Here is a 58720-nt window from a genome sequence, read left to right on the forward strand (position 1 = left end):
AAGTATTGCCTTATTATTAATTTTATTATTATCTTTAGTTATAAGAGTTACCTTAGTTATTATTATTCTATTTCTATTCATTAAGGTAGTAAGGGTTAAAGTCGCTTCTTTTTTTAATATAGGCGGCTTTCTCTTATTAGCATTTATACTATTATTTATCGATCTTAACTACTATAGTAATATATATAGTTAAGTTATTAAGTCAGTTGGCTAAATAGAGTTTATTCTTTTATATCTTCTTTTAAGCTTTAGTAGTAGATTTCTATAAGGGCTTTATTATCCTATTTTATCTTAGATATAAGCTATTAAAGTTTAGTAGAGTAGGCAGTATAAGACTTATGCTATTTTAAGGCCAATAGTTCGGCTGCTACTTATCGTTCTTTATTAATTACTTTAAAGTTATCTTTAAGGGCTTATTTAAAATTATCCTAGCTAGTAAAGATATTTTATATTTCTTAATCCTAAAGATTTTTATTATCTTTATTCTTAAGGTAGTCTTAAAGGATTAATTTAAACCAATCTTTAGTATCTCTTTAGATTAAGGATAAGGTATATAAGACTTTCTTTATATTAATATCTAATTTATTCTTATATATATAGAAATGCCCTTTTATTTATATTAGGAATAATATAATTGTTACGGTCGTGGGGGAAGGCTAGGTAGGTTCAATAGTATTATTTTACTAAAGCTTGTTAGAGGGAAGATCCCTCTGACGGGCTATTTGCTAGTATAGTTATAGGTTGTGGCTGACTCGGGCCCGTCACGTGCCAGTGTGGCGTTGTGGCTACCCGGTAGTGCGGTTACGATATAACAATAATATCTACTGCCTTACCTATAAAGGCTTCTAGCTTAAGAGGTTTTAGTGTTTCTCTTAAGTCCTATTTATTACTATATACTTAAGTAGTTACAGTAGGTTATTTATTAACCTAGGTTTATAAATTATTAATAATATTATATAACTGCTAGATCTTAGCCATAAGTTTTATAATGCTGGGTGCAGTTCTAATATAAAGGGGGGTAAGTCTATTATTAGTAGCTATCTTAATAGTATATTATTACTTAGTCGTTAATATAGTATATTCTAAATAAGAGCTATTAATATATAACGGTTAGGGTTCTAAATAGGTAAATTAATCCATACTGATTTATATTTATAAAGGCATAAGGTATAGATATTAAGTAAGGTAAAGTATTATATTTCTTAATATTACAGCCTAAGACCAGACCTGCCTACCCTAGACCGCGGAGCGGGTTAGATCACGTGGCGATACGTTATCGCCGTAACTTTAGTTAGACCGCCAGTTAGATCCTGAACGTAGCTCCTTGAGCTACGTCTTATTAATAGAGCCTGACCTGCCTGCAGTGCCTACCCGTAGCTATAGACCTGATCCTGCCTGAAGCGTTCCCTGTCTACCTGATTCCTGAATTACGACCGTAACACTTAATAGTAAATAGAGCGGGTTAGGTATATTTAGGTAAAAAGGCTTTATTAATAGCTAGTAAGCTAAGTTCTATCTAGTACTAAATAAATAAATATATATAATATAGTCGGCTTACAATTATAAGTCGACTTATTATAAGTTATAAGTCGCAATCGTAAGTTTAATATACTATACTATTAGGCGGCTTACGGTATATATCTTTAGTAGGGCATAAGTTACTCCACTATGCATATAAGCCTGGCGGCTTAGGCTGGCTTAATAAGCGTGGTAATTGGTGATAATATAAGGAAATTTGTGGGGACATATAAAAGATTAATTTAATCGTAACACGTTAGAGTTGATAACTCCGGCACGGCTATAGGGACTGCTCCCTATATGTAATTCTGGCATTTTTATCCTATTTTATAACTCAAGACTTAGTCTTTATTTACTGTAAGTTGCCTTTAAAGAATATTAAGGGCTATTCTTTCTGTAGAGTTTGGACCTATCCTAGAAGCGCATATTAAAGACGCGCTATTTATGTGGAATTCTATAATTAAACTTTAATTATATTATATATATAATATATATTATAAAGCTTTAAGCTATTACCTTAAACTTTATAAGAACCGTCTAGGGTTAAGACTAGAGCACTAATGAGATGATAAAGCGCCCCTGCCATCGCTAAAAGTGGAGTCGCGGCAGTCTCTCCAAGTAGCCCCTTTCATATGAAAGAGGAAAATAGGGATAACGGCCCAATCTAGACGCGTCAAAGTCCTTTTTCACTTGAATTTGGAGCTGGAATAATGATGTAGGCAGATATAGCATAGATAGTTAATACTAACCCTATCCTAACCCTAAGTCTGGGACTCAAAGCAAAACCGCATTTGATACATATGATAGCTTGTTCTGGCGAATTATAATAAAGGCCGAGCGTCTCGAGCTTCTGCACCTTTGCTGGGGATAAAATAGGATAAGTACTTTGCTCCTGAATAGGTAAGGGGTCCATTATGACTAAGCTTAGAAAAGTACGTAACATAGGATGAAACGGAGAATATCGAGTAGATGTTGTACGAAGACGATAGGTATGTCATATTCAGCAAGCAATAGCAAAATTATGCCGTTATTTGGGTCTGGAGTGATTAAGTTCAACAACTTGACAAGGGTCAGCCGACGGAAACGCGACGCGTTTCGTGTTTTAGGTTTTCTAATTTCACGAGTGCGGTACAAGAAACGCAGTGCGTTTCCAACGGAGAAATATGGGGCGAGAATGTTGGACGATGATTGGTCAAAAACAGGAAACGCAATGCGTTTCTGCTAGTAATTCTTGAGTAGGGTAAATGATTCGCCAATTGCTCTCCACTTTCAACGACGCTGAATGCAATTAACTGAGTTTCAAACTGATCGCAACATCGCAATACTTGGTTTCTGTGGATTAAAATTAAAATGCCATATGTCCTCGTAATTACAAATTGATGCATTACCTTAAAAGTCATTTTTTCCAACTTTTGATGATGGCGACCTGTATCCGTTGGGGGCAATGGATTCAGGTCCCTGTCTTCATTAGCGTGGTTTTATTTTATATGTGTTTTCCATTGGATTCAGACCTGTATCCGCCTCGCAGCTAGGATAGGCATTCTCATGCATTATTGCCTTTGTTCCCTTTGCAAGCGACTTCAGAGCTCCTAGTATTGACTCTGGGGAGCTACTTTGATGCCTTCTGATTCGCCTATAGAGGTATTCAGACTGAGATTCGGCCTCGAGAACTGTCTTTGGCGTCTTTGAAGTCCAAGGCTGAGCCTGGCTGGCCTCCTCCACGGGAGGTGTTGGAGTCCGTAGCTGAACATCAAGCTTTGAGATCACACTTTCAGGGTCAAAAGGAACAAGGCCAGCCCCTCTAAAAGCCCCTCTGATATTCTTTTCGGTCATAGTGGCTTGAAAGGCGGCGGCAAAGGCAGGAAAGAACTCGGTCTTCGAAATGTGATGTACAGACCTTCTGATCAGATCCTCAATTTCTCGACCATATGCCTTTTTAAGCGGCCCAAAGCACCCAATATCGAGAGGCTGGAGTAGATGAGACGAATGAGCCGGCATACAGAGCGTAATAATCTTATTTGCCTCGCAATATCTCTCAAATTCGACAGAGTGGTGGCTTTCGTGGCCATCAAGGATCAGAAGACGATAGGAACCAACTGATCGATCAGCTGTGCGTCGGTCAAAGTGCTTTAGCCACTCAAGACCCAGTTCGTTATTTGTCCAGCCATTTTGGCTCATTGCAATAACCCAATCGCACGGGAGGGTAGGTTCTTCATGCCAGTTAGCGAGGTGATTTTGGCCCGCGCCAATGATAAACGGCTCAATCGCCTGGCCTTCCGCATTAATCGCCTGAATGACTGTAATCCATTCACGGTTTCCAGGCTGCACTGATCTCGGTCTTCCAAGCCTTTCTGAACCTGTGACGACCATTCCGCTTGAAATCATGCCCATCATAAAGCCAGTCTCATCAAAATTCCAAATATCATGTGATTGGATACCGTATTTCGCGATTGTGTTCTCTACAAGCCTAAACCAATTTCGAATAATAGTCGGATCTTCACATTTGGCTCTCTGGTAATCATATCTCCGAAAGAAACGCATCTTGAGCTCTGGTTGTCGCTTGATAAAATTGTTAGCCCAGTGCATGCCGACAGGTGACGCGTTGCGGTCAGCGAGGAGACAATTAGCCATTGCTTCAACAAAAGACAGTTTTGGGGGAAACCCTTGGGAATCTAGCTTTAGAATAAAGCGAACTAAAGTCTTTTCTTCTAGATTAGATAGCTTTCGTGATCCTGGTGTCCAGTCGCGTCGGGATTGAGCGCCATTCTGGCGGCGACGTAATGTACTGCGATTGACGTTATATATACTTGCAGCGCGTCGGATGCTTAATTTTGGGTTATTTTGAAGGGCCTGAAGTGCAAGAAGGATTCTACCTTCTTTATTGGGTTGTGACATACTGGGTGGTTGAGAATTATTTGATTAGGTAGTGATGATGTAGGATGAGGGATTTTTGGCTCACATACTTGTCTGGCTCACATACTAGTGATACACGTTACCTTAAAAGTCATTTTTTCCAACTTTTGATGATGGCGACCTGTATCCGTTGGGGGCAATGGATTCAGGTCCCTGTCTTCATTAGCGTGGTTTTATTTTATATGTGTTTTCCATTGGATTCAGACCTGTATCCGCCTCGCAGCTAGGATAGGATAGGCTTCGCCCTAACACCGGACATCAAGGTGCGGCACACTATTCATCGTGTGTTCCTAAGTAGTATCCTCGTCTATCTTCTCCATGCTGTGATTCCATTTGGACACTATACTAGGCCAGTGAGGCGGCAGTCTCGACGATCCCAGCACGACCAGAGGTGCCGCCTCTTGTTGGTACTTCGTTGCACTAGCCTGACCATCAGACCGCTCAACCAGAATTCTCACGGTCTCATTGCCAAACATCGCTCCTTCGAGCCGGTCATGTATTCTATCCTCGGACAAGCCCTTTCCCATAGCGAGGGTACAGACGAAGACCAGCGCGCGGCACATGCCTATGCGGGCGATGCGTGATGCAACAATCAGCAGGCAGTCTGACCCGAGTCTCGAACGCATCCAGTGATTGAGTTCATGGATGTTTGGACGGGACGATAGTCCTGTCAACATTATTTTCTGCGTCCTCTCGACCTTAGCTTTGGGCAGGTCCAACCTGATCCAGTCGATCAGATCGTCCCAGCGTCGCAGTGATCCTTTGACGTGGCTAGAGTATATCCTGGCAAACCTGGGCTGGATCAACGTGCAATCTATAACCTCGAGCTTGATGCTCCTCAGCTTGTTGACGTCTGAGTATTCCAGCTTTGGGTGAAGTTGCTTCACTTCTTGTAGAATCTCTATCATGACCTAATTAGACATCATAGAAGAGAAGCGACAGGTCCAAAGTGAATACAAACCAAGTGCAATGTTAAAGTCCCCCTCGTACTCGAAACAAACCCATCCTGAGCTGGCGTCGTTGTGAAACTGCCAATCCGTAACACCGCAGTCTTGTAACCAGTAACTTATGAGCTCTCGTGCACCGCCAAAGGGAATCTGGTAGGTTGTAAGTGATGGGAGTCATTATGACTGAGGCTAGTTATAGAAATCGCTCAGAAATCTATTACATTATATATGGGAATGTAGTAGCGTTCACTACTACGACCAGCCGGGACATCAATAAGATGCGTCGGCAGGTCCAGAGAAATCCGTGGCATGCCCTCGTGTTATCTCTTCAGAGTTCAGAGTCCTCGGGTAGTGCTTTGGAGAATGAAAAGTGGAAAGAGATAATGTTACTGCCAAAGACATAAGGAAGGGAGGGTTTATTTCTTATGAAAGGGAACAGCATGTTTTGCGACAAACCAGGATCAATTCTCCCATAGAAAGGAAAGGCCAATCCTAGATTTCTAAATTGAGCAGTTCTGGCTACCAGCCCTCTCTCCCGGCATGGAAAACTGAAGCACGTATGCTCCCTAAGCGATAATCGATCGAACCAGTCCCTAAAAAGACGAACTTCACCAAGCTAACATATAGACATAACCATCTAGTTGTGTGCGAAAAGAAGACTCTCCATAACTAGGCCAAGTACATACAGTTCAAGTCCGCCTAGGCCACGTCGTCACGGACACCGCGTCGGCATGCGCCGCTTCTTCATTTTCCTCATCGTCACTTGAGGGGATCCACAGGCAGCGGAGGTCCTCATCCTCCCCATCTTCTCGACATGGATGATTATGGGTAAACTCGATGGATGTGGATATGTGATTATCCTCTTTGCGATCATTCGTAGTTCTCGGCTCGACCCTGCTCTCAACGGTATGCGATAGCGAGTCGAGGGTATGGCTTGTCACGGAGTCATCGATCCTGTGAATGGATTCACTACTGGGTACTTGAACGTAAAGATTTGGCGATTTATCTGGTGCCTTCACTAGCTTCTTGATCCTCTCCCATGCTTTGACTTCTTTCATAGGGCCATACGTCTCATCCACAATGCGGCGTCGCAGCGTTCTTTTCTTGTCAATTCTAGTGTGTTCACTACGGATCATCGATTCCTAGAGAGTGATTGATACGAACATCGCCAAACATGGCAATAGTGCATATTTAAGCATTCCAAGGGGATCCAAGAGGCCTTTTTCCAATTTCAGAACCTAGCTGGTCGTACAGTAAGTCCTTCCCTTTTTGATACGCGACACTTTGAAGATTCGTTCTTTCGATTGAGCCGGGTCTCATCCTATTTTAGCCTCTGGATAGTTTCTGTTCTTCGCAAATCTCTCTTCCTTTGCTTCTGCGGCAGATATAGCAGAACCTGGTCCAGCATCTTGCGCTTTCCGTCTGATCTGAGCAATCTATCCAGTGTAGAGCCTTCGAGACGATAATGCTTTTGCGGGCTGGGATCACAATACAAGTCGGCAGTGGGCTTATACACAGAGCTGCGGAATATGCATCCCCCAAGTCAAGGGTGACTTTAATCTGTCACGTACGAATACTGACGGTCCAGATTCACTATGATGGTTTGAAATGCAAATTTTTCGTGAGAGGCAGGAACTTCAGGAGGCCTACGATAAGAGTAAGTTGGTAATATCCATATATTGTAGCGCTTAGTTGTTGTTTGTAATGGTGCTCCTCTCGGCGCAAGTCATCTCTACATCTGCGTCCTCCTTCATCTCAAAATCATCATCCGACGGCGGCCATAACACGATCGTCGGAATACACATTTCGTTATCCCTTGATGCCTCCTCATTGTCTATATCCATCGGCTCGAACTGAGCGCCAGTGTCCATCGCTTGTCCGGCCACTTGTGTATCATGACTTAGATTAGCTTCCAATTTCTCGGTCTTCTCTTGCTGACGAAGCGTCCAAAGATTTTCTCTCCGCAGAAATAGCGGCTGTAGGGCAGGTGGTGACCTTACGTTCTGTTTTCGCATCAAGCCAATTATATGCATGCCAGGTGGAGAGCAGACAGGATGCGGAGGTGACAAGTTTCACATCGGCACGGCGAGCAGGGCTTAAATAGCAAACGAGTGACTTTGTTTTGGCCACATGGAACGAGACGGAGCTGACGGCCTTTCTTGCTTTCTAGCGCTATGAGCTTGATACTGTTCATCCTGTGCATGTAGTCATGCTCGTCTGGTTCTGGCTTCTTCCTCCCACTGAAGCAATCCATGGTCTATATCCTGTCAGCGCTCAGTATGAATGCTTGGCATAAAGACATAAGGGTGTTTCCGACATTATGAATTAGATTTTGCTAATTGTCTCATATGTATTGGGACATTTACGACGACCGTCTGTGCACGTGCACTTCTCACCAAACCAGATGCAGAATCATGCTGTTCCTTAAACGGTAAGAAGCATCCCAGGTAGCGGGAGCGATTATGGAACAACCTCAGGCGCATTAGTTTTACAGTACCTAGGCCAATAAATAAATCTATTTGATCTATCGTTCCTTTCTTTCTTCTTCTACACATCTTGTCATCTTTTTCTCTCAAGACATCCATCAAGACATCCATCGAAACTTATCGTGCTGTTCCTTTTCTGCCCTCTTCATTTTCGTTCTTGAATGAATAAAAGAGAGGAGAAAGAAAGTACAACTACGAGCACATCAGAAAAGACCGATCAAGAAGACCCATGTACGCTTGATGTTCATACTCAACAGGCCGGCATCGCGGGCGGCATACCGATCATGCCATGACTTCCCATTGGCCAACTTGTATTATTGTTCATATCTGGTCCAGCATCCTCGTAACAATTCATTTGAGACAATGCTCTAGTGATGATCGATAACAGCGGGTTTCCAGCAAAGTGACCCGACTGCGGTCCGTCCTCTGCCGTCGTCGTGGTATGTTTCGAACTGTCTGGCCAACCTGTCGCAGCGGTCGACCGCGGGCTAGGACGAGTCTCGTCTGATGGAGTCCGCGCTTGCATCTCAATGTCACTCTTCGACTGGGCGGACGGCATGTGGCTGTCGCTGGCTGCCGCAGCCGTGGACTGTGTAACTTTTGCGGCACCATTGCCAGCATCAGCAATAGCATCGGTGTCGCGGTTCGCCAGTCCACCGTCGCCCAGACCTCCCTCGGCTTCGATGGGAGCCTGACGGACGACATGTGGGTCGGCTGAGGGAAGATGCATCATATCGATGGGCAGGTGACCGTTGTCAAGTTGATCCATCATCTCCATGCCCAAGTCCACGTTCATGTCCATACCCATGTTGTCGAGATCAAATTGCAGCATGTTACCCCAGTGATGTGCGCCAGGGAAATCTGTCACTTGGCCAAAGTCCAGCATAGCCGACTGCATCCAATCATCCTCTGCCATCATCGTTGTCAGATCGACAGATCCTGGCTCATCTCCGTGACTAGGCTGCATTGCATCATCCGACGGGCCATTCATAGCCATGGAAGCAAATGGTGCGGTCGGCTCACACCACGGCTCGCCTTCCGCATCCTCATCTTCAATCGAAGTGTACGGCATCACGGCGTCCTGATCATCTGGTGCATGATCGTGAAGATGGCTCGAGGCTGCATTGTTTGGTTCCGCCGGCTCGCTCCGGTCGCGAACCCGTGAACGACGGCAATCGCCTCTATAAACGTGATGATGATCATCACCTTCGCCGTTGGCGTTATCGGTGTCATTGTCGCTGATATGGTTGTCGGTACTACCAAGGTCACGAACAGCATGATCCGGGCAAGCGTCGAGGCGAGCTTCCCTTCGGATTCTTGTCTCGGTCTCTCCGGGGCCGGCATTGTCACGACCCCGGCGTCGGGTCATCCTCGGCGCTGGACTGGCTGGAACGTCCCAGGTACTCTCACCATCGTCTTCGGCTTCGGATTCGCCGTCGCCGGCGACGATGATTTGCGGCTGCGTCGGTGAGGCGCCAGACCCTGATGAGCCATCGCCCTGACGACCTCTGCTGCGAAGACTGAGCACACGGGGTGATGGCTTCGGCGCTGGTTTGGTGACCCGGCACGGCTTCGTATTGGCCGGCTGCTTCCGTTGTCTCGCTGGCTTCAGAACAAGCTCGCCATTAGACACAACCTGCCTTCGCCAAATATCGTGAATCTGTAACCACCGTCCCGGTCAGCGACTTGCTCAATCGGCTTCTTCAGCCTTCCGCACTTCTACACTTCTAAACCTACCACGTCGTTCGTGTCTTCCGGCAGCGATTCCCCCTCTGGGACGTACACTGAGCCGTCCCAGAATCCATGGATCTTGTTGTAGAACGCAAGCACGGCGATCGTACCGCAGTCCTTGCCGAACTGATAGTTCTTCTTGATCGCCGTCATGCCTCTCTTGCGCATGGTCTGGCTCACCCATGCTCGATCTTCTGGGTGGGGGGACCTGGAACGAGTCTTCCGAGGCGCCATGTCTACCTCTTCAGCCGGAATGGAAGCAGAGACGAAACAGTATCGTCTGGGTCTCGATGCTGTTCCAAGATATGGAAGCTGTGCATGTATCGAATGTAGGCCATCTTTTGAACGAACGGCGGAATTAAGTGGATGAATCGTCCTGTCCCAAACCGGACTCGCGACTCTCTTGCAGCAAAGAACGACCCATTTCTCCCGCTATGCCTTCTTGCCAGGCCAATGTCTTGATTCGATTTCATTTTCGGCCTTCTTTCGTTGTCGAGCCATTGCCGAATTTTCCAGACTTGCCTTGCCAAGGACTGTTGGTCGGTCGTCGTGCAGCGGAACGGGTCATGTCGGTGTTACTCTATGGTCGTTGCAAAAAGTCCTCAGGTAATCCAGGGTTAATTTCCACCTCTCCATCACGGTGCCAGACTGTCGGGACGAATTCGACGTCGACATAGGTCAAAACGGCTGGAGCGAGGGGATGGACGAGGAATATGAGGCGCAAATCCATGGTAGAGGTGGATCAAGTGTCTGCTAGAGCCAACATCTTTTTCAAACCCTGAGTGTGGGTTCCATTTTACATGTCCTCTGTCAATTTTGTTCTTCAACTTCCTATTTCCACCTTCCCCTTCTTCCGTATACAATATCACTTGCCCTCACCTTAGATGCAGTCGCTCAGAGCTGATGTTACATCGGTAGTTAGGATCGACATATTCTGCATTGAATCCACATCACGTGGGGGACTGCAACGGTTAAAACGGACTTTTAATCGCTGATCTAGTGGCCCAGGGCTTGAGCTTTTGACAGGCCATTCCTGCCGTTGTAAAATACCAGCTATGTTATGTTATGTTATGTATATTTTTCGTCCGGGGGGCCGTAGGCCCCAAAAAGTCTCCTACTGGAGCACAGGACGTGCTGAGCTAGAGGAATTACAGTCTATCTATACGCTAATTACAGAGATATTTGGCCCTAACGAGGATTAGTCATCCGCTACGCGAAATTAGTCTTCCCCTCAGAGTCCAATTTCTGCGAACGCGTCAACAAACTGCGCTCTATCCAGCATATCAACAGCACAAATGGCGCATCTTATCAAGCTTGCTACCCGTCAGCGGGATGATCAAGCGCGGCTGATGAATGACAGCCGCAAGGTAAGCCTGTTTTTAGGCGATCGTGAGCCTCTCAACGCGGTTGTCGCGGGGCTGCCTCCGAGTGATCGCAGTCGGATGGAGGGCGTATCAGCGCCTTCCATTTAGCTGCAAGCATATAAGAAAGAGGAAAGGTAACAAAAGAAACGTATTGAAAATAAAAAGAGAGAAAGAGAGAAAGAGAGACGCGAGTGCTTCTCGAGTCGTGTTCGCCTAGTAGCGAGGGCAGATATTTCCAAAGAACGCGCTGGCCTTGGATAGGTCGATATATTTGGTAAAGTCTTTTCCTATTGCTAGATTGACCGCTGCATTCGGTGAGGGTGCAAGCCTCATCCGGTGACGCGGCGGTATCTTTCTGCAGTAGAAGATGTGATCCGGTGCTTTGCGTCGGCCACATGAGCAGACTAGGCGTGCGTCGACATGGTCGAATCTCTCGTGATACGCAGCGAAGTCCCCGTGAAGGGATCTCGCTGCCAACAGATGGTGCAAGGCTGCGCGCGGGAGCGAAAGCTCCGGCGGGCAGCCTGTAGTCGCCTTGAGATTGAGCCTCTTATACTGCTCAGGGGCAGAGGTCGACCACCACGTCTCGAATGCTTCTTTCGGTTTCTGTCTTGCGATCCTTCGCAAGTATGCTAGTGTTGGCTGAGCCTGCCCAGGCTCGGGGGCTGATGATGCTGCTTTGGCCAGTTTATCGGCCTGTTCGTTGCCGGGGATGTCGGTGTGTCCTGGCACCCAGCGTACCTGTGTGGCTCCATGCAAAGCCGCTAGTGCCTGAAACTCGAGAAAGACGTCCTGTGAGGAGTCGGAAGGTGTGCCTCGCAGGCATGTAGCAGCTGCAAGATTGTCTAGGCAGATTATGATGTTTCGTGAAACTGATTCTTGTAGGTTTAGAGCGGCCTTCAAGCCCTGGAGCGCCCCTGTAGCTTCGGCAGGTCCAAGGCGACCTGACCCGTCGAGGACGGGGAAGTTGCCCTGGTGAATAGTAAAGCCGTAGCTGGCAGCTCCCTGAGAGGAGAGAGAGCCATCTGAGTATATTACTAGGGTTAGCGGATCGAGTGACTGCACCCAACGGAGGAAAGCGTCGGCCGTTTCCTTCTTCGACGCTGTCTGCAGCGGTGGCATTTGTTCTTGGTTGAAGCATCGCTGGATGAGCTTCGGTCGCGCGCACGGCGCAAGGAGCTCATCTGTGCGTCGAAGACGTGTTCGGAAGCTACTTTCCGTCTGTGCTTGATATCTTCGTTTTATGAGGTCGTGGTAAGCAGGTTGGCTGGGCGGACGCGTTCGCCTCGCCAGAGGGTGAGCCTCATCAAGCGATTTGAGCCGTGCAGAGAATCGGAGTCGTCGTGATTCAAGGAGTTGCGCGACTGGCGGTATCCCACTTTCTCGGTGGAGAGCAGCAATAGGTGTTGTCTTCCAGACGGGAAGTATAGCTCTCATGGCCTGGTTCATGGCTTTGGTCATTCTCTGTATGAGATGTTGGTTGCTTGAAGGTAAGTCTTTACTGGGTTGATTCCATCGCGGCCTGGATGTGCCCGGGTACCAGGCCTCGGAGCCGTGGAGCAGCACGGGCTCGATACATGCCCTAACGGCACTTCGTACGGCAGCCGGCAGCCGGCAGCGGGCCGTGTTTCGTGTTGGTGAGTCCTCGCAGATGGTAGGCCACGGCTTGCGCTTTCGCCGCCCACTTCTCTACATGGATTCGGAACGATAGCCTGCTGTCAAGCCAGATGCCCAGCCAGCGTAGGGCTGACTCGGGATGTTTCTCGATGTCGCCGTGACGTACTGCCGGGGCGGTCCTGAGTTTGCTGCGAGAGAAGTGCATGACTTCAGTCTTCTTCGAGTCGAAGGAGACACCGTTCGTCGCTCCCCAGCGCACCATCTCGTCGATGGCCCCGGAAGTCATAGCCGTAGTTTCGTCTACTGTGTCGCCTATGGACAGGATGGCCGTGTCATCAGCATAACCGAAGCGACCCTGAGGGTTTCCTAGTCGGTAGATTGGCTCAGTATAGAGTAGAAAGAGAATTGGCGATACCGGCGACCCCTGAGGGAGGCCGCACTGAAGGGGAGAAGAGGCCGTGACGGTGTCTTGGTACCTGACACGCGCAGACCGGCCGCCCATGAAGGAGCCAGCCCAACGAGCCAGATAGTCAGGCCAGCCTTGTTCGCGTAGACGCAGAACTAGCCTGTTGCACATGACGGTGTCGAAAGCACCTTGGACGTCCATTGTGACTAGAGTCGCCACCTTCTTGCGTGCAAACGCTTCTTCGATATCGTGGATCAGAGCTGTCACCAGGTCTGTCGCAGACCTTTTGGGGAGCGCTCCAGCTTGCTGTGGGTGCAAGACGTTGTAATGCACCGCTGCCCAGGCTAGGCGGCGTGCGATCAGTCGTTCCAGTCCCTTGCCAAGACAGGAGAGTAGTGAGATAGGTCGCCACGCTCGTGGCTCTGTGAGGTCTCTGCGTCCCGGTTTCGCGATCATGACCACCTCCGCCTCCTTGAATGGTTTTGGATGATGGCCTGTGGTAAGGCATCTTTCGAAGAGACGACGGACGTGTGTACCGATAATATGCCATACTGCTTCAAGAAGTTTGACTGTGATGTTGTCTGACCCTGGGGATGTATTGCCTGTGTAACAAGTCGCATATTGCGCCTCCTCTAGAGAGATTTCGGGAGAGAATGGGATCGATCTAGGTGGGAATACTGGCGTCCATGCGTTTGCGATGTCGTCCTCCGCAGTTCTTCGTTCAAGCGTGGCCTGTCGGAGTGCGTTGGCTTTATCTATCTGGCTTTCATACACGACGTTATCGACCTGTAGAGGTGGCGGCTGGAAGGCTCCTGGGGACTTTAGCCACCGGACAGCTTTGAAAACATCGCTACTGCTGGAGAAGCCATCGATGAGGTTACGCCAATAGCGCCTCTTGGCCTGACGGACTACACGATGAAAGCCTCTTTTGGCGATCTGAACATCCTGGTTGAAGCCGAGCAGGTAGCTTCTTCTGATGGCTCGAAAAGCAGCCGCGGCGTCGGCGCACTCCTCCGTCCACCAGGGAGCCGGACGTCCGCCTTTCCGTGCGGGCCTCCCAGACGCTTTTGCTGCTGATGTTAGTAGACTCACAAGTGAAGAGGCAAGCTCGTCCAGCTCCTCGGGGGTCGAATCTGTCAGGGGTATTCCTGTAGCGCCAAGCTCTACGATCTCGACGAATCGTTTAAGCTCGTCTTCCGTCTTGACTCGGATCTTGGCCGGTTGTACCGGAGTCGATCTGATGTCAAGGAAGGTCAAGCTGAGCGTGAAGTGGTCGGAGCTAGTGGCGAGATGGTCCTCGACGGTAGCTTCGGCCAGTGGCATATTGGTGAAGGCCAGGTCAATCGTGTTGCCGTGTGGATTTGTCGGGATATCTAGAGTGTTAAGAAGATTGAGGTCATTCTCTGACGCCCATCCCGCTACCTCGTGGCCGCGGTTCGTCGCTTGGCCCGTCTGCCAACTACGATGCCTGGCATTGAAATCGCCAGCAACGAGGCAGCGCTCCGGAACAGGCCAGCGAAGCAGCGTGTTTAGGGCATCCCTCTCGTCGTTCTGGCGATAAAAGTTGACTATCGTCATGCCGTTGACTGTGATCCAAAGGATGTCACGTGTCTCAAAGGGGCGAATCTGGTCAGCCAGAAGTCTTGGGTCTCGTCGGACATATGTCATCACTCTAGGCCGAGTGTCGTTGCTGTTCCACATGTCGACTGGCGTGAACGTGTCGTACGCAGGATGTGTCTTGGTTAGGCAGCGGGCTTTAGTATGAGCTGTCCACGGCTCCTGCAGGAGTACAATGTCATATCGTTCCGAGTCGGCTAGCGCCAGGGCGCAGTCGTGGGCCGGAGGGATCTTGCCGACGTTGGCCTGGAAGACCTTGAGTGGCTTCTTATCGTTCTTTCGTGTCTGCGAGTACCTATTCCTGGTCATAGTCATGAGTACGGCTTGTCAGGATTATACGACGCTTCTTCTTCGGTGAGCTTAGTCCATGATGCTCAGGCTCCTCCTCTGCTTCGTAGGTAGCCCGGGGAGCTGTGGCCACCATGATGCACGAGGGTGCTCCCGACGCAGCTGGACTCGGAGCGTGAGCGTCTGGCTGTTCATCTAGTCCGATGTCGCCCCTTCGCAGCTCAGCCGCTCCTTGTTGGGTTTCCATATGCGTCTCTAGTTGTGTTTCTGAATATCGTTGTCGGTATGTTTCCGCGCCCACCATTCGGACGTGTTCTCGTTGTTCTTTGGTAAGCCGGCGAAGGACGCCGCGTACTTTCTTCGGCCGAGCTGGGCACTTACGAAGGTTGGCCTCGTGGGGCCCTAAGCAGTTGACGCACTGTTCTGATGCAGCACAGCCGTCTGCGATATGGTCAGTCTTGCCACAGCGTCGGCAGACTGGCTGTCTACGGCAGTTGCGGGCAAAGTGGTAGTCCCAGCACGTTTTGCACTGTTTAGGTTGGACGGTTTTGTCTATGAGTCTGGCTGCACGGCTGCCAAAGAGGGACCAGAATCTCTTGGTGGGCTTGAGAAAGGACACAAGTAGAGTCTTGGTCAAGGGATTATCCGAGAATTGTCTCCCAGTACGTATATCAACGGGCTTGAGCCCTGTCTGGATTTCTATCTCATCGCTGACAACGCTGTCACTATCCACCTCATTGCCGCGAAAGTCGGTCAGTCTTCTGGGAAAGTCTGAGACCACATAAGTGTGCCATTCCTTGTTCGTTTCTACTGCCATAGCTCCCAGCTCAGCCGCCCACTCGGCCCGCTTCTCTACGAGAAAGTCGCGCGTTTCGAGGTCGGCAGCCAGGATGGCCCATCCTGATCTGACTTCAAACACCTGTCGGATCTTGTCTGAGACGGCGCCGAGCTTTTCCCGGATCAGGGTCCGGATGGCATAGCTACTGTGGGCCCTGGCCGGAGCTCCGGCTTCTAGACGGATGAAGACACGGAGGTCTTGTCGGGGTGGAGCGATGGTCGATTGTTGCCCTTGGCGATGAAGTGGGTCAGATTGTCGGTGTTGTTGTTGTTGTTGATGTTGGGGAGTTGGGCGGGCGCGGTCAGTGGGGAGCGAGGCGGCGACGCTGCTGTAGGTAGGCTTAGAAGCTGGTGCATCGCCAGAAAGCTCTTGTTTCCAAATGCCGAGGAAGCTGTCGGCGAATTGCCGAGCGAAACGTCGCTGCGGTCCAGCGGTGAATTGCTGAGCGGCTTCTTCAAACTTGGCGCAGAAGGCCTGGAAAACCATCAGCTTGGCGTTGTACTCTTCCACGCGCTCGCGGGCGAGGTCATTGGCCGATTTGATAATAGAGATTGGCTGATCATAGATCGATGTGGGGTTGGCACGCTCAGCTCCTTCCACAGCTGCAGCAGTGGTGGCGGCGTTGAGTGGTGAGGACGGTGTCTGCGCCGTCCGCCCGAGTCCGGGTGAAACACCAACGGGACCGTTGACGATTGCAGGGCTGTTTTGCAGGAGAGCTGCACGGGCTTCTCGGTTTAGATTGGCGGGAGTGTGGATCCCAAGATCAAAGCGATCCGAGACAGCGGGCGGGCTCGTCATGGACGAGGCCATCGCCGCGGCTTGCGGCTGCGCGAAGCGCAGGTTGGGTCGTTTGTTGTGCGCTTGTTAAGGATCTTGGTGCAGACAGGGCCACTTTCTTAACACTTGTATGCCAAGAAAGTGTGATGACAAAGGAAGGTTGAGCCGATGAGTGTATGGACCAGTCCATCCATTGGGCCCCTTCAGGGTAAGCAGGTCGGGTGCAGGTCAGGGGCTAACGTACACGCTGATACAGTAGACAAGAATTCAAGGTCGTCGGGATCAACAGAAAAACCTATGGATATGATAAGCTTCGAGCAGAAAATGAAGGTAACTCTGCCATATGTAATTTGGTTACCTTCAGAGAGTAATTGAGTGACGTTCCATGGGTTCGGTCATGAGGGATTGTGGGTGAACCGAGATAATCGACAAGGGCAACGTGGTGATCCGGTGATACTATATTGAAGGATCAAGGTATTAAGAGCAGGAACAATACCAAGAGATTCTGATGCGCTCCTGCCAGCCCAAAGAGGAAAGTCTTGGAGCACAGCATAAAGCTCCATACTCTAATGCCTCCCTAGGGGATGGCTTACCACTAAGACTACTTGGGTATTAATGACACTAAAGACTGTACCCGTAGTCTAAAAACTTTGAAACGCAAATAAGGAGATGCTATAATGGCCCCTGAAAATTATATCTAAAGGCTTCAAAGTCCTTTCTGAAGAGGATAATACTGGTAATATATATAAATGTTTTGTTGAGCGCCAAGGTCTGACCTCCTCGAAGGCGAACGACATAATTAGTCGGCGGCCAAAAGATCATCCTTATAGAATCAAGGAAGGGTAGCTCTGGAGAGAATATGGAGTCCAGCTAATTGCATTAATAAAAACACACGGACAGTGGCCGAATTATTGAAAACACTGAATTCAAACCCTGAAGCAAATACGGTTGTCCTTGTCATATACAACAAATCATGCTCTCGATGCTTTACATCTCCAGCCGGTAAAGTTTTATCTACCTTCGCGATATATTACGTATGGTTATCAGTTCAATGCTCTCACAGGCTTCTTCCTAACCTCTAGGATACTGGCGTCGTATCAATGGGCGATAACGCAAGGTACAAAAACCCGTAAGCCTGAAACATGTCTGCATGTGCAACAGGGCCACGTAATAGTCGTCGAGGATCTCTCGAAGATTCATCTGAGCATGAGGTTTAAATTCCCCGGTTGGCGGACTATCTTCTCCAGCGACATGGCACTCTTCAATTAGCGTTCTTGCAGCATGATTACCACAATTGCAGTTGTTGAAGAGATCCATGTGATACAAGAGTCTTTGCATTCCAGGCTTTCCAGTAATGGACTCTCTTTGTTGTCCCATATCTCGTGATGTTCGGGCGGCCGTTCCGGTCGACTCAAGTTTTGGAGTATTGTGTTGCAAGGTCTATATTGCCTATTAGATGCGTTCTTCTTAGTTGATGATCCTACCTCAAATCTTACGTCAACACACCTTAAATCAGCTCCCAGTTGATCTGGAAGTTTGGATAGCCAGCTATTGACTTTTTGCTGCAGCCTGTCATGCTTAAATACGAAAATATGATCGTCATTTCCTGTAGCGGCAGTCACCTGCCTCTCCTTGGGCTCTGGCACAAATGAAAGGGAGCATGGGTACTCTTTCCACGTGGCATCGCTGGGCTTTGAGTAACTAAAGACAGTCTCATTTACAAATAGGGAGTCTAATGAAAACTTCCCAACATCGAAAGTTCTAGGCATTTCCTCTGCAGAATCCTGTGGTGCAAGCGGCTTTAGATCGACGATTATGTCGTCAAGGGCGACAATGGCGTCATTCATGGCTTGATTGATAGTTGATGAAAGCGTTTGGCTAGGGCATTTGCCAAAGGTTCGGAAAGTGTCTGTGTAATCAGAGTGCGTTGAAGTCCCGCTTCACTCGCCGAAAGACGCTGTAGCGCTTGTCTAATGAATGGTGTTGGGATATGGCTGATCTTTTGGGTATGGTTGGGAATGTAGATGATGTTCAAGACTTTAAATAACAAGGAAGATCGAAAGCCCTCATCCCACAGTTGTGCTCAATAATATTGAGGTTCTACGTCTTTGGCGTCGGCAAAGTGGACAATCTTCCGGCAGTTCAGCAATCGCCTCATGATAGAACATTCTGAAACACATTTGAAACTATCAAAGGTATCGCAGAGCCCCAGCACGTCGTAAATACTAGCCTTCTATTTCCTGATATATCGGCTTACAGTGCCATAATTCCACATCACAGGCGAGCTGGCCGGAACTGAATTAATAAAGTCTATTCGGCATAAAATCAAGCTAGGGCACTCGTGTAAGTACGTTTCATGTAGAGGACTTGACCAAGGTAAATAAAATGATATCTCTTATGGCACAATCACAACGTGACTAACTGGGCTAGTCACATGGTTCAAGCTAACAAGGGGAGGTCAAATACTTTTTGCCCCCTCCCCCCACTATATCCTTAAAGGACTAAATGCGGGGTTTCGGCAACAGGATGAAAGTGGAACCATTCATTTAGTTTTATCAAAAAGGGTTAGCTCAACTATTCCGATGGTACAGATATGTATATTTTTCGTCCGGGGGCCGTGAGGCCCGTAAAGTCCCCTATTGGGGTATAGGACGTGCCGAACTAGAGTCTCTAGTGCTAAAATCTACGTAAAGCTTTCGCAAATTACAGAACAGACCACTATCCAGCATATAATCAACTCAAAAGCGCGTCCTGTCGAGCCTGTTACCCTCCGATGGTGCAGAGCAAATAGAGTTTCAAAGGTTTAGGTTAACCCTAAGTCATCTGCAACCCCATGCCGATCTCATCTTGAGCAGACGTACCAGAGGCAAGCAAGGCCAAGATGGCGACTTCTACGTCCAGGAAATGCACAGTTAATAATTTTCAAACAAGTTTATTGGCTGCTTGAAATGTTTAATTTCCTGGTCAAGAATAGAAGAAAGTAATCATCGACTTTCACTGCCGAGTCGGCTGCTCCCGCAGCATGTACGTGCACCTGTGTTTGGGAGTAGGTGGCGGTTTGGGTCAGCCCAGTGGCTTACTGCTTTCCGTTTCATATCATCCAATATGCCTAGGACTTGCGGGTACCGATCATTTACTAGCTCAGGCGCCGTGACTTCGGCACGTACGGCTGACTGGTTTCGGGGGACAAAAAGACTCGGGAGCTCAAAACCTTGGACAGTCCGGCGCCACTGACATGATCATGACCTTTAATCGCTCCCAAGTCCGTGAAGATAGATCCCGAGCTCTTTAATCCACCAGACATCATTAGCATTAGCTAAGGTCTCAATATGTTACGACACAGCGGTTATGTACCTCCAAGGTCCCCACAACTTTTACCAATCACACCACGAAGAATCCCAGAATGATTAGTGCCGAGACTCAGCGATCAGCACTGATCCCACGATAACCTCACTAATCCCCGTAAGCACACATAAGTATATAGATCACGTTTATTAGCACTTTCATAGACTTGAGCTTACTAGCTATTAATAAAACTTCTTTATGACAATAAGCCTTATAAGTATTACTCGTCTATTGAGAGACGTGATAATACCTCGCTACGCTCAGTATTGCGCCCTACAATCCTACCAACATAAACCTAGTACGAACTAGTTTATCCCTTGGGAAACCCAATCGTCACAAAATATTCCTCTTCTGCCCCTCCCACTCAACAATCGTCCTGTGGCCAGGTTTTTGCTTAAAGGTAGGAACCAGGGGCTGCCGGTGGCAATAAATTGATTCAGCAGCAAACCGATGAAGACAAGACAAAATTATGCCGTTTCATTTCCTAAACCATGCCCCTGCATGTACAAGTAGCGCTAATTATAGGCCCTCTATCAGTGTCCTTCTCTTGCCGATGATAAGTCTGTAAGCGCTAGAAGCTCAAACAACCCGAACTTTAATTACCGGCAGTAATAAGGCACCGAAATGTTGATATGCTAGTGGTATGATCGTAGAATGCTCGCTCAGCACATCTAGCTTGCCGGGCGCTTTTTAACTGGACATTAATCAGTGCGATTAGTCGTGGCGTAATTGGCGAGGGAGGCCCCTGACGGCCGTGAAATGAGGTTCTCGACCGTGCACTGTCACACAGCGACTTATCCTGAGTTCGCGGGCCATCGCCAAAAAGGTCTGTTCTCCAACAGAGTTACTAACGCTGCTCAAATCTATCTCGTCTACGCCGGCTGGTCACTAATACCTAGACAGCGACCTTACTGTTCGATTAAGCTCTAGGTCGCGAATTATAAAGGATGAAATAATGCAGGTATCCTAAATCTAGGCCCATACAGAGGCAAACGTCCTAGAATACACTAAAGCAGCTAGGAGATGGCTTGATCGCCAAAACGTGTCTCTTCTGACCGCCTTGTCCCTATGGATGCACCAACTCCGAAGCAGAGGCATGATCAAAGTGTTCCAACACCTTGGATTTTGGCATCGGACTTCAATTACTCTGTTCGAGGCTCACTTGGCTAAAGCTAACGACCAAGCTCGCTAAGGGCTTGCATTAGAGTCCCGATCGGGACATCAGCTCGCACCCTAGGGCAAATGCCGATGTAAACTATTTAGGCCGAGTCCACGTTGGTCGTAAGCAGAATAAGAACGGAAAAGAAGCAGGCAGAATATGACCCGATAACTGCCATACGCCACCTTAGTTAACGGTTAAAGTGGCGCTGCTGCCAGGTCGTTATAGTATAGTTGCCAAAAGATCGTATGCTCAATATAAATCAGCAATTTGGTCAAAACCGGTAACAGCCGATCCTATCTGTTCGAGTACGAACGATTTGGCTGTACTGCACAGACACTTCACATCGAGCGGCATGGAGATAACGGGACGCGTAATATGGGCATATGATGAGCAAAACTCGGACGAGGGGGTGATTAATAGCGAGACGACTACATTAACCAAACTTTTCTTCAGAATGTCTTCCCTGCGAACAGTAGAAACTCGAGTAATCTGACCCTGGCGCTACACACCGATCACTCACATCACCTCCGCTCTCACTTGACAGGGGTTTTACGGGATGTACGCCCGCATTACCTATCCAGGCGCTGTTTCAGCTGTCCCAATGACTGGGAACAGTAGGAGGTGATCCATGATTCCATTCTATGTTTGCTAACCTAAAGAATAACACATTGGCCAGTTGTGTCTGTGGTCTGGTATGCTGATTCTGATATCCACGACTCAAAATAGCCCCAGAGACTCCAGCTGACTGAGCATTAATAATCGTGGACGTGCGGCGGCCAATACATAGACACCTAGGTGCCCAAATAAAGTTGCCCACCCAGGTGCGCCGCCCGACTAAGCGTGGCACCAATACATAGCTTACAACAGGACGGTTAGGGCTACTTTGGAGAGCTGTTGCAGGACAGATGGGCGGGGGAATGGGCTCAAAGATACTGCTGTAGCCTAACTGTGGGGTTAATGGATGGTTAAAGTTTTGAACACATGATTTTTCGGTGAACACGATTCTATAGGTCCACGGAGCGCTGCAGAGTCGACAGCATGAAAACTGATCCAAACGCCGCCCTGTGAGGAGTAAGAGCACAGGATACACGCCAATTCAGCGCTCAAAACGTCTCGATTATTAAGTAGAAAGTGACTATATTCTTTGGCCCATATACGTTTCATTTCAATGCAACACCATCTCCAGGTATCAATGATGGTTTTGTAGTTGAGTCGACGCAGCAAATGTCTAGCGCAGTCTCAGGTGTTAGTGCATTTGTACCAGCCGTACGAGTCATGAAGGCCGGCTGAGGCTTTAGTGCTTTGTCAAAATGTGGGGAGTTTTGAGCCAATAATATTGCGTGTCCTAGGGGGATGCCCACGGTTATTTGGGCACCTAGGTGCCCAAATATTGGCCGCCCTTACACTAGATATTTGGATGGTAATGGCCCTGGTCCCCCGGTGTGTGACTGCTGATCACAAGGCCCCAAGTCTTCTGTATTGCGAGCTGGGCTTGAACATGCTCCGAATCCAGTTGAATTGAGGAATTAAGGTGGTGGGTTTGTTTAAGAGGTTCTGTTGTACAAGGATGGGAGCAACTCAATTCAAGTCAACGTAAGTCAACCCACATCAACATTTTATCAAGGAGCCAATGGGATATATGAATTAGGCCAGGGGGGTGAGCTAACTTACGTTGACTTGAACTGAGTTATACTCCCATCCTTGCTGTTGTACCTCCCGCTCCTACGCTACAAGTATACTTCCCCCACGGCACCAACTTCACAAGCTGGTCGCGCTAGTGGTGGTCCAGTATCGCATTCCGGTGATAATAGTTAATGGAGATATCTCTTTGAGTGCCACAAGCCTCCACTAGGGTCAAGCGAGGTATCGGCCAGAATCTGGGCAAATCAAATATTACTCCAGTGAAGAAGGTATACGTCCATTGGTTCAGTTTCTGGCCGATACCTCGCTTGGCCCTAGTGGAGACTTGTGGCACTTAAGAGAGAAGTGCTGCTATTTGCTCCCATATTTAAACCTCCGACTCCTTTCATCAGTTCGTGCTCTGCTTCCATCTTTAGGGCTCTTGGTTCTCATCGTTAAAGGATTCTATCACCACATTCTTCTTACATGCTTAGGGTTACTAGACACATGGCCTAGTAATACCATCTCAACTATTGAGCCACCGTTTAGCCTTCCCCTGCCTGACTATTCCATCTATTTCTGTCGTCGTCCGAGAAGCTCTAGACCAGGCATGGGAGCTTCTGAAAGCCTGCATTTTGTGGTTTCAAAGCCACCCATTGTGCGGGCTGTACAGACCCCAAGGCCAAGACATCCCTCCACACTGTCCATTGGTACCCGTGGACTCGGATCCCAGATGGCAACATTCCTACAGCTGCCATGCTCTCCCTCGATGGGAGATGTTAGGTTCGTGCCCTCTAGATTTAACTTATCACACCCTACCAGTCGACTCCTTCATCAAGTCGATTGAGTCCTGTGCTTCCCCGATGTCTGGAAATATAATGCTATACCATGCCACGCAAATTAATTAACGGATAGTTCGTTCTTCGAGGAACCAATTGATATGTTCCCAGTCCCAACAGTGGGGGGGGTCGATATTCCAGAACAGCAGCCCCAATATAGCGCCGCACCGGCCCAACCCACAGGGCCCAATCGACGCTGGGACGGCGAAACCTTGCAAGAGATATTATTGAATGCTGAGCGCGGCGATACACCAGTCAACCCGTTTCGCAACCGGATCCAAGCGCGGCCAGGATCGGCGCCTTCGAAAGCCAGCGCCACTGCGGTGATCGTAAAGTCGCTTGAACCGAGAAAAAGCGGTCGGAAACTAAAGAAACAGTCCAAAGGATCGGGTCCAACAGGACAGCAGGAGGAGCTCGATGATGATGACCTTGTCAAGAATCCCCGCCAAAGACGCGTCCTCGAACGTAACCGAGCCACTGCCGCCAGATGTCGGTTACGCAAACGCGACGAAGCCTCTGCCCTTTCTTCCCGAGAACGAGCCATGGAAGACCGGAACCGCTACCTGTCTTCGTGTTTTGATTCCCTGACCACCGAAATATACTATCTAAAGACGGAATTGTTACGGCACACCTGCTGCAACTGCGATCTCATTCAAACATATATTGCCAACGAGGCAAGGAAGTCCGTGGACGCCTTGCTTGCTTGTTCTTCAGATTTGGCGGCCTATGGCTGCTCAATTGATCCTGAATATGTAGGCTCGAGCGGCACCAAAACTACTGGCTCTTTGGATTCTCAAAGCCTCAGAGCGATTAGCAACTCGCCGACCCCAACGACCGCCTTTTATCAAAGGCCGAAGGCTTCAGAGGTCAGGGATGGCATGCTCAGCGTAAATTTGCAACGGCTCCCAAACCTTTACGAGCCGCATGATTCGATGGCTTCTATCCGGATGATTTCGGATGTGCCTCTCGCTGGATGTGTTCCAGGGCCATATATGAGTACGGGACCGCAACAGCAGTTAACGAATCAGACGGGCTTGGACTCTCTCATATGGGGATTTGGAGGTTAGGGTTGATGCGTGAGTTCAGAAACAAAAACTCCTCAAAATGGGTCAAAACCCAGGCATATGGTAGAGCGAGACAAGCACAGTTTAATGAGCTTAGGCCCTTGTTTTTCTCAAGTCTGTGGAACAAGTTAGGATGGTTTGGAATATACAATCGATTGTTGGAAGAATTGATGGTTCCCCCTCAACTTCAGGATTAAGTTTCAAGATTAAAGTTAAAGTTTAATGTCCTAAAACTCAAATCGTAGGACTTCCATCTAGGACTCTAGGACTCTAGGACTCAAGTCCAAGAAAGAAACAGTCGAAGATATAAGGCCACAAAGGTCCTTCGACTGCAAGGAGTTAATAATAACAATCAATTATCAACTGCACTCAGCATCCCTGCGTAATCCAACAACACTGGTGCGTCTACCCATGGATCCGAAAACGGAATCATCACTGCTTCAATAAAAGTTAGTGATAGGGCTCTTTACTGGGGAAATATCCCAGAGAATTTTGATAGCAGCATTTTTGATCAGGGTGGTCAACAATTCAATTCCATCAATCCGGCGTCCATGTTGAGTTGAGTGGACAGCTTACTCATCGTGTAGTCCATGGAGTTGAACCATCACGCCTTGAATTTGGATTGATGGCGTTGAATTGAAACGGTTGAGCTCAATTATACACATCGAGCCCCACCCTCTGGACCACCTCCCCCCTCCGGTACGTATTAATCATCCTTCTCTGCTTTGCCATTTAATGCTATTTGCAGTTTCTTCAGACACATCTATCAGTGCATCTCCGGCCTCAATTAGCCCACTTCTCACCCACGATCTTAATGTTTGCGTCATCCTTATCGTACTGGCTTCCAGCCGAGTCCCAAGTGGTGACACCATTTGCCCAGCAACGCTAAATAGTCGCTCGCACTCTGCAGACATAGGTGGGATCGAGAGCACATCGAGAGCCATCCGTGACAGTCGTGGATAGTCTTTCCGTTTCTCCCACCAATACCGCAGTGGATCTGTCACCAGTGGATCGTGCTTCGCATCGGGATTGCGTAGCCAATGATCATACTCATCATAGTCCCCATCCCACGAACCTTTCAAGCAAGCAGTTTCGTCTGGCAGCGACGACGTTCTACAAGCCCGATGCCTCTCAAGCGCACTCATTACCTTCAAACGCTTCAGTGGAGGCTCTCCATTGGGCGTTGACAGTGTCGGCGATGATTTGTACTTTTCCTCCCACAATTTCTTCACCATATCTTTTGCCTCTTCAAGCCACACCAGCGGTGTCTCATCAGTCCATGTGTTCTCGAAATATGCCCAGCGCGAAACAGGATTCAGAATCGCTGAGGCATAGTATGCTGGCGTTTCATCAAGCTTCGTGTAATAGTCATTCAGCTTGCACCATCCTAAATTAATGTTAACCCTGAAGTGTTCGGAATCCGGGTAGTTTCCCGCAACTGCTTTCCACTCCTCAAGCCTTTCCATCAGAAATTCATATGTTGAGGCGACGTCCCACATATTGCCGTATGCCTCGACATGTCCTCCTTTGCGTGGTCGTCTTTGGGCATCACCCTCAAGCATACGGAGTGCCTCCTCAAAGTCAACAAGCACCTCCTCCATTAACTCAACAACCATCCAGTCATTCTCGCTGAGCAGGCTCTCCTCACAAAGGCACAGAGGCATTTCCTCTGTCCTTCTCACACCATTCCGGCGTTCTCTATTGAATTCTATCGTGGTTTTCTCAATGAGGTCCTCGAGAAAGGGTCGTAGCTTCAGGCCCCGCCTCATCATATAGAGAGTCGACAACTAGCGAGTCTGATTATCACGTACGACGTCCAAAGGTTTCCTCGCTTGAATGACTGGGATGTCAGAGTTTTGAAAGAACTCTTCCTGAAGAGCACGGAGTTTATATGTCAGCTTGTCCGACCGGTGGATCCAGTGCACCAGGTTGTGGAGTTTGCCAACGGGGCCTTTCTTCCGCCAGATTTCGTGCTGAGTAACATCAAAACCAGGTTCCCCATCGACCTCGGTTTCGAAAGCCTCAGGGTTTTGCCCAAACAATAGGGCGTTGACAACAAGATTAAGCACGTGGCCGAAGCATCGTATTCTCCGTTGCTTCGAATCGACGCCCAGCGCCCTTGCAAGCTCCTCCGTAGCAGTGTCCATGTTGCCAGCGTTATCCAACGTCATGTATCCCACCTTGTCGAGAATCTCATAACTCTCCAGTATCTCCAGGATCTGCGCTGCAATATTCTCACCAGTGTGCGAAATCCTCAGTTCCGGCAGGCCAAGGACCAGTTTCGATGGGGCTCCATTATTGTCAACAAAAGAATACACTATCCCATAGAGCGCGTGCCGGTTCCTGGAGCGCCAGCCATCGAAAGCGATATGAATCTGGCCCGGGGTGCTCCTCAGATGGTCGATTACGCGCAAGGTTGAAAGCCACTCCACCCAATCCACGTAGTGGATCCACTCGTGGATTCCACTGTCCACTCCACTGGCAAAATCCCAGTGGATTGGCTAATCCACCGAATCCACTCGGCAATGTCGTGGATGGATAGGGTGGATTTGGGTGGATTATAAGTGGGGTAGTTAAGGGCGCCCATATATTTTGGCAGAATGCCTTTAACAGAGGCTGATGTGCCCCATAATCTTTGCAATGTTGCTACCCTATGTCAAAAACACCATGAAGCTTCTGAACAGCGCAATTTTAGAATACATACAATATAGGAAACACTATTCGAATGTCCTACGCTTTCTTATTGGGATGACGTAAGTCTCGATGGATATACTTAGGATTTGCTCCGTGAGTGCATATCGTTATGAGGGCCATCAATAAGTGTACATTTTCCTCAACAACATATCCGGCAAATATCAAGTTCGACTGTCCATACTTTGAATTTATAATACAACAATTATACCATTAAATAACTGCCCGCAAGCTGATTCAAAAAACGCGTCCAGATCCCTCAATATCTCAATACTGCGCGAAAAATTGCAAGCGATACTAATCGCGTCAAGCTCGTGATGTGAAGGATGTTAGGGACTTATCTAATACCCGACCCCAATATGGCACTCGCTACGTGCTCGTCCACATCAAATTGGCTCGAAAGGCAAGTATCTGAAACATCTGCAGGATAAGGGCATATTGTGCCAACTGGTCGCGTTGGACGCGTCATTCGCGCTGACCTGACGACCTGTTGTTGACCCATCACCTGCACCATGTTTTGCGTTTTCGACATGACAAAGAGATTATTTTACCATGACCTTGCCTGATTCCTGCTTCGACATTTCCGACAGCGGCTTCGGGTCCGCTGCCGAATCAACACCCTGCCCGACGCCGTATCCTACCCGTTCAACCTCGACCCCTGTCTCGACTGTGAGAACCTCTTCCGTAAGCGATGAACAGTATGAACGTACGCTCTGGAGGCATTTCCCAGGCTGGGCGTTCTCTGAGCGAGCCAGGGAGACGCGTTGCTGGGCGTGGGAGAAGCTAAAGAGGGAGACGGAGAAGCTAACTTTGAGAGGGGCGGGTGCATGAGGGGATCGTCTCAAAGTCGAGAGCTGCTATTGGCTATACACTGACGGACCGGCATCCAAAGCCTGCTATTCGTGGACCGCCCCAATTGATGTGATTGGAAGACAAGACATCAACTGAGTGAGGTGGATTGGTCAGGTATTGGTTAGGGTAACCCCGTCCAAACAGCTTATCTTTCTGTGGCTGTAAGGTTCTACCAGGGCGTATAGCGCCAGCACGTAGTCGAACGGTGCTCCCTGGACTCGTCCCAATGTTCGAAGAGAATGACTAGATTTCACAGTTCAATCTAACGCTTTGATACAGTGGCCGTGTAAGCAGACGCCACGTCGAGTCAGTCAAGGAGGATTGATGGACTTTGATTCCAGGCTCAGGCTCCGAACGATCGCCCAAAGCATCTTGGACAAGATATATACAAGTGGTTATAGCTCTCAAATTATCTCAAACTCTCTGTCTATTATTTCCCTACATTTTACGTAAAGCATTCGCAACTATGGAGGACCGACGAACTCCAATCCTCGGGCTAAATATCGCATTAATGCTTCTTTCAATCCTCGCTATCGCGGCGAGACTTTCCACCCGGGCATTCGTTGTTAAGAAAATTGGTCCCGATGACGGTTGGCGCTCTTCCTGTACCATTGCTTTCAAATGGCGTATTGATAATCATACAGTTCTCATTGCGATTGCATTTCTTTTTGGCCTGGCACTCTCGACACTCTATATGCTCTGTAGGTCGTTTCAGCTTTGATAAATTCACCTCAGTCTTTACTAACGTAAAACCAGCAACAAGATATGGAGAGGGGCTCCATATTGAATACCTGCAACCCGAGAATGTGCCAACATACACTCGGGTCATGTTGTTGTCAGGCGTGAGTCAACCACACTCAATCTGTACTTCCAGGATTGGCACTAACAAGTAAGCAGCTAATTTACGGACTCTGTCAGATGTTTATTAAGCTATCCTACCTTAGCCTTTACCTGCGCATCGCCCCTCATAAGACCTACCGACTGGCTTTATACGTCTCGATGGTCCTGGTCTTTGCCTTTGGCATTTCCACTTCGCTGGTATCCATGTTATTATGTTTGCCTTTCGAGAAACTCTGGAAACCAGATATCCCAGGCCATTGCATCGACATAAACACATTTTACATGTTTAATACGACCGCAAACATGATCTTTGACATTGCCATCTATGCCATGCCAATACAGATCCTCTGGCATCTAAATCGTAAGTAGACAGATATTGGTGGCGAACGCAATATTGACCATTTTGATAGTACCCAAAAGGCAGCGGATGGGATTGGTATTGGTGTTTGCGCTGGGTTTCCTGTAAGTGTCTTCTCGGCCAAGTCAATAAGTGAGTTGCCATGGGTCTTAACGGCAAGAAGTGTTCTAGTTGCAAGTGTTTTCCGCCTGGTAACTCTTGTGCGTTTATTATATTCCCCAGATTGTAAGTCTCTTCCCTAAACTTGCCAAACTTAAAGCTGATCGTGGATGTAGACCGCGGAGATAATACCTGTATGGAAACTTCAATCTGCCTTTGAATACCTGCTGATAGTTACCTAGGGACGACTGTGCGCCCCCATTGACACATCTTTACTCCATTGCCCGGTTTTAACTGAGATATTAGGTCGAATCATTGAACTGGTCATCTGTAGAAATCCATCTCGCCCTCGTCTTATCTTGCACCGTGGCATTTAAGACACTGATTCAGAGATTCCTTCCAGGTGTTCTTGAGAGAGCTTCTCGGTCAACAAAGAACATCGTCTCTCGAGGCTGGCCACGCGGTGCCAAGCACGATGGAGATTACGTGCTCCAGTCTGTCGGCCACAATGAGTCGCGCGCGAACATTGCCACAAGGGGGGATTCCAACGAAGCTGATGAAATTGGAAGTCAGAACCCAATTGTCGAAGATGTGGAGATGGCCGGATTGAAGGGGGCAGCCTCATATCGCTCTTTGAATTCGAGCATTGGTGACCAGGTTGGTAGCAGGCAGTTGCCCGCGGAGCAGGGCGGCTGGTAGTGTGACTTTGGTCCGGGCAAGCAGCCTAGAAGTCTGTTGTATACAGTGACTTGCGCACAAAGAATCGTGCCGCCGCTATCATCACCGCGCCGTCGGTGTGTCTCCCATTCGGGAAACGGTCCTTAGCTCAGGAGGTGTTACGCTTGGCAGAAGTCACTCTCGAGCCGACTATAGTCGCTAGGCTCTAAGATGGCGCCGCCCTCAATTTGTTCTCTTTTCTCCTGAGCTTTAGATACGCAATGTAAGGTGCCAGGACCCATATCCTACTTGTACCAATTACCACTGGTATTGGCACCCAATACCTTTTTTTCCGGCCCGTGCACGCTTCTCGGATTTGGCAACGTCTATCAAGCGAATGTCTCCACACAAGCGAGTGTCCCAAAAATCTCAAACTTTAAATACAGGATTCCAGATAAAAACATATAAAAGCATCTGATCAATTGAATTCAGTCGTTATACTTTTCCCCATACGTCTCAATAACACCCTAAAAAAGTACAGCCTGGAGATCGGGAATGGGTTACAGTGATCCAAGCAATTGATGCGGAAGGCTGGGCGGTCCAGCCCTTTATCGTATTTGCAGGCCAAAATCACCTTAGCAACTGGTATCAAGAAAGCAACTTCCCGGGTGATTGGGTTATCACTACAACCGTAAACCCTGCTTGCATGTGACAACCTAGCACCTATTTAATATCTGTTCTTGTGGGAGCGCCAACGACTATTAGAAACAGACAAAAAATAGGGTCCCCTGCAGTAAGCTCTCTTCTTTCTTTAATTCCAGCCATTACTCAGAATTTCACAAGTCATGGCTTGGAAGAGATTAAATTACACTAGGACAGCCACCGAAACGGTTTGAGGTGCCAAGGTGAACATTGTTCAAGCTAACGGCAAATTCCACTATGCCGCGCCTTAGACCTCTATAGAACTCACGCCCTAAACTAAAGTACAGGGACGATTTCAAGGCCTAGTTGCTTCATAGGAGACCTAATATTAGCAAAGCCATTATTATAAATCCAGATACTTTTAATAAATCCCAACAAGGACAAGGCTCAAGATCATCCTCCGTGAGATTTATATACGAGAAGGGCGGTATAATTAAGCACTTGTCACTTTCATAAGACGCACGGCGCCCGCAAATGCAGATCTACTACCGCACCAACTCATGAAATTCGGTAGCGCCTGTGGGTACAGACTAGCCTGATACTAGCCCTCTAATTGGTCAGGATGTAAATAAAGATCTGACATCTTGTTAAATAGCCTTATTGGTCAAATGAAGGAAATGGCTCAAACTAGCGTGTATCCACAGGCGCTACCGAATTTCATGAGTTGGTGCGGTAGTTCAAGTGCCGGCTTCTTTGATCATAGCGCATTAGCTCTTGAGCTAATCGCCACTAGTCAGTAACGTCACCACAAGGGGCACCATTGGCCGTTGTACAAAAGAATGGCTTGTGGCTAATACGCCTGGCAGAAGTAAGGGAGGTGGATGCCTCCTAGCCTTACTGTTACCCCAGCCTGATCGCTTATATGCGGGCGCTCTCCGCCCTCATCGAACTTTATAACTCTATAAAGATAAGTTATTTAACCCGGGCATGAGACCCGGAACTTCCCAGATTTGCGCGATTACATTGTCAGCGTGGCGCCGGATGTCGACAACTCTGGCGACTGCCCAACGAACAAGAAGCTGGGATTGGGTCATGTGTTCTGCCTTGTCCCTAACGTAGAGAAGAGATATGATGTGGCTGGATTCGTGTTCCATTTGATTGCAACATGATGGTCACACACGACTGCCCCCTGCTGCGAGACGCAGGTAATGATAGGTATTGAGAAGAGACGATTCTTTTTGAGTTTTTCTAGAGCGTGGTGTCGCATGTCAGGCATGATCTTAACGAGCCTCAGGAAACAACAACACTTATTAATCGAGCTGTGTGCTTTAAGTATAATCTGTGGGATGGAGGACCCCACATTTCAGATAATAATGAAAAAAAAAAACAAAAAAACACTCTTACTGCTCATTATTGGTTTTATCTGACCTTAATTCTTTTTTCGCATACTTATCAGTGCAACAAGAGGTTTCCCTGACCCAGTCTACCAGTCTACCGAGACCGACCTATATTTTATATGACAGTAATAGCCACTGGTTACGCCAAGACAAACTAATCCTGTGGACCGTTCGCCTGGCCTCGCGGATGATCCGACGCCTTAAATGATGCACGGACGGATCCTAGATATCTAGGCAATCCATTCGATATCACATGCCCAGTACAGTAGGCTTTAAATTTTCTGAGAAGTTAAGCCTATCACCTTTCAATTTGTTCAGGCTTTCCCATAAGTACCTTGTCCTACACCCTCGTTACGTGCGGGGAACCTTGAGATGCATCGCCAAAACACCATTCAAAGTCATGGAGAAGTTATTAATGAGTCATCCATTGATGCTTGCCGAGGCCCTCAATGCATATGATGACTGCAAGGTGAAGTTCTAATTGCCTTGCTTGTCAAGGTAATCGGCTTAGGAAGCCAACGCCAAAGGGCTCAAGGAAGCTTTTGGGGCTGGTCAGTAACAACGCTGAGAAGCCTCTAGCAAAGAAAAAGATGCATCACTTCATTTGGGGACGTGAGCAATGGTGAGACAAGTGGCAGAGGCTAAATTAGGTAGTGAATAATCCGCCTTTCTTCCTGGCTTTTTAATTAGGCTGGTGTCTCTAGAGTGACCTGGCGGAACGTTTAACACATTCAAAGGGATAGACTAAAGGATGCCTTAAGGCTTCACACACCGGGAATGACTCGTGTGTTCGAGGCACATGCTGGCTTTCCCCTTACTAGCTGCCGCTAGGCCCACCACGGGAGAGCAGCCGGCATATTATAGTCGATCACCCATGTCAACTACTTCCAAGGTGGCGTAATGCAGTATCTGAGCGCCATTCCCGCCTGCCAGGGATAAAACTTTCGAGAAAACGTGGCTTTGTAATTCGCGGTAACCTAAATTCCCTAGCCTTCGTCGAATTTTGCGGCACCACCTAGAATAAAAAGAACATAAATAAGTCTCATCGTCCTCAGATATTGCTAAGCAAGTGGATCTCCACTGTATTGTGTGAATTTGGCCGACGGTATACGCCCGGAATACAAGAGACTTCCTTGGCAATGAGTGACCAGCCAAGTGACAATGCCGCTATCGAGGGCGCCGCTCCCCCTCCACCAGGGATATCCCCCTCTTTCGACCATCCCGAGTACAGTGGACAGCCCGTTGTCGTGGTAAACATTGCTTGTCTTGCTCTCGCGACGTCGGTTTGTGCTTTGCGGCTGTTCACAAAGTTAAAGATCGTCCGGACTGTGGACTACAGCGATTGTGAGTACGCCCACAAGTCCGGCTTGTACCTTTTCCAGGAGATCCGTTAACAGTGATTAGATCTGATCATCCCCGCCTGGGTATAGTCATGCGCCCGACGTGACTTGCATTTCAATGTTGACTCAACGACAGATATCTGCCGTTGCCTTTGCGAGCATAAATATCATTCGTAAGTCCAAGTTCGGACCCCGTATTTTGGCTCTGTCAACTTACGTGCGCCAAGAATGCAGCTATGGCCTGGGCGTCCATATCTGGAACGTCCCAATCGTCAAGTTCAGTCCAACTTTCCTACAGGTATACTTGAATCCAAAGAGGACCTCGTTTGAGGCTTAATAGTCTTCAGATACTAATGCTATGTCTTGGCAACTGAAGCTGCAAATAACGACTCAGGCGCTTTACTGCGTCTCCATGATGTTCACGAAGCTATCTCTTCTAGCCGTCTACCTTCGAATCTCCCCAAGTCGGAGATTCAGAGCGGTTGTGTGCCTGCTCATGGCAATCGTTGCTGGCTATTCTTTCTCAGCAGTGCTGGTCGCGATATTTCAGTGCCATCCCATTGAGATGGCTTGGGATATCACCGTCTCAGATGGGTCCTGCATCGACCGAATGGCTTACTTCATCGCCACATTGGCACTTAATGTCACCACTGATCTCTTCATGTTGGCCTTGCCAATACCGATGCTTTGGAATGTAAAAATGCCCAGAAGGCAGAAACTCGGCCTAATCGGCATCTTCATGACTGGTTCCTTGTAAATCGCCGCCTTTCCATTCTTCCATGCCATGTTACTGACAGTGACTAGTGTCTGTGTCGTCGGTTTTCTCCGAATTAAATCTCTTTTGGGTTTGATGGGCCTCAACGATTTGACGTGGCATCTCGTAGATGGATACGTCTGGGTGTAGGTGGTGCCTTTCTTCCTATTTCTTCCGAGTCTAAATGTCCCAGGGCCATCGAGATGAACACCGGCATTATTTGCTCGTGTCTCCCATTCATGAAGCCGTTTCTGAAACAGGTCTTTCCTCGCGTTTTCGGCAGTAGTCTTGGCTCAAGCCACCGGCAGTCGTCAAATGGCCAGAGCAGAGCCGTCACTTTGCACGGGCAGGTCATGGAGCTCGATCGCAAAATCACAAAGACGAAATCCTGCACTGAGAATCTTTCAACCGGCGGCCAAGGCGCCGACTTGCGGAGTGAGAGCCAGGAGCGCATCTTCCATAGGCCACAGGATTGTCATAGCGTCACCACCGATGCGTCGCTCTCCAACCCTACAGGTGGCTCGCAGGATGTTATTGGCCAACCACACGATCTGGAAAGCGCCATGGACTGATCATTTTCTAGGTCTATGTATATAGTTGGCACTTAGTTGGGTAATAAAATATATGGCTGCGCAAATTCCTGTGTAGCACTAACCAATGGAGAGTGGATTGGCCGGCGCGGAACTCGGTGAACGATCTTCTTTGTTTACTGGCGCTTTTTAGGAACTTTGCGGCTATATTCTCGGGGTGGTCACACGGCCATTCGAGAAGCGGACAACCAGTTGTTGCTTAGGCGCTCGGCACTTCCTGGTTTTCATATCACAGTTTGGTAAACTTGTACTAACTTCAAGGACGGCAGTCTGCTTACTTTGAGGCAGTTGCGGCACTAGGTCAAAGCGGTATCTCGTCCCCATCCCGTGACCAAGGCAGACCAGGGTTCGAAGTCAGGTAAAGTGTCGGCTGTATTCCTCCGCTGTTGCTGTCAGAGGTACCATAGCTGCTTCCAATTACTTTTGGTAGAAATCTTCCGAGAAAAGGCTTGAGGGATGCAAGGCATGCGCATACCAAAGCCAAGTGTACCTCAACCGTCCTGTCAATACGAAGTTGGATATGTCAACGCATCACAAGCATATAGCAATAGGGAATGCTGACCACCATGCTGTTCCTGGGACACTATCCCATGTCAAATCCTGGTATGAAAGTGAGTCTACTGTCACTTTCAGTCTCACAACGCTGATACCCAAGACACTGTGCTGTGCGTCAGCATTAAGCCTCGCAGCAAGGAGGTTGAACACCCACAAACCACCCGTCATCATAATCATCATCACGCCAAGCTTTTGTCTTTTTTGTAGGCGCAAGCCCCGTAGAATCGCAATCGGGAGCAACAGAATGATCGCATCGGTGGCTGTATTCATCACTCCACTGAAAATGGTAACCTTCAAGAAGTTGATACAGGATCCGTCCGTGATAGTGAGGTCCCAGTATTTCTCAAGAGGTTGACATGCATAAACCCATACAAATGAGGCGATAAGACTGTATAGTATGGTAAGCACTATTGTGGCATAAATGACGCCCCTGAGCTTTGCTGATGCTATGACGAATCTGAGATAGAAGGCCAAGATGGAAAGCTTCGTTAACATGATGGACATTCCGTAGAATGTACCGGTAATGGCTCCAACCTCAGGCAGAATTATGTCAGCTTTAAGAGGCTTGGTGGAATGAGAAGGGAAGGTGGCCATACTTTCATAAAGTTGTTGTTGAAAGTTGAGAACGGGATATCCCATGCGTGGCGTCCGAAGCCATACTTTACCACTGGGAGAGTAAGATACTGCGCTCATATTTAGGCATATTTACTTACTAGTACACGTCATCGACGAGTATATTGCTGCAAAGGCCTGAGCCTTAGTGTTAGGACCTGTTCGCTTACATTAGCCACGGTGGTGGCGACCTACCCATGCAATAACCAACATATCTGCAATGTCATGTTAGCATCTAGTCGTCAGGCTTCGATGATAGAGTATTACAGTCAGCCGAGTCCCGTGTCTTTATAATTGCGACGAAGGTATAGATACGGATTAACATGAAACAGGATGAGACAGCCAAACACCCAATGGAAGAGCTGATGACAAAAGGAGTTCGGGTCGGCGGGTCGACGAAGTTCGGTGTTATGCCAGGAGGAGGTGGCACGAGGGCCACGGAATCCCCCCGGCACCAAAATGTAGTAGAAGTCATTTCTAAGACGTCGAATGTGACAGGAGGAGGATAGACACTCAACAACTCCCAAATAACGAGCAAGGTAATAAATGTAGAAAACTGGACGACCCAATTGCGGCTCCTTGCGTTGGTTGGGGTATGGCTAAGTATTACAAGATAGTCGCTAGAGGCGGTCTGGCTAGGCAGAATGCCCATTTTAAACGTATGACGCAGATCGAAGTGATATATCAAAAAAAGGTTGTAGGTTATTGGAAGGGGTGGAAATGAGGGGCGCGCGGAGGGTTCCGAGGTGAGATTAAATGCCATATGGCATTCCTGGCCGGTTTGCTAATTACAGCCAAATTCCTGTGCAAATTAAGGGGAGACGCAGTACCTTGTTCGGTAGCTTAGCAATGATCTCTTTGCCCTGGCCCTTGTTTTGCATCCCCCGTTGTGTGCCCTTCCTTCTGATACAGGTGATATTATTAAGTCTACGTTCTGTACCTGTGCTCTTCGCACAGTGCAAAACCTTCAATGCGGTCACTCGCAAGGATCTAACCCAATTACGGCTACTCTTCTCAATACCTCCGTCAGCACTAATCGTCGCCCTAGTGGCAAGTCGACGGATCATTTCCCCGGTGGTGATAAGGCTCCAGCTAGTTAATCGACCCAGTATTAAGTTACTAACAGACGCGGTGGTAACGCGCTGCAAATCAGTCGCAAAACTTGTTGGAAAATCCGGGAATCCCCCTTCCCTTCAGGATTCAGACTGTTAGTTTGAAAGTCCTAGATACAATTATCTAGAGATATAAACCTGAGAATAACTCTCAGCTCAATAAGAAACAACCAAGTTTTCCAAAAATACATTTTCACCCAGCACTACTGCGCAATATAAACAACACCTGTCGGATGCCACTCTAGTCGAGGAACAAGTCGATCTCGAAGCCGCCCTCCCCGACAAGAAACACCGTAAATATTCGCGCGGACTCCGTTACCGGGTATTCATCATCTACCGGCGGCTTTTCTCGCTCGTTGGCTTGTTCAACATCTCGGCTGCCATTGCTCTGGTAATGACCGGGATCAGCCGGGAGTGGCTAAGCAACATCACGGCAATCAATTTGGTCACGGCCGTTCTCGTCCGCCAGGACTTCGTCATCAACGTCCTATACACAATCGCTTGCAGCGTACCAAAGTCCTGGCCTCTCTTCATTCGGGCTCGTTGCGCAAAGATATATCATCTCGGTGGTGTCCATTCCGGTGCAGCCGTTGGTGCAGGAGCTTGGCTCTTGGTGGCGAATATCGCCGACATTGTCTGCATGGTGAGCGGAAGTTTTTCAAACTGGGGCAAACAGTCGATCATATCCAAAGTTATCTCGTGGGCTCTCTCGGCCTTTTTCGCCGTCATGATCGGTCTTGCCTGGCCGTCGATGCGTAAGCGCCACCACGACTTGTTTGAGAGAACGCATCGATTTATCGACTGGACCATGCTCGTATTCTTCTGGGTTCAAGTAATTATCACAAGCAAGGACAATGCAGCCACCGGCACTTCATTGGGACAAGCCTGCGCCCGGTCACCACCATTCTGGCTCCTGGCCGTAGCGACTGTAAGTGTCGCTTCTTCGTGGTTCTTTCTCCGTAAGGTACTCGTCCAAGCGGAAAAGTTGTCAGACCACGCGATCAGACTGCACTTTGGCTACACAGTCCCCGTCAACGGCTCATTCGCTCGCCTATCATACAATCCCCTCGTGGAGTGGCACTCGTTCGCCACTATTCCCGCTCCCGAGGCCGTCAACGGCCGGCCGAAAGGCTACTCGCTCATCGTCTCGAACGCTGGTGACTGGACTAAATCAACTATTCAGGATGGCCCGCCCCACATGTGGATCCGAGGCATACCGACGTGCGGTGCCATGCGCATTGCAACCCTGTTCAACCCAGCGCTGACTTCAATTCAAGTAAGTCAAGTTTGGGGGTCCAACTTGATTACTTGAAATAAAATCGTCCATGGACTTACTTAACTTGAATTGAATTGATATACTTGAAATGAAGGTGCTGACCTGAGGCTCCAATAAAGCTATTAAGCCTCCCCTCCCTCCCAACCCACCAAGTCCCCGCCAAAGCTAACCACCTCACCCATAGTGATCGCTTGATGGCGTAGCCAGTTTCGTAGACACTGCATCTCCTCTATTATCTCGGGGCTTATGCTGTGCCTTTGCTCAAGTTCTCTCGCCCAACTGGCCCTTGCCTCATGTAAACGCCAAGCTCGTCTTTTTCCTCCATCATGCACCGATCGCAGCTCTGCATCCACTAGTCAAATTGACTGGGCTTGTCTTGCCGCATCGTTTTTCCTGTCATCGTCCTCGATGTCTCGGGCTGCTCCTCACGTGGATAGTGCTGTTCAAAGAATTCCCAGACACTGTTTTTAGCGTCTCGTAGCCACACTGGTTGCTCGTCGCTGGTCCAGTTCGCCTCAAGCCAAGACACGTTCCAGCGTGGGTGAAGAATAACGGCAGCCGGATAAAGTGGCGATTGGCCTAGTAGGCTGTAATACTCATCGAGCTTTGACCAACAGTTCTTAATAGAGATCTGGACGCATCGTCGGTGATCATCATCAAGACAATCATTACTTCCCACAAGGCGCCGTGGCGTCCTTCTTTGGCCCAACCCTGGCACCTCATGGTGATCTCATGGAGCGGTTTGAGTAGACTCTGTATCTCCGCCAACAGAAGCCAGTCCTGTGGTGAAAGCTGACCTTGGACAGGCACCCGTTGTCGGGGCTCTGACGTCTTCGTTTCGAGATATGCAATGAAATGGTCAATGTGCTCTCGCTTTTGAATGGCACGCGGGATCATCAGGAAGGTCGAATTCCATCTGGTTTCATTATTTTGGATCAGCTCGAGGTCGATGGCAGCTCGCTCCTCTTCAAAGAGTTGATAGCCGTCTTCGTCGTTCTGGTCACAAGCCAGAGATTTCATCAGCTCTCTTCGTTGCGGGGAAGCCCTGACGAACCGGACGATGTTATGCAGCTTGCCCACCGCTCCCCGTTTCCGCCAGAGCCGAAGCTCACGCTCTTCAACTTGGAAAGCCACCTCGGTGAAGGCTTCTCGCTCAAACGAGTCAGGATCTTCTCCCCAGAGAAAGGCTCGAGCTGCAAGGTTAAGAATGTGCCCAAAGCATCTTGTTCGATGATTTCTAATATCTTCTTCCGCCATTGCAGGATAAAGTTGACGATAGAGGCTCTCTAAGCATGTATCATTGGACGAGGCGTTATCGCAGACACCCGCGCCAGTCCTATCTCGTATCCCATACTCGCCCAAGATATCATATATTGTCGCTGCTTGGTTGTCTCCGGAATGAGATCCCCATATACGGCGCAGAGCAAGGAGTCGCAATTGGACTTGATAGGAGGCGTCGAGATAGTGAGCGTGGAGGCCAAGGAAAGCATACCGGTTTGAAGAAGTCCATAGGTCAAAGCTAAAGCTAATCCTTGTGACCGCCTTCTGCAATTGACTTGATATTACTCCCTTCTTTACCTCGAATAATTTCCGCATAGTATCACGCACTGACAGCCGACTCCACGGTACCTCTTTTGCTAATAATGCATCGTGTAAATCGAGCATTCGGCGCAAGTACGGATTCGATGGCGCCGTGAATGGAAGATTGGCAGTAACGATCCAGCCGACCGTCAACTCCTTCGCTTTAGTGAGATTCGATCTTGCAGTAGGAGACTCCAAGCAACGCCGTTTCGAAGGTGGGTGAATGTCAGCGCGAGACGAATACGAATCTTCATCCGCATTGTCATCCGCCTCGGTGATCATATGAGACCTACATCCCGTAAGAAAATGAAGAAGCATTAAAGATCAGGCTCGTATAGATACCATTTACCTTCGGAGGCGCTCAATTGGCGATGTTGTATTTGTGGCGACGAATAATGAGCTCTTGCCTCGTTCATCACATTTCGAGCATACCCAGTAGGTCTGCAATGTCCGTAAATCAGGACTGACTTCTGTAAGAAAGAAGCCATGGGCTTGGATCCAGCTCCTTCGACCTTTGCGATTCTTATTGGCAATGTGTTCTTCTGGTATATATTTCTTGCAGCCGATCTGGACAGTTGGCGAGGGTCGTTCTTCCAGCTTCAGTCTTGATGGACGCAGCGTCAAGCTGCTGCTTGATTGATTTGTGCTGGCCACTAATTCCCAGAAGCGATTCTAACGACTGTTGTTGTGCTGCCATAGCGGGTTACCGGCGAATCGCGGATTGCAGATGCTTCTCGTCAGGGAGCGACGTTAATTCTGAACCAGGTGTTTCCGCGAGCGAACGCAAAACACGTACTTGGGTAGGGCCTAGAGATCGGCCGACCCCGTACTATTCATCAAGTCACCAGTGATCGTGCCTATAGCACGGGGGGTACGGTGATAGGGAAAAGGGTCGGCTGACTGGGGAATAAAATAACATATATTTCCATAGCAATTAGTATGACATAGAAGGTATCTCTGTCTCCAAATTTCTCCGCGAATATCACAGAGCTTTTTAAAATCTAGATACTTTCTTTTATTAAGCTATCTCTTATTAAATAAGGTATCTTTCTTTTCCTCAGTCAACCGACCCTTTGCCTGGTCAGGCTACCCCCCGTGCCTGACCCTCTGGCACCACGGGTGGATAGGGTAAGGCAAAGGGGGGCCGGTCTCTAGGCCATACCCAAGTAGTCCACTTTGAAGGAACAACTTCATCTATTCTAGGGTCGGCAATAGAGGCTGCGTGAACCGGCCTCAAGTACTGGGCTTTATAACTTTCTTCGGATTCCGACAGCCGGGGGACACTGACATTGCCGGCGTGATCGTTTTCATTCCATTCGTGAATCAAGGAGTGTATAAAAGGTTCGTCGGAGTTTGCAAGTATAAGGGCTTCAGGGGTGAGTAAAGAAACTGATAGCGACATCTGGTTTCGGGTCCAGGTGAACTTGAAGAAGGAGATCGGCTGTGCTGAGTTGACGCGCGATAGCCTCGGCATCAGCACCGGCTCGAATGCGACGGACAATCTCGTGGACTTCGGCCTCTGGCCGAGTCTGTATAGCACGATAGACAACGGCAGCAGGATGCGACACTTCAAGCGCTTCTAACCTTTCCCTAAAATTACCCTCAGATGTTTGCCAATAAACACAATCGATGTGCTTTGCTCGACACTGAGAACATGTCGGCCGAGCACCGTTGCACTATGCAAACCATTCAACCCACGTTTATATGAACCTCCAAGAGAAGGGCTACTTCCCGAGGGCTAAGGGACAGAGTTTGGTAGTGGCATACCTTGCTTTTCCGTCGTCGACAGGACTCGCAAGCTAAAGATGTAGAAACTCTTCTTCGTGCTAAGGGAGCTGTTCGATGCCCGGCATGGGCCACTGCCGGATGAGAGCGCGGAGCTGGGAGCAAAGGTCGGAGATCAGTTCCCTGACTTGATTCGTGTGTTGACAAGTTCGAGGAATCTGAGAAATTGGAAGTTCTGTTTGCCATCATATTTGACGTTCTTAGTGACGGGTTGCGGCATTGAAATATATGCAAGGCTACGGCCTCCAGCTATTCAACGACTGGGGCCCAAAACATCGAAAGCGTGGGAGAATCAGAGAGAGGCTAGATAGGAAAGACGGAGATGCTGACTCAGAGCGGGGATAAACTTGCATGAGGGGAGGTACAAGACTATGGGCTCCCATTGGCTAACTGCTGACGGAATTAGGTCTAGCAGTTATGCCCCACCTTGTTTCGCAACCGACCAACTCCTTTAGGTGGGAAATAAAAGGGCGCTAGCATGAGATTGAGCAACTGACGAACTCCAGGTCACCCGCGACAAGTGGTACGATACATCTAAAAACTCGTAAATATGTAAAACCAACCCCAGATTATCGTTATAGATTTTGTTTCTTAATAAAGTATAGTAAACGCGATGATAGCTGGTATTTGACTGGAGGCTCTGCTTTTGATGTTCTTTAGTTGACAGGGATGGCCTGCACAAAATCCCCAATCAGAGCTTCATATGAACTGCTGTAGAGAAGCATACCGGCGTAGGTTAGTGCCTTGAGGAACGAAAGGCCCTTATGCCCCACCCGCCGCTCAGGGTCGGAATGCTCGCTTTCCATTGGTCAAAACTAAAACCGCTGGGAACTAATTAAAACGCCGCGTGCCAGCTTCGCCCCGCGACCTTTAAAACTTTGAACAGCCTTTGTGATTGGTGGTTTGCGTCCGTCTAGCTCTTCCTTTGTGCGTGCCTGTTCGACCCGTCTGGCTCTGGCTCGAACGCGTGACGAGGAGAGGAGACCGTTTGTGTCTTCCAGAAGAGCCCTCCCGCTTTTCCTATCCTATAACGCTTCCTGTAACGCTTCCCCGCCCTTTCCCCTCTCCCATTTCGTCTCGACAACGTCGCCGAACGCAGGCCCCCTAGCCTTAGGAATCGTCGTCCAACCAGCGCATAGCCTCCCGAATGGTCCTATTGCTCAGTTGCTCCAGTCTCGCCTGCGCGGCAGTCATCTCCGGGGGGACGCAGTTGCCCACCAAGTCTCTCTCCCGTACCTTAGACACGAGCATAATGCCATCCAGCGACGAGCATCGCGACAGCTGCACATACAGGCTGTACGGGTCGCACTGCGAGGGGACGATGCGTCCGTCGACATTCGTCGTCCTCGTCCCGCGCAACTCCAGTGCTACGCGCTCGAGCGTCCTGCCCTGCACCTTGTAGTCTGTGCACGCAAAAGCCGCCGCGCACGGCAAACCCTTCCGGCTGACGTCGTTGCGCTGCCACGGCCTCTTTCGCTGGCATTGGATTCTAACGCTCATGGGCGTCAAGAGAACCGTGCCGGACGGCATCCCGGCGAAGTGGATATCCTTTGTTGTCTCTGACTCTAGGATTATCCCCGCTGGCGGCCCGAAGTGGATCATCATGTCGGCCGAGATCCGATGGCCCGGGTGGGTCTCGTCGAGGATGACCTCCAGAGCAGTGTAGCTGGCACCGTTGACCAACTTCAGCCCTTGGTGGGTGTTGTGGTTCACAACGACAGGAATCCCCGGCACGAACATGAAGATGGCTGGTACCGGTATCACGCTATCGTCGCCCTGGTTTAGCATCATGATGGCTTCTTCCTCCGTCGGCAGGCCATCCTTCCATTTGTGCTCGGAGATGAAGATTCGCATTATTGACCGCTGCAGGATCTGGAACGCCAAGGTTGCCTCCATATTTAGGTTCCACCGGTTCCTATTCAGTGGTGTCACCACGGTGATGCCCGTCTCCCATGGGATCCGCCTATCCTCCCGGTAGCACCTTGAGTTGAGCAGTTCTAAATCCGTGCGATCCTGCACACCCAGTCGGATCCGCTTCAGCAGTCTCTGCAAAACCGGATCTCCTGCCGCACGCACTTGTTCATCCAGCATGACAACCGTCGTGAACTTCTTCCACAGCGCGTGCGCCTTGTCATGCTGGTGCCGTTGCTCGGCCTTGAACGAGTTGTCTTCGTCCCATGAGACGACCATACTGGGAAGAAGGATCGACCTTTCCTGTACAGGACGAAACTGATGGAAGTCTCCGCAGAAGAGAACGATGGGTATGCCCCCAAAATCCTGCTGCGATCCGCGCAGCCTGCAGAGCTGCTCATTCACGGCGTACAGCGTCCGAGCTCCGAGCATGCTCACCTCATCGATGACCAACATTGCCTTGTCCTGCCAGTCCATTCGCGACTGTCCATGGACGAATCGCTCCGCCTGTTTCGGCAATCGCACGCCGTCGAGATCTTTGGCCAAGTTCGCGCCCACCGCTTGGTCCTTGGAGAACCCGCAGGCTGAGTGAATTGTGATGCCGTTGATCCGCGCTGCGGCAGTCCCTGACGTCGCCGTGATCAACAGGCGGTTCGAAATGCCCTTTGATGCAAAGAGCTCGACTAGCGCCTCAATGACTCTCGACTTGCCGGTTCCGCCCTCTCCGCCGACGAACTGGCAGAGCTGACTGATATCACTTTTCTCCCTTTTCTCCCCACCATGGATCAGGTCGAGTTGGCGGCATAATATAAGGAAAGCGATCGCCTGCCTCTTATTCAGTGTAAACCGCGCTACCAGAGCCTTTCCCGCCTCGAGGAAAGACGTCGATGCACCAAAGTGGACTTCCATGCTCGGACTTGCATGGACTGCCGTCCCTTCCAAATCCGCCGCCGTCATTTGGATATCCTCCTCTCCAAAACCGGTGAGCAAACTCTGCACCACTGCGCTGCGATCGGTCCCGTGGGCCGCGACGGTACTTTGTATACCCTGGATCATTTTCTCCTTCTCTCTGGACGCACAGATCTGCTGCGACTTGATGGCCTTGACCTGGCCCTGTGGTGGTACTACGACCCCGGAAAATCGGTTCCCTCGTATGCTTACCCGTCTTTCCCCCGGTTCGGGTGTTATGGTGGCCTGGAGCTCAACAGTCGAGCATAATGCTGATTGCTGAAAGTGACAAAGCTGCTGCATCATTCCCATGAGCTCTGGCGAGCCCGCCGTGATCTGGGCCGCACCAACTGCACCCCTCACAACATCAATCAGACGAGTTGCATTTCCGACGCTGTCAGACTGGTACGCCGATGTGGCTTCTTCACTCGCCTCGCCTGCCCTGTCCTGGTGGGCATGTGTGGCCGTGAGTTCACCGTCGCCAGATGACGCTGCCCATTGCCGGGCGTCGCGTTTTGCGTCTTCAGCCGATCGTCGGAGCAGTTGCACATTATCAACGAGGCATGATATTCTAGGAGGCAGCGCCTCTCGTGCCCGCGCCCATATGCTGTTGATGTCGTCCGTTTCTCGGCACAGAAAAGACTCCCATGGCACAAATAGCGCAAGGTGCTGCACCGCTGCTCTTCCAGCACATGGAGGTTAGCCTCTTCAACACGACCTTTACACTCTGTCGGCGGCGGCAGACCCACCTTCGATAGCACGGCTCTTCGTCATCCTGATCGAAATCCTTGCTCAGGTAGCCATCAAGGCAGACGCTGGCGTGCTTTCCCGGCCGCCTCAGCACCTGCAACCAGCCTCTTCCAGGACCCCACTCGTTCTCGAATGACACCTCTCCCCAAGCGGCAGGGATCTCATCTTTACTGACTCGTTTGAGTCTGACGAGCGAAACATAGTCATAGAGGCATAGGCTTCGCAAAACGTCTCCCCGGTGCTGGTATGCCTCAGCATAGCTAATCCTTTCACCTGCTTCTTCCACAACTATCGACTCGTCCACGGAATCGTTTGCAACCTCGGTCCCGCTCTCTTGCCGGAGGTGTCGCCATCGCCGGAAGACATGCCAGTAGAGCAGAGAGACGTTCAGGAACGTCCAGGCGTTGCTATTACTGAACTCGGTCGGGTATCCCACAAGATGTGCAACGACCTCGACCTGCGATAAAGAACGCTCCGTGAACACGCGGTTCGCCACCCTCATCAAGAACTGTCGCGTCCTATTCCCAGCACCGTCGTCACCCGCGGCATTGCTTCCACGATCCTCCCCACGATCCTCCGTTCCACCGGCCGCTGAGACGAGGGGCAGCAGTTCTGCTGCGGCAACCACGCGTTTCCACACCGGGTCCTCTACTTTGGTCGCATAGTTCGTGATGTAATAGACGAGGGCCATGGTCTTCCGCTGCGTCGCTATGAAGGAGATATCGTGATTATGGCGGAGCCCCACGGCGATGGCCTTGTTCCACCGATTTACCATGCTATGCCTCCTGCGGATATGCAACACGCCATCTGCCGTAAAAGCAGTCTTCTCGACTAGTCTCCACGGCGCCTGAAACCGACAAAGGCCACGCTTCTTTGCTCTTTTGTCCTTGCTCAAGGAATACTTGACACAAGTTGGGCTGTGAGTATGGATCTGTGTTGCGCCGGCACAAAAGTTGGCTTCCTCATCAAATGCAGCCGAAAACTGCTCCCTATTGCCCAGCAGGGACGAGATGTCCGATGTTACCGATCGCTCCGCTTGGACGGCGCAAAACGCTTCCTGGTCCAGGTCCTAGATTGCAATATTAGTTTGGCCTCGCTCGACTATTATATTGTCAGCAACTCATCTTGGGCCATACCTCGGAGAAGGCACTATCTATGTATTGGATGATACGGTCACGGCACGTGGCTTGGTCCTCGCCCTCGGTATCGGGAACCGTCGAGCTCAAATGCGAGTTCCCATGCAACCAAAGCAACCCGTGGATGTGAAGCGCTCCTCGTTCGTTGGTCTCCACGGCACCATAATAATGGCTGATGCGCCCAAATACTGACTCCCCTCCCACTTTTACATAATGCTCGAAGAATAACGTCATCTCTCGGTGGAAAAAGATGGCAGAGCTCATGGGGTCCGAAATGGCCAGCCGCACACGTTTGTACGACATGTCGAGGCTCTTCAAGAAAGCCTCGGCCGCATCAGGTTCACGGGTGCGGTATGCTGCAAGCCGCAGCTTCACCGGGTTTGTAATATCGTTCGGGTTGAGCGTGAACCATATCACCGGTACACCATAGCGGAGGATTAGCGACTGTATCTTCCGCCGCATACTCAAGCGGCTTTCCCTAGACATAGGCTACCGGAAGCCGTACAGGGAGAGGCTTCTCAGAAGCTCCTTCACAGCCTCATCGGTCGTTTTGCCTGAGCTCTCCAAGTCGACCCTCGCCGCTGCTAACCTCTCTGCAGACAGCGACTGTATAATGCCCTCTGCCTTTCGGAAATTTTTTCTCGTCACGCTTAGCATGCTCACGCGCCGGTTCTTCGACCGCACGCTCATGTTGAACACAAGGAATGCAAATATGTGGTGCGTCGCAAACCGACCACCGTGGCGCCGCAACACTACATCGGCCCACGCTCGCAGACTCATGTTCCGGGATGAAATGAGGTCTTGGGCCGCCGTTTCTACCCCGTGCTTATCGGCATCTCCTTCCGCGCCTAGGATGGCTTCTTCGACCAGCCGTGGCCCTCCGACGCCGAACGGTAGCAGTGTAGGGAAGGTCTTCGCGAAGAACGAGGCATCGAATGAGTCGGCGAAATCATCCCCGCGAGAAACATGAATGTATGGTTCACAGGCGTCAACATGTCGTCGCCGCCTTTCCACCGATCCCAACTCTGTTCTCGGCCCCGTGTTGGCGTTACCGGCCGCATCTCCGTTCACGACGTTGCAGGCGAACAAGAGCTTCTCCACATCCGCTACATCCGGCGCTGCATCCAGAGCAAACATGCCCGACGAAGTGACTTCGTTGATCGGCTTCCCTAACTTCTCGGACTCGCTCTCGCCCTGATCGCGTCCTTCGTCTTCGTTCGGCCCCAGCAATTCTATCCCGCCATTCGGAATGTCTTGTCCTTGGTTGAGCGACGCCAAGATCTCCTCAATCTCCACCAAACCCTCCTCATCTATGCCGCGCTCCGTGGGGGGAACGACTTGTGCCGTTCGTGTCTTCTCCCATGCCGTTGGCTCGTTCCGCTCCATGCAATCATACACCGCCGACGGCACCCCATGCGGCGGCGCGCCCCAGCTCTCCATCTCAGCCACATCAATCTCGATCTCGGCGTAATGCGGATTGTTCTTCCTAAGCCACACAAGAGCCCTCTCAACGACTCGTCGCCTCACTGACAATAGGCCTGACAAGTCGCTTGGTGCTGGCTTCTCCGCACCCTGCCACGAGACATGGATCTCTTCCATGACTTGCACGAGCGGATGAGGAAGCACTTTCGTGGCCAGCTCCTGCACGTTATTCGGAAACACCGTAATGTGGCCCTTGATATGCTTCGGGTACTTTGCGGTCTGCTTCTGGCTGCTCGGGATGCTGTACCTGGTGACAAACCCATAACACGAATTCATCGCGATGAGCTTCTCCTCAACCGGCGTGAGGTCCTTGAGCTCATCGGGAAACATGTGTTCGCACCCAATACGTCTGTGAAGCTGAGCCGCGGGCGACAGGGCACCCCGCCTCAAACCACGTACACACTCCACACAGCCCGAGATCGCCTCACCTACGGGAAAGCATCTATGACATGAAAATGGCGAGCGAGAGCCCTTTTCGACGCAGCTCGACACCCATTCGTTCCATGTTATCTCTCTTAACTCACTTTTCGTGCGCTTACGGTAGCACAACGTGCAAGTCCATATTGGTAACGCGTTCGCATCGTGGAACGCTTTATAGAAGCCTTGCACGGTCGACACCTTTCTCTCGTGCGGTATTGGCGCACACCACGTCTGCTCGTTGGACAATCTTTCTTTTACAGCAAACTCTTCCTCTAAGAAGGTCAACACACTGGCGAGGTCTTCAGCTTGAAGATCTCGTCTTCTCTGTCCCCGCATTCCGGCTCGAATCTGTTTTCTCAGAGGCTGGTCTCCGCCAGGGTGACCGGTCCTCTTTCCCTGCCACCCGAGCTGCCTCGGATCCGTGGCATCGTCTCTCCGTGGCTGATCTGCTTCTTCACAAGCAGTCTGATGTGGTAGCCTTGGCGACGACCATCCGACTAAATGCGCATCTCCTGCTATACCCTCTTTCTCTCTAGGCTGGATAGGCCGTGTGGGGCGCTGGTGAACATCTTCAGTCCGAAGCATTATCCTGGTTACCGGTCTTCCCCCTCGGCGCTTTCGTTGAACAACCGCAGCCATACCATCTCCATCTTCATCTCCTCGTCGACTCTCCTTGGGCAAAACGTGCCGATGAAACAGCACAGGCTCGGCAACCGCCACCCGAGATGAACCACCCACCACCCTTGGCTGCAGACTCTGTCCGCTCAGCGAAGCGTCCGCTGACCCGGCCGCAGCATCATGTTGTACGCGGGTCAACACTGGATACTGTCCCGAACCTCCTGTATTGGAGGCACCGCTTGTGTCTGGTCTTCTCTTTGGCAGCCGACCGCCTCGCCGGCGCCTCTTGGGCAGTAACCGCGCAACGGCTTCCGCTTGCTCCCTTCGAGAGATCTCTTCGACGGATGACTGTTTGGGTTGGATAGGTCTAAACACGGGATCCGCTTTTGCCAGACTGTCATATCTCGACGGCGATCTTGGCTTATCGTCCCGCGTATTATAGTTCCCCTCGGTACCACCTCCTACCACATCAAGGCCCGCTCCTGCCGTGGCTACTTCGCCCTCTCCGCCCAACATGCGCACCTTACGGCCAGGATTCTCCACCATGCTGCTGCTGCTGCCTCAACGTCGGGAACTCCACGCTACTTCAATTGAACAATCCCGCTTGTTGACAACGCTGCTCCTTGGATACGGGCCACTTCCCACCGACGACTGCCCCCGTAGCCGCGGTCGTCGTTTCTACATCCTATTTTCCTGCAGTACCCAAATAGCCACTAGTAATCCTTTACAACCCCATTGCCCTGCCTCTATGCGTCCATTGTCCCAGTCTCGGCCCGTCCACGCAAGCATTTCGTCACTGCAACTTCGTCAAAAGCGGCCATTTCAATACTATACTCTCCTCCGCGTCCCTCCGTGATTTTGGGGAGGATGGCCGCAGGAGCTGTGTGTTACCGTTTCGCGCAATACATAGCTCCTGTCAAGATCACGGAGCTCGGGAGCCATTACATCACTCACCGTCTCAACACGGAGCAGTCCCGTAAACAGATATCATCTACTATATATAACGGCCCCGTTGAGCTCGGGAGCCGTTGCGTCACTCACCGTCTCAACACGGGAACAGTCCGGTATCGAACGGATATCGTCTAGGATGTAGAACAGCCTAGTTTACTATCTATATATATATGTCCGTCTCAACACGGAGATAGTGCGGTATCGAACGGATATCCTTTAGGATATAGAACAGCCTGGTTTACCACTCTTTCTGGCGGAATCGAAGAGTCATTCCTTACCCGAATCACTGAGGGATCTTCTGCCCAGTCGTTAGTTAACCATATAGACGTGCCGCGCGACAGCTGCCGTTTAATCCCCCACTTATAGCCACAACAGTCATTCAATCTATGTGGAACATATCATGTCTTCCTCTTCGCCCGTCGCCCATGCTTCGCCCCACCTTCGAAAGCCGCTCGACACCCAAAGGGGAACTGGCGGCGATATGTCTATGATGTTCTTCGCCCAACCAGACTGCCCCTCTAGATTTGCTCACCAGGATCAGCATCGCATCAAGGGCCTCAATGCCGAAACGCTCGCCCGCATCTTCTTGCCTCCCCCCTCGTGGTTGTTGGCTGCGGAATATGCGCCCTTGCGGTCCGACGTTGACGGCTCGTCAACATCCATCTTCTTCAGTCTCAATCTCTCGATTTACAATCAACCTATTGTTGCCTCAGAATGGATCGAAGAGTGGTTCTTCATGAATGGCCGCGTCCACCCGTACGCATTTGCGTGGGAGGTTGAGCAGCATGACGGTTTAGAATCGGATGCAGACTGCACCCTTCTCTACACGATGCCTGCCCTCATCGTCCGTGATCAAGGCTATCAGCCGTAGGTCATAACGCACCCCCCCCCCCCCCAAAAAAAAAAAAAACCATGCACATCCTCGAATGAACTCGTCTGATATATGCCCAAAGCGTGCTTCCCAGGCTCTTCGCCTCCATGGACAGCTTCCCCTGTGTCCCGCCCATCGTTTCCTTCGCTGGCCCTGTCACCGGCCCTGGTCACTCCTTGCTGCGACAGGACCTCCTCCCAGGTCTGGACGCCACCCAACTGAAGTGCTGCGGCTTCATCCAGCTTTCCACTTATCTTGGTCCTGGGAACCCCGACAAGCCTCCATTCAGAGGCTTCCACCCTTTCCAGGTCTTCGTCATCTTTCCCATTCACACGAATCCCTGGGCCATCCTGTGCAAGAAAATGACCGAGAGGCGAGATTCCCAGTTCCAGCCTAACGCCCAATTCACCTGCACAGGGAAAGTCGCTGGCCTGCTTGATCATCGCGTTATGGTCCATCCGCCAGGGTTCCAAAGAGACTATGTCTTTATTGTCGTTCCCGATTCCTGGACTTTTCTCGACAAGACCACCACCCCCACAACTCAACCGGTCTTGCCTCTCTCAGCGCCACCAAAACGACAAGCATCCTCAGCTACCTCTTCTTTCCAGGATATACGCGCTGCCTGCTATTCACTGGCTACACCTAGCCCTCTTCCACCAAGTCCTCCAACTTCATCCTCAGGCCAGCCCGATACACCACCGCTAAAGCGGCACTATCCTGACCATGCCCAGACGCCAACAAAGAGGCAGCGTGTGCTGCAGCCGGCCCCAGCCCTTTCCTCTACGCCTGACAGTTGCAGCACTGTCACTCAACCTTTCCCTGCCTCAGCCTCAACGTCTTCCTCTAGCGAGCCAAACACTACTAGGCAGGGTCCTGCCTCGGTGAACCTTTCGACGCCTGCCCTTGATTCAATCGTCGCTTCACCATCAGACTCGCCAAACCGGCCACATCGAAGCCGCCAACCTACCAAAAGAATTCTAGAAAAGGAATATAACAACATGAACAATAATCAGCTGCAATACTCTCAGGTGGAAAATAAACCAAAACCAAATTAGCCTATTACCTAGCTATAAAATGGAAAATGCCACTTTAACTCTAGAGACGTGAAACCCCTCTGCCTCCGACCTCAAAACTTTCGTTCCTCAAGGCTCTATGCGCAAGCCAAGACCGGCTTGCCTCTCCTGTTATCCCTTTGAGTGCCACAGCCCTTCAGGAGCGTCACAACAGGGATATATAACCAATCAAAGTAAGTAAATAAGCCGCTACAGGCCAACTTGTACTCAAGCCGCGATAGAGGGTTGTCAGCCAATTGAAATTGCTGAATTAGATGGCTATACCGCCAAAGAGGTAGCCCAGTTACAGGCGAAGACAGCCCTTTCAACTGCGCTTGGGGCGGAGCTTTTGTCACCTTCTTGTACGTGGGGTAAAGTGGGTCGAGATACCTACTGAAGGGCTGTGGCACTCAAAGGGATAATATATCCAGAAGTGAATAAAAATCGCAGAAAGCCAGGATGTTATCTATTTAGATGCTCAGATATATACAGGTATTTTCATATTAATTATAGCATGCGAATTGACCGCATTGCAGTATAAACCTGGATTTACGTGTTTCGTCAGCAGGAGGGGGAGCTGTATGTATTCGAGGTCCTCGAATGGACCATTACCTCGAGTATCCTTGATAAGGATCTTGTCGAAGCCCCTCGGCTTGATTGTTGAGCTCTCTTCCTCTGCTGTTGGTCGACAGCGCTGCGGCGTGAGCGCATATTGACGTCACTTCCTGCAACACCGCCCCGCTCCATTACGCTGAGAGGCTGTCGGTGTTGTTGATGTGGGGTATGATATTCGCCAATCACGCAAATAAAGATGGCGAATCGCTGCTCGTTATTACAGTATTGAGTTGATTCACTTCTATAAAATTGTTGCATTTTTACCTAGTCCCCTACTGCTCTCAATGGTGTTACGCACTCTCAAATGTCCTCCTCCCCTCCACTACAATCTCTCGCCAACAACGGAATACCTTCGAGTGTCCCCGGATTTCGTAGACTTGTACCAGCTCCAGTTTCGACTTCTGAGAGCACCAGCTCTGGCTCCGACCAGGGACCATCTCTACTATCCCATCTCCGTCCTCGAGCCAACCTGACAAAGATCGCCTGTGAATCGTGTCGGAAACGAAAGGTCAAGGCACGTGCAGAGTTTCACATTTTCATGTTTCTTCTAGATAGAAATCTGACAAGTTCGGCCCCGCTAACTCGCCATCTCTCCCACGCAGTGCTGTGGCGAACGTCCGAGATGCAGGGGTTGCATCAACAGGGGTGTCCAATGCCATTACCAGGCTGCAAACTGGGACCTAAAGCGGAAGTACGATGAGATACGAGAAAAATCCAATATCTATGAACAACTCTGCTACCTCTTGACGTATCTGCCGGAGCGAGAGGTCCAGGGCATCCTTCGCAGACTTCGCGAGGGCGCCGATGTTGCCACAACCATGCGGCAGGTGAAAGACGGCGACCTTCCGCTACAACCAGCATGGGCACCAGGGACACGACTTCATTATGATTTCCCTTATTCCACTTCCATGCCTGCTGCTCTGTTATCACCGGACAACCCGTATCTCGGCTCCACAGTATTCGAAATTACGTCTCACGCTCTGCCGCAGTCAGCAGAGCAAACGGAGGCTTGGGCAAGCCAGCCTGAGACCATCTACATGACGCCGTATAACATAGCAGAACTGATGGACCCTTACATACCGCACATTCAAATTTCCAGGTGGACATCAGTTGAGACAGACGATGAGTTGCTGCGAGCACTCTTGCGAGCATACTTTCTCCATGACTATGCGAATTACACTTGTTTTCAGAAAGACATCTTCCTCCAGGCCATGAGAGACAGCGATACTCGATTTTGTTCTCCCTTACTTGTCAACGCTGTCCTAGCTGAGGCATGCGTAGGTCACGAGAACGCAATAACACGTAGATTTGCTAATCCGTCACTCAGCATAGTTATCGTAAAGCCACTCACCGTGCCCAGTACTGGAGACCAGAAACTCTGGGCTACAGGTTCCTCGCAGAGGCGAAACGACTCTGGGCGCTAGAGAGCGGTAAGTGCAAGCTCACTACTCTACACGCCGCAATGGTGTTGCATGCCATCTATACCATGAATGGGATGGATCAGGTCGGCATATCTTATCTGCTTCAGTCGGTTCAATTGGCGCAGAACCTGAAGCTTTTTGCACCGGAGCAAACGGAAGGGAGAACGAAGACTGCCCGTGTATTTACTGCTTGGGCCCTGTATCGCTGGCAATCGTGGGTCTTCTTACTCTACGTTCTACACAATCTGGGAAAGGCTGATGAATAGGCGATAGATTGCAGGCCTTCCACAATATGAGGGCTTCCCTGATCAGAGGACCTCCAGCGACGCCTATGCCAGACCTAGACGAGGAACCCTCGTGGTATGGGGAACTCTGGTTAAGATACCCGCCCAATTCGACACTGGTACCAATGCACTTTGGATATGTCTATCGAGCTCAAACGGAACTACGCCGTATTTCAAATGGCATTACCTGTATTATGTTTACGGGCCAAAAAACAGCGCGGAGTTTGCCATCAAGCGAACTTGATCGTTTACAAAAGGTACTCGACGACTGGTACATTGCTCTCCCAGAACCCATCAAGTCGCACAAGGCAGTGCTACCGTGCCAGCTCATAATGCAGTAAGTTCCAAAACAGCAATAAGACTATATTGCGCGAGCCTCGAGGTTAACATATAGGCAGCATGGAGTACTGCGTTCTGCTCTTTAAAGTCGCTCAAATGGTGCAAGAAGGGATGAAGCCGCCACGCCTATCGACAGGTGTTAAAGCACTTAATAATAACACTCAACATTCTAAAGCTGTTGCATACGCTTTAAGATGCCTCGAAACTGTACTTCGTCTCTACTACCTACGCCACAGCTTCGAGCACGGCGACACATACCTGACCTATTTCCTCTCCATCCTAGCAAATACGACCATCGAGAACATGAATAGGGACTCAGTATCCCCGGATGATATGGAAACTCTTAAAATCCTACGTGCAACGCTTCTCCTCGCTGTTAAAGGCCTCTACGACCAAGGCCAGCACGTATACGTCTCGTCCGCCATGTGCCGGCTGATAAGGGACCGCATGACGAAGGAAGACATGGACGCGCTGAGGCGACACACGACGTGGAAGGATGACCAACCGCTGGTCCCACAATATGTTAGATCGACGTTTCCGGTGACAATTGTGATGCTGGAAGAGGATTGGCAGATGGAGACAGTGGAGAATCTGGCCAAGAAGTATGATCAGTTGGCACTCGAGGCGAATGAGGGTGAAAGTAGTACGGTCATCACGCCGGATGGAAAGTCTGAACAGACTGGATGAAAGCTATTAATCGACGGACTTGTCCTCCCAGTCAATAAACGCCCATCTGCGAGACAAACAGCAACAGGAAACGAGGATTGACATCAAAACCGGAGGGTAACCTCCGGCGTTCCAGCCACGTAGTCTTTAAGTCACGGGACCGGGATCTCGTCACCCCGCGATCCCGTCACCCCGCTTTCAGCCGCAACACCATAACCTTCATCAATTGAATTACTTAAAAAGTCGATATAATATCACGATTTTCATCCGGTCTTCGCCCAAGATGCCTTCTTATGTGGAAGAAGATATGCTTATTGCAATTAACCTTGTTCGAAATGGCGTATCAGAGGTCAAAGCTGCTAAAGAAGCTACCAGGCTGGCGAATCTATCTACATCTATCTACCGGCATCTTATGTAGATAGATGTAGATGCTTAGTCATGATTTGCAATGTAGATAGATAGATGTAGACTACATGTAGATGTAGATAGATTCGGTAGATAGACGGTCGGCTAATCCTCGGCCGTGTCGTCGCCCACCTCCTTCAGCAAACCTTCATACCCTTCTAGCAGCCCAGCCCGTAACCACGACCTTACCGTCTGAGTAACGGCAATTGTGCTTGCACCTAAGCGTGACCTCTTGGGCGAAACCATACTACCAGCAGAAGAAAAGGTCCTCTCACACTCAGAAGCCATTGCTGGGACAGAGAGGATGTCAATCGCCATTTTTGTTGAGATCCGTTGTTTTTGACGGATCAATGGCTATTCCGATCCATTGGTGGCTGGGATGTGGATGTCTTGTCTATCCCTTTGAGCGGCACAGCCCTTCAGGAAGTCACTCGCCCCACTTTGCTTAGTCACAAGGCTAGTACGTGCAGGGTACAGGAAGTTTGTAAGATATTTGCCAAGTCTGTTAGGTAGCTCTTTGTAACAATTAAAACTGCTGGGACTTTTATCACCATACAAATTAGTATATAGAGAGAAGTACCGTTAGTTTTATTCATTTTTATTGGTCCTATACCCCTGTCGCGACCCCGCCGAAGGGCTGTACCGCTCAAAGGGATAGCTTCCGCTGGTTAGCGCTAGTCTTTCTTCTTTTTTAATCAATACAATATGCTCATTTCAACAATTTTCGCCACTCGCGGATACTCAAATCGCTTCGCAGACCAGTATTCAAGAGGATTGTCGTATGTTGTGTATATGTCTTGCTTTGTAGACAACCACCTCTCCAGTTCGTCTGTGGCTTCGTCATGGCCATGGCGGGTGGATGATATTAATTCGTCTTGGAAGGAATCAAATGGATTGTACTCGCGCGCCCTCACCGCGGCAGGAAGGTTACTGCTCGAGATTTCCCACTGAGCGGGAAGGTCGCGATAGTCCTCTTCCCAGAGCTTTTGGATGAGCTGGCGTGCCGCGAAAAGCCATTCCTCCTTCTCACCGTAGGCTTTTGTCAAGAACGACCATTGTATACCGGGGTGGAGAACCGTGGCTGCATAGTATATTGGCGTCTCATCAAGCTTGGTGTAGTACTTGTTGAGCTTGGTCCAGGCCGAATTGACGCACGAGGAATAGTAACTAGGTTCCGCCCGGTGTGTTGCCTCAGTCTTTGCTTTCTCCAGCGTAGAAAGGAGGAATTCGAATGCGACGGCAACCTGCCAAATAATTCCATATTGAGCTTCAACGCCTCCCTTACGAACTCGGAGCTGACAGTCCCTTCAAGCCGCAGAAGACAGGAATCGAACATTCTAAGAATATCTCTGAACCAACTGAGGGCATCCCAGTCTGCGTCACTCAGTAGATTTGCTTCCTCAAGACATCGAGGAAGTTGGCTTGGCGGCTGGGTACGGGTAGATCGGGGTCGTTGAAATTTCCTGCTTGATTGAATCGTAATGTCAATCAGCTCCTCCAGATAGCGTAGGAGCTTAATTGCTCGCTCGATCATATAATATTGAGATAGCCAGCGTGTGCTGTTGTCAAGGACGACATCAAGAGTGCCTCGATAGGACTTGTCAGGGTCCTCATCTTGTAATTTCCGCAGAATTGCTGTCGCCTTATTCGACCGATTGACCCAGACGACAAGGTTGTGGAGTTTACCTACTGGACCTCTTTTTGTCCACTCTGCAAAATCGTCCGCATCAAGGTCCTCGAGTGTATTGCTGTCTTTAATGAAGAGGAGCGCTTTGGCGACAAGATGAAGAATATGCCCGAAACACCGAATCCTTCTGCTGGCCGGATTCTGCCACTGGAGCTTGTGGCCTATTGCTTCGACTGCTCCTTCATTGCTTGCGGCGTTATCGAGAATAATGTATCCAACCTTGTTGTTTGCAATCAACTCGAAGTCATCTAACACCTCCATAACAGCGGCTGAGATATTTTCTCCCGTATGCGCTATGGCGATGTTTGGGAGGCCAAGGACGATCTTCCGTGGCTGGAATGTATCTTCATCGAGAAAGAAGGCATTTATGGAGAAGAACGAATGTCTGTTCCGGGACGCCCAGCCATCAAATGCAATATGAACCTGGCTTGGGCTTCGTGATAGCGTGTGGATGACGCGCGATTTGTATGTGTTGAACTCGTCGATGATCCTAGCCCGAACCGTTTCATGGGTCAGATTGGCGGAAGTCTCGTGAACCAAGGGGTTCAGGTACTGAAAGACCTTTTGGAGGCCTTTATGCTCCGGTACGCGAAATAACAGATTTGCATCGGTGATCCACTGGACAACGTGGCGCTGGAACGTGGTCTTGTCAAATCGAGTAACCAACTCGTCGTGAAAGTCGTCCCTCTTCCGTTTCTTGGCTGCCAAATCATGAAGGGTCAGTTGATTCGGGGGCCGCTCCTGCATATATCGTGTTGCTTTTGATGGATCTGGATGAAAAATATTGTGGGCCTTGCTGAGATGACCTTCAATGTTCCGAGTGTTGGACGAGACATAAGCCTTTGGCCGGGGAACGCCATGCTGGACACAGTGGCAACAGAGCCATGTATGGGGGCCAGACTCATTGCCTTTAGACCTAGCTTGAACGTCATAGCCGTGAGCCCAAAACCAGCCAGTAGCTTGACCAGTTCGAGCCAGGGTTGCAAACAAATAAATCAAATCAAATCGGGCATTCAATTTGATTTGATTTGGATATAAAAATGATCGATTTGATTTGATTTGATTTGATTTGGATCGATTTGGATCGATTTGATTATTTGGATAGCCCCACCTTTCTCCCACGATGAGATGCATTGATCTGCTTCTATGGCCTGGAGTCGGTCACTGAGCTCTAACCATCTGCCCTGCGAGACTGAATATTCGCTTTGCTCGGAAGATGTCGCAATGAATTGAAAAGAGATCAATCGCTACTCGTGACAGACGTGGATATTTGACCATTTCCTGGAGTCTTCACCTTGCAATGGGCGGCATCAAAGCCAAAAAACTATGGCAGTTAAATTGGGAGGTAGGGGCCCAGTTACCAAAATAGGCAGGGTCTCAGCGCAAAAGTGGGGCTACTGGCCCGTCTGGCACGAGCGCTGATTGGACAATACGTTATCCAAATGAATTCAAATATCCAAATAAATCGGACGTCCGGATTTGATTTGATTT

The 58720-nt window shown here is 49.7% G+C and overlaps 8 protein-coding genes across 8 annotated transcripts; 5 read left to right on the plus strand and 3 right to left on the minus strand.

The window, feature by feature from the left end:
* Positions 1 to 23569: 23569 nt before the first annotated feature.
* FOXG_06646 (uncharacterized protein) lies at positions 23570 to 24535 on the plus strand (the record flags this gene model as incomplete). The annotated part of the gene is made up of 1 exon (XM_018385329.1): positions 23570 to 24535. One exon carries the CDS (start codon positions 23570 to 23572, stop codon positions 24533 to 24535), a length of 966 nt encoding a protein of 321 aa, XP_018242632.1.
* Positions 24536 to 28586: 4051 nt separating this feature from the next.
* FOXG_06647 (uncharacterized protein) lies at positions 28587 to 30071 on the plus strand (the record flags this gene model as incomplete). Its single annotated transcript, XM_018385330.1, has 8 exons — positions 28587 to 28776; positions 28832 to 28917; positions 28973 to 29276; positions 29326 to 29377; positions 29437 to 29498; positions 29549 to 29566; positions 29615 to 29622; positions 29679 to 30071. The coding sequence occupies 8 exons, from the start codon at positions 28587 to 28589 to the stop codon at positions 30069 to 30071; spliced, it is 1113 nt and encodes a 370-aa protein (XP_018242633.1).
* A 3136-nt stretch (positions 30072 to 33207) lies between these two features.
* FOXG_06648 (uncharacterized protein) lies at positions 33208 to 34734 on the plus strand (the record flags this gene model as incomplete). The annotated part of the gene is made up of 7 exons (XM_018385331.1): positions 33208 to 33412; positions 33473 to 33492; positions 33545 to 33581; positions 33636 to 33706; positions 33785 to 34161; positions 34213 to 34308; positions 34356 to 34734. The coding sequence occupies 7 exons, from the start codon at positions 33208 to 33210 to the stop codon at positions 34732 to 34734; spliced, it is 1185 nt and encodes a 394-aa protein (XP_018242634.1).
* Positions 34735 to 35048: 314 nt separating this feature from the next.
* On the minus strand, positions 35049 to 35487 carry FOXG_19337 (uncharacterized protein; the record flags this gene model as incomplete). The annotated part of the gene is made up of 4 exons (XM_018399550.1): positions 35049 to 35135; positions 35228 to 35252; positions 35392 to 35410; positions 35466 to 35487. 4 exons carry the CDS (start codon positions 35485 to 35487, stop codon positions 35049 to 35051), a joined length of 153 nt encoding a protein of 50 aa, XP_018242635.1.
* Positions 35488 to 37425: 1938 nt separating this feature from the next.
* Positions 37426 to 38510, plus strand: FOXG_06649 (uncharacterized protein; the record flags this gene model as incomplete). The annotated part of the gene is made up of 2 exons (XM_018385332.1): positions 37426 to 38307; positions 38427 to 38510. The coding sequence occupies 2 exons, from the start codon at positions 37426 to 37428 to the stop codon at positions 38508 to 38510; spliced, it is 966 nt and encodes a 321-aa protein (XP_018242636.1).
* Positions 38511 to 42558: 4048 nt separating this feature from the next.
* Positions 42559 to 51936, plus strand: FOXG_06654 (uncharacterized protein). Its single transcript, XM_018385335.1, has 2 exons — positions 42559 to 50756; positions 50843 to 51936. The coding sequence occupies exons 1-2, from the start codon at positions 50290 to 50292 to the stop codon at positions 51813 to 51815; spliced, it is 1440 nt and encodes a 479-aa protein (XP_018242637.1). The 5' UTR covers positions 42559 to 50289; the 3' UTR covers positions 51816 to 51936.
* Positions 45104 to 45973, minus strand: FOXG_06652 (uncharacterized protein; the record flags this gene model as incomplete). The annotated part of the gene is made up of 1 exon (XM_018385333.1): positions 45104 to 45973. The coding sequence occupies one exon, from the start codon at positions 45971 to 45973 to the stop codon at positions 45104 to 45106; it is 870 nt and encodes a 289-aa protein (XP_018242638.1).
* On the minus strand, positions 46908 to 49484 carry FOXG_06653 (uncharacterized protein; the record flags this gene model as incomplete). The annotated part of the gene is made up of 1 exon (XM_018385334.1): positions 46908 to 49484. The coding sequence occupies one exon, from the start codon at positions 49482 to 49484 to the stop codon at positions 46908 to 46910; it is 2577 nt and encodes an 858-aa protein (XP_018242639.1).
* Positions 51937 to 58720: the final 6784 nt, after the last annotated feature.

The sequence above is a fragment of the Fusarium oxysporum genome, chromosome 3 (assembly GCF_000149955.1).
Source record: "Fusarium oxysporum f. sp. lycopersici 4287 chromosome 3, whole genome shotgun sequence".
NCBI lineage: Eukaryota > Fungi > Ascomycota > Sordariomycetes > Hypocreales > Nectriaceae > Fusarium > Fusarium oxysporum.

What these genes read in the sequence shown, in the direction of transcription:
- FOXG_06654 (XM_018385335.1), top strand. Translation starts at nt 50,290, where the DNA reads ATGTCTTCCTCTTCGCCCGTCGCCCATGCTTCGCCCCACCTTCGAAAG. An exon ending in CGTGATCAAGGCTATCAGCC is followed by an intron (nt 50,757 to 50,842) that starts GTAGGTCATAAC and finishes ATATGCCCAAAG; the next exon opens with CGTGCTTCCCAGGCTCTTCG.